The sequence below is a fragment of the Lolium perenne genome, chromosome 3 (genome assembly GCF_019359855.2).
Source record: "Lolium perenne isolate Kyuss_39 chromosome 3, Kyuss_2.0, whole genome shotgun sequence".
Classification (NCBI taxonomy): domain Eukaryota; kingdom Viridiplantae; phylum Streptophyta; class Magnoliopsida; order Poales; family Poaceae; genus Lolium; species Lolium perenne.
Window position 1 is genome coordinate 341,650,076 of NC_067246.2, and position 71,430 is coordinate 341,721,505.

The 71,430-nt window shown below is 46.2% G+C and overlaps 4 protein-coding genes and 1 long non-coding RNA gene across 5 annotated transcripts; 1 reads left to right on the plus strand and 4 right to left on the minus strand.

The window, feature by feature from the left end:
• Positions 1-20,466: 20,466 nt before the first annotated feature.
• Positions 20,467-26,667, minus strand: LOC139838306 (uncharacterized). The gene is made up of 4 exons (XM_071827714.1): positions 26,656-26,667; positions 21,022-21,106; positions 20,892-20,945; positions 20,467-20,804 (listed from the first exon to the last, which is right to left on the minus strand). The coding sequence occupies exons 1-4, from the start codon at positions 26,665-26,667 to the stop codon at positions 20,467-20,469; spliced, it is 489 nt and encodes a 162-aa protein (XP_071683815.1).
• Positions 26,668-28,614: 1,947 nt separating this feature from the next.
• Positions 28,615-35,266, minus strand: LOC127338965 (uncharacterized). Its single transcript, XM_051364891.2, has 7 exons — positions 35,131-35,266; positions 30,875-32,140; positions 30,689-30,762; positions 30,213-30,445; positions 30,012-30,098; positions 29,351-29,450; positions 28,615-29,256 (listed from the first exon to the last, which is right to left on the minus strand). The coding sequence occupies exons 1-7, from the start codon at positions 35,264-35,266 to the stop codon at positions 28,816-28,818; spliced, it is 2,337 nt and encodes a 778-aa protein (XP_051220851.2). The 3' UTR covers positions 28,615-28,815.
• Positions 35,267-37,289: 2,023 nt separating this feature from the next.
• LOC127346027 (uncharacterized) lies at positions 37,290-38,485 on the minus strand. Its single transcript, XM_051372561.2, has 2 exons — positions 38,075-38,485; positions 37,290-37,975 (listed from the first exon to the last, which is right to left on the minus strand). The coding sequence occupies exons 1-2, from the start codon at positions 38,483-38,485 to the stop codon at positions 37,475-37,477; spliced, it is 912 nt and encodes a 303-aa protein (XP_051228521.2). The 3' UTR covers positions 37,290-37,474.
• Positions 38,486-47,079: 8,594 nt separating this feature from the next.
• Positions 47,080-49,563, minus strand: LOC127321454 (uncharacterized). The gene is made up of 3 exons (XR_011756437.1): positions 48,038-49,563; positions 47,731-47,956; positions 47,080-47,638 (listed from the first exon to the last, which is right to left on the minus strand). It is a non-coding gene; the product is annotated as an uncharacterized lncRNA (long non-coding RNA).
• A 2,189-nt stretch (positions 49,564-51,752) lies between these two features.
• Positions 51,753-54,598, plus strand: LOC139838307 (L-type lectin-domain containing receptor kinase IX.1-like). The gene is made up of 2 exons (XM_071827715.1): positions 51,753-53,134; positions 54,040-54,598. Exons 1-2 carry the CDS (start codon positions 51,753-51,755, stop codon positions 54,596-54,598), a joined length of 1,941 nt encoding a protein of 646 aa, XP_071683816.1.
• The last annotated feature ends 16,832 nt before the right edge of the window (positions 54,599-71,430 follow it).

The following is a 71,430-nucleotide window of genomic DNA, read 5'->3' on the forward strand; positions in this document are numbered from 1 at the left end:
TCTTCGGCAGGCCCACCTACCACAAGTTCCACGCAAGAGCGTGCTACATCTACAACAAGCTCAAGATTCCGGGTCCTAAAGGTATGATTACCGTATCCGGAGACTACAAAAAGGCTCATGAGTGCGAGTTAGGCGAAGCCGCCTTCGCAGAGTCTGTGATATCCGGAGAAGAGCTGAAAGGCTACAGAGCCGCGGTGGATCCGACTGAGATGCAGACCACCAAGAAGCAAATCTCCGAGCAGAAAACCTCCTTCAAGCCCGCGATTGAAACCAATAAGCATGACCTCATTCCGGGTGACTCTTCCAAGCAGGTGTCAGTCGGAGCCAACATGGACCCCAAATAGGAAAGCGCGCTCGTCGAGTTCCTCCGCGCTAACATGGATATCTTCGCATGGCAACCTTCTGACATGTCCGGAGTACCTAGGGAACTCGCCGAGCACTACCTCAACATAAATCCAGGGGCCAAACCAGTGAAGCAGGCTATGCGACGCTTTGGAGACAAGAAGCGCCGCGCCATAGGAATGGAACTAGCAAAGTTACTAGAAGCAGGTTTTGTAATAGAAGTTATCCACACCGATTGGGTCGCGAATCCCGTCCTTGTACCCAAAAAGAACACTGAAATACTAAGAATGTGCATCGATTACTCTGGCTTGAACAAACATTGCCCGAAGGATCCGTTCCCCTTGCCGCGCATTGACCAAGTCATTGATTCGACGGCGGGGGCGGAACTTTTGTGTTTTCTTGATGCGTATTCCGGGTATCATCAGATCCGGATGAAGGAATCCGACCAAAAGGCGACTTCATTCATTACCCCGTTCGGTACTTACTGCTATGTTACTATGCCCTTTGGTCTGAAAAATGCAGGTGCTACCTACCAACGTACGATGCAGCGATGCCTGAAGGACCAAATCGGCCGGAACGTGCACGCTTACGTCGACGACATCGCGGTCATGACCCGGAAAGGATCCGACTTGATCAGCGACCTCACAGAAACCTTCGACAACCTCCGCAGGTACAAGATGATGTTGAATCCGCTGAAGTGCGTCTTTGGCGTGCCAGCCGGAAAACTCCTTGGCTTCATAGTCTCTCACAGAGGCATTGAGGTTAACCCGGAAAAGATCAAGGCAATCCTGTGCATCAAAAGGCCAACTTGTCTCAAAGATGTGCAACGACTAACTGGTTGCGTTGCAGCAATCAGTAGGTTTGTTAGCCGTCTTGGCGAGAAGGCACTACCTCTGTACAAGCTGCTGAAGAAAACAGACAAATTTGTCTGGGACGACGCAGCTGATGCAGCTCTTCGAGGGTTGAAGGAAATACTCACCTCCCCGCCTATCTTGGCAGCTCCAGTAGAGTCAGAGCCAATGCTCCTTTATCTGGCAGCTACCAACAAAGTCGTCAGCCTCGTCATCGTGGTGGAGCGAAAGGAAGAAGGTCATGAATATGACGTCCAGAGGCCTGTCTACTACATCAGCGAGGTGCTGACGGAATCAAAACAGAGATATCCTCACTTTCAGAAGCTAGCTTATGGCGTGTTCCTAGGCAGCCGGAAGCTGAGGCATTATTTCCAAGAGCATCCAAAGAATGATCGTGAGCAAGGCTCCGCTGTCAACAATTCTCAACAACGCTGACGCAACAGGACGTACGGCTAAATGGGGCATCGAATTATCCGCCTTCGACATCGCTTACAAGCCAAGGACTGCGGTAAAATCCCAGGTTCTGGCGGATTTCGTTGCAGATTGGACAGAAGCTCCGGATGCAAGTCTGGAGCCGGAACCAGAGACATGGGTCATGCACTTCGACGGATCCAAGCAGCACCAAGGCTCAGGAGCCGGAGTCACCCTGAAGTCCCCTACCGGAGAAGAACTGCAGTATGTTCTGCAGATCCACTTCGAAGCTACCAACAATATGGCGGAATATGAGGCTCTACTACACGGCCTGCGCATCGCTAAGGAAATAGGGATCAAGCACATCATATGCTGTGGAGATTCCGACCTGGTGGCACAGCAAGTAGCCGGAACCTGGAACGCCAGAAATTCCGTCATGGCGGCCTACAGAGACGAAGTTGACGAGATCGCCAAGAGCTTCCTCGGATACGAAGTCAAGTACGTCAGGAGAGACGACAACACAGCGGCAGATATGCTATCCAAGCTCGGATCCGGCAGGAAGCCAATTCCGCCTGGCATTTTCCTGGAGCATCTCCGGATACCCTCAGTTAAGGGCGCTAACCCGGAAAACCCAGAGGTGGCAGTGTCTCCGGCTAGGGAAGTGATGGCTATCATTCCGGCTTGGACCCAGCCTTTCCTGGACTACCTCATCGATCAGAAGTTGCCAGAGGACGAGGTCCTCGCACGGCAGATCGTCAGACGAGCAAGAACCTACACAATAGTTGATGGACAGCTCTACAAACGAAGTGCAGCAGGGGTATTTCTTAAATGCGTCTCCAATCAAGATGGCATTGAAATCCTCAGAGAGATCCACGCAGGGGACTGCGGGCATCACGCCGCTCCCAGATCACTCGTTGCAAAAGCTTTTCGGTTAGGTTTCTCTCGGCTTACAGCTAAAGAAGACGCTGATAAAATAGTCAAGACCTGCCGAGGTTGCCAGTACTACGCTACTCAACCAAACGCTCCAGCCCAAGAGCTGAAGACCATACCTATCACCTGGCCATTTGCGGTCTGGGGGCTCGATATGGTTGGTAAGTTAAAAAGATCATCTCCTGGCGGTTTTGAGTACCTCCTGGTCGCTGTTGACAAGTTCAGCAAATGGATCGAGGCTAAGCCAGTGAGAAAAGCCGACGGTGCTACGGCACTAAAATTCGTCTGCAGCCTCGTGATGAGATTCGGCATCCCACACAGCATAATCACAGATAATGGCACAAACTTCGCTCAAGGAGAGTTAAGGGATTATTGTGACACAATGGGGATCCGACTGGACCTTGCATCTGTGGCTCATCCACAATCTAACGGTCAGGTTGAAAGGGCTAACGGTCTAATATTATCAGGAATTAAGCCGCGCCTCGAAGAACCGCTGCGACGAGCAGCCGGAGCTTGGGCTGACGAGTTGGAAGCTGTTCTGTGGAGTTTACGAACCACCCCTAACAGATCAACAGGGTTTACCCCTTTTTTCCTGGTATACGGATCCGAAGCCGTGCTTCCCTCCGACATCATCCACGACTCACCGCGAGTTTCCGCCTACAATGAAGAAACAGCTGACGAGGCCAGACAGCTATCTGTGGACCTGATCGAGGAAGCTCGGAACTTAGCAGACCAGAGATCCGCCATCTATCAGCAAAAGCTCCGACGTTATCACAGTCGTCGAGTTCGGAAACGCTCCTTCATGGCAGGAGACCTGGTCCTCCGCCTTCGACAGGTGAAAGACCATAAGCTGCAATCTCCATGGGAAGGACCTTTCGTCGTTAGCAAAGTGCTCCATAACGGGTCGTATTACCTTGTTGATTTCCGTGAGCTAAGGGACAGACCTGCTAACTGGCACCGGAAACGCAAGCGTGAGGATCCGGATGACATCTACGATGAAACAGATCGCCCCTGGAATATTGCACAGCTACGTCCTTTCTACACTTAGCATATATTTTCCGAGTTCTAAACTCTGTAATAGTTATACATGATCAATGAAATAAAGCTTCTGGTTCACTCTTTGAGTCTTTTACCTCCTTTCTTGTTCATTTTAGATCGTGTATGTTTTTTCCGACTAAAACCGCAGAGTTGGATATTTCCGCCTAGGCGTGTATGAAAGTTGTGATTTCGAAAATCGTCCTTTAGGACGTAAGCTTAAGTTTTCTGATTAAGTTGTTATCTGTTGCGAACTCGTGGATTCCTAGTAGCGATTTCCGGCACCTACGCCTGGGGGCTTGTTTCCGCGGTTATGGACGGACTGCCACTGGGCTTCGTCGCCGCTGGCGAGCGTTTCCGGCTAAGGTTTTCCGGCTCGTGGAAGGTCAAGCGGGCAAGCCGGAAAATAACGAAATCAGCACTTGCTTTCCGACATAAAACGAAACATGCACATAATATTTAACGGATAGCAGGATAAGTTTTTCCGCCCCATGCATAATCGTTTCGTTCCTAGCTACTTAAGAATTTAAAGTCTTATTACAAACCCTCGCTGGGGCCAAAATGATGCATTGTTTTTCCCGCAGGAATAAAGTTTTCACTCTTGTTCCTTGGCACCTTCGGCCGGCTCTGGATCTTGTTCCTTGGCGCCTTCGGCCGGAGAAGATACGTCTTCTTCACTTTCCTTTTCTTCGGAAGCAGCAGTGCTGGTCTTGGGTTCTTCTTGGGGCGCATCCTTGGAGCTGGTCCAGGTAAACTCGGCTCCGGATTCCGCAGGTCGCGCCTGGGCGTCGAGATCCTTCAAAAGTTCCGCTTCTAAGGCCTCGTCGGCGAGGACGACCTTGTCGTAGAATTCCTCGTGCCGGATCCTGCGCGCGATGCGGGTGTCGTAGCCGCTCACTGCATCCAGCAGCTCGCCGACGTCCGCATCCGGAGGAACGCCCGTGGTCACTTCATCAAGATCAAGACCCGGAGTATGTGCTAGGCACATGGTCAAGGCCATTGCAGCTGCGCCTCGGGCTGAAGATGCTTGTAGATCAATCACCAGCTCCGGCAGAACGTCCATCTTACCAATAAGCTTGCGCACGTCACAAGTGCGGCTCCTTTTGATGTTCAAATTATGGCATATTTTGCGGGAGGCGGAGATGAGATCCTTGCAGTCATCACCCGCGAGTTGCAGAAGATCGTCTCGTGGGAACAAATTCCGGCGCTGTTCCGGGTACCCAAGCGGCTCTACATAAAAAGATAATCAGGATATAGGCATGCAATTTGAGCGCAAAGTAAAAAAGAATCGGAGCAAATATCTTGACAAGGTTCCGATATCATACCCAAGATGTTCTCATTGAGCAAGTCCCAGTGCTGCTCCGCTGTCTCCATGAATTTCCGGAGTCCGTTGAGCTCCTTTTGCTGCCTCCTGATTGTCTCGCTGTCAGCATTCTTTTTCAGCTCCAGCTCGCCCTTCTCCCTGATATGCTCGGAGTTTTTCTCCGCCAGCTGCTTTTCGGCCTGCTCCCTCTTAAGTTCCGCCTCCTTTAGCTTCGTCTCCAATTCTTGGTACGAGGAGCGCAGGTTCTCAAGTTCAGTCGAAGCTGTTGCAAGGGAGGAGGATGCGCCTATAATAATATACGTTAACAGCAAATTTGAAGTCGAAATTTGGTTAATAACGAAGAAGGCGGAAACCAACCTTGGGCGTCCGCCAGTTGTTTAGCCAGTTCCGCATTCTCATCCTTCAAGGTCCGGATATTTTCCGCCTGACTCAGAGTAACGCGGCGCTGCAAGGCAATGTTCTTGTGCAGCTCGTAGTGCAGCGCCTGCTGTTCCTGGAAAATTTAAACAGCGCAGGAGTTAAAATTCCGCCTGTCGCAGTGGTTTCCTTTAAAGCATCATTGCCGGAACTTTTCCGCCATAATGCTTGGGGGCTACTGGTCCATTCTAAAAAACTTTCCCGGAAGTAATCTCTTTCTAAGCATTTAAGCGCTAACTACTTTTGGAGTTTCCGCCTACATGCTTGGGGGCTACTGGGGAGTACCTTTTGCTTGCAGATAAGTTGATCGCAGAACTGGCCAATGTTTTTCTTGAAGTCCTGGATTTCCGATGTCCTGGAATCCGGCTTCCCCCAGGCGTTGTTCATCATGGCGTTGAGCAGGTCTTGTTCAAGCTCCCACTTCTCCGCCTCAGTCAGCTTGTTAAAAAACTTGGTGGCATACGCCTTGGGGGTGGAAGTGGTGTCCGCCGGATCTCCGAAGTTCTTCGGAAAAACGACTATGTCGCCAGCGCCTTCTCCAGCCTTCTCGGAAGTGACTTCCGCATCTCCTTGGCCTTGTGTTTCCGCCTCTTCTTGGGCAGGGCCTTTGGCCTTGGGATCTTCTTCCTCCGCATGCCCGCTGCTAACCGGAATTATTTCCGGTGGAGTGTTTTCGGCAGGCGGGGGAGATGGGTCAGCCTGAGGAGGCGATGGTTGAGGAGTTGGGTGGGAAGCGCTGGGTGGAACTGGAGTAGAGGGACCAACAGCCGGAGATTTCTTCATGTACTTCGTGATGGGCTCCTGGCTGGTGGTCCGCGTGGCAGCGGTTTTCGGATTCCTGCAAACGAGTGAAAGGGTTTAGACAAGAAATAGTTTCGCTAAGTTGAAATCGCATCATGCTCGGAAACTTACGGGGCGCCGGGAATGATGGGGCGTGTGCCCTGGCCAGCCGTCGAGAGCATCCGTAGACGCGCTCGCTCCGCTTTCCGTGAGTCAAGCGGAGGTGGTTTCGTCGTCTTTGGCTTCTTGGCGGAGGCCTCGCCGATAGCTCCGGCTTCAGAGCCGGAAGCCTTGGCGCGGGGACGCTTTGTAGGTCGAGGGGCCGCCTTGCGGGGTGCTTGGTCCTCTTCCTCCTCATCATCTTCCGGAGCCTCCTCCGCCGTGTCGCTGGTGACGGGGACGCGAATGATGGTGCGGAAGTTGTCCTCCGCCAATGTATTGAGCTGGAAGGAAAATGAACAAAAGTTAGAGTTAAACATCAAAAAACTTGTGAAGTTTGAAGTAGCGGAAAGAACGAAGCTTACCGGAGGACATTGATCGTTCGTGTAGATATCCTTGAAAAGTTCCGGGACCTGTTGGCCCCTCGGAATCTTCACCAGCGTCTTGATCCTTCTCTTCAGAGAATCAGCCGGAAGATCATGGCGGGTAACCCGGAGAAGATCGTCTGCCCCGGTATAAGCGCACATCAGGCGCGCGTTGTAGCGAAGAGGCTGGATTCTCCGGGAGAACCAGCTAAGCGTGAGCTGGGCTCCGGTCAGTCCGTCGTGGACTAGCCAGGAGATTCTCCGCGCGGCTTTCTCCAAAGTTGGGGTCAGGGCGAGTGGAGGCACGAAGCTCCAGCTTGCAAGTTCTTCTGGAGGTTCGTTCACAAATTGGGGGAGGCCTTCGTGGACACCCGGAACGGAAGCATTCTTCTCGTAGAACCATCCGGCATTCCAGTACCGGACGGACTCGTGTGAATCATGGGGAGGATACATGCGATTAGGGCGGAGCATGAACGTCATGCTTCCGCAGTTCACCATTGCTTTGTCCTTAGTTTCTTTCTTCACTCGGAAAAAGAATTGCCACAACTTGACATCTGGCCGGATCCCAAGATGTCCTTCGCAGAGTCACGAAGTTGGACAAGAGAAGGTATGAATTTGGGCAAATGTTGTGGGGCTGGAGCCCGTAAGTGTTGAGGATGGAGAGAAAAAATTCCGAACAAGGGAGTGAAAGTCCGCGTTCCACCCAAGCCTTGGTCATGACAACTTCTCCGGCTTCGGGCTTGGGGGCGTCGGAGTCACGAACGAAACTCCAGTGTGAGGAGATCATTCCCTCGTTCTGGAGCTCTCTAAGCTCCACGTCGGTGGTTGCGCAAGGCCACCATTGACCCCGTTCTCCTTCGCGGATCCGGGCCTTGGACGCTTTCTTGTTTTCCGCCTCCTGCACCTTCGCTGCCATCCGAGCTTGCCCCTCGAGTTCTTCTTGGAGCTCTTGGAGGGTAGGGATCCGGCTTGGAGCGGTGCTGGAAGATGCGGAAAAAGGTTGAGCTAGTCTGATGTCGGAAACATACGGTGGCAGGAATGATATGGGATCCGGGTTTATGGGCTCTATTTGGTTTGGATCCGGGCCACTCGAAGAGCTACCAGTACAAAGTGACGATTCGAGTGGCATGCTTCCGGCTGCACCCATACAAAGTGTTTGAGTACCCGGATCACTAAGCCTATCTTCTACACTAGGTTGTCTTCTACAAGTCCGGCGTACTTACCGCTAATGGCGCGGTGGCTCGACGGAGTTCCGGCGGAAGATGAGGTCGCCGAACTTGAAGGAAATTGATCCGCGTGACCACAAATTGGCGGCGGAGCGAGTTTCCCGATCAAACGTGAGAATCTTGGTGCGAGGGGAGCCTCGGTTCGGCGGCGCGCGAAGTTCGCCGGCGCGAAGCTCGCCGGAATCAAGATCTGGCGGGCGGCGCAGCGCGAGGAGGAAGACGATGTGGTGAGAGGGGGTGAAAGAATGAATTTTTACCGGGCCGCGGGGTATTTATAAGCCGCGCTCGGAGATTCGGGATCCGGATCCAACGGTGGAAACTGAACGGTCGCGCCGTTGGATGGATGACACGTGTTTAGGTCAAATGCGGTAAAACGACGTGGAGGTAACTTAACCATGCACTTCCGAAAATTCCGGCTGAAGATTTGCGTCTGCGAAAATTTAGCGCGGGAAATGAGGAAGTTGTGCGCGGGAAATACGGAATTTCCGTTGTTAAGCATAACCTAAAGGTGAAGGATTTCCGAAGCCGTTTGAGTCTTTTAAGACTCCGGGTAACTCTGTGAAGATAAGATTGGCTTTGATTCGAGCAGGGAGTAACCCGGAAATGTTCTTTGGAACGTCGATGGATGAAGTCCCGCGGGATGGGAGCATTTTCCGGCTATAAGTTGGAAAAGGAAGAAAATGCAAGGTTGGAGCTCTTCAAGTTTCTCCGCGTTACCAACGTTTGCCGGAGATCATGATGGACCAGCAAGGCGGAAATTGCAGGGGAAACTCGGAGAACTCTGGGGGCTACTGTTGTGGGTATACTTCATGGGTGTACCATCGACAGTGCCTAGATCCGGCAAGCCCGGGTGGCCCACAGACGGTGATGAGGCATGTGGCCCATCGGGCGGCCCAGTTGCTGTTGATCATGTAGGAAGAAGTCCAGCCCAGGATCAGCAGGCCGGATCCGCACCGACCTAGGAGTGACCCGGATCCAGGGAGGCCCATGAGGAACCCGGATCCAGTACGACGTGTATGGAAGGCGGATCCGTGACGTGCACGGCAAGATATTGTACCGTAGCTAGGCTGTCTGTAATCCGGCTAGGACTCTCCATGTAAACCCTAGATCCGTGCGCCTTTATAAGCCGGATCCCGGGAGCCCTAGAGGCACAACCACAACTCATTGTAACAACGCGAAAGCGCCCAGATAATTCCAGACAAGCAGCAGTAGGCCCTGTCATCGTGCAGGTGTTCCGAAGCTGGGTAACTCGCGTACCACCGTCCCGTGTGCACTCCGCCCAATGGCCCCTACTTCTTCTCCCCCTCGTGAGGATCCCTCCTCCGGGGTACCGTCGATTAGGCAACGACACCCGGCAACGGCGCCAGAAAATATGCTTGATGGCGTGTAATTCACACGTTCGTTGGGAACCCCAAGAGGAAGGTATGATGCGCACAGCAGCAAGTTTTCCCTCAGAAAGAAACCAATGTTTATCGAACCAGGAGGAGCCAAGAAGCACGTTGAAGGTTGATGGCGGCGGGATGTAGTGCGGCGCAACACCAGGGATTCCGGCGCCAACGTGGAACCTGCACAACACAACCAAAGTACTTTGCCCCAACGAAACAGTGAGGTTGTCAATCTCACCGGCTTGCTGTAACAAAGGATTAACCGTATTGTGTGGAAGATGATTGTTTGCAGAAAACAGTAGAACAAGTATTGCAGTAGATTGTATTTCAGTAAAGAGAATTGGACCGGGGTCCACAGTTCACTAGAGGTGTCTCTCCCATAAGACAAACAGCATGTTGGGTGAACAAATTACAGTTGGGCAATTGACAAATAAAGAGAGCATGACAATGCACATACATATCATGATGAGTATAGTGAGATTTAATTGGGCATTACGACAAAGTACATAGACCGCCATCCAACTGCATCTATGCCTAAAAAGTCCACCTTCAGGTTATCATCCGAACCCCCTCCAGTATTAAGTTGCAAAGCAACAGACAATTGCATTAAGTATGGTGCGTAATGTAATCAACAACTACATCCTTAGACATAGCATCAATGTTTTATCCCTAGTGGCAACAGCACAACACAACCTTAGAACTTTACATCCTTTGTCCCCAGTGTCAATGCGAGCATGAACCCACTATCGAGCATAAGTACTCCCTCTTGGAGTTACAAGCATCTACTTGGCCAGAGCATCTACTAGTAACAGAAAGCATGCAAGATCATAAACAACACATAAGTATAACTTTGATAATCAACATAACAAGTATTCTCTATTCATCGGATCCCAACAAACGCAACATAAAGAATTACAGATAGATGATCTTGATCATGTTAGGCAGCTCACAAGATCCGACAATGATAGCACAATGGGGAGAAGACAACCATCTAGCTACTGCTATGGACCCATAGTCCAGGGGTAGACTACTCACACATCACACCGGAGGCGACCATGGCGGCGTAGAGTCCTCCGGGAGATGATTCCCCTCTCCGGCAGGGTGCCGGAGGCGATCTCCTGGATCCCCCGAGATGGGATCGGCGTTGGCGGCGTCTCTGGAAGGTTTTCCGTATCGTGGCTCTCGGTACTGGGGGTTTCATCACGGAGGCTATTTGTAGGCGGAAGGGCAGGTCAAGAGGCGGCACGGGGTCCCCACACCACAGGGCCACGCGGCCAAGGGGGGGGGCCGCGCCGCCCTAGGGTGTGGCCCCCTCGTGGCCCCTCTTCGTCTCTCCTTCGGACTTCTGGAAGCTTCGTGGAAAAATAGGCCCCTGGGCTTTGATTTCGTCCAATTCCGAGAATATTTCCTTACTAGGATTTCTGAAACCAAAAACAGAAAACGACAGAATCGGCACTTCGGCATCTTGTTAATAGGTTAGTTCCAGAAAATGCACGAATATGACATAAAGTGTGCATAAAACATGTAGATAACATCAATAACGTGGCATGGAACATAAGAAATTATCGATACGTCGGAGACGTATCAGCGGGCAGCGAGGTTGGCGGATGCGATGGTGGCATCCGCCCAGCGGCTCTAGCGGCCGACACTGGCGGGCGTGCTTGAGGGTAGGGGCCATGTATGATCTTGGCGGGGCCAGGCAGGATCTTCCAGATCTGTGGTGGTATGTGGTTGCGGATTACACCCTCTGCCACCATTCCTTCGTCGTTGCTTGCGTTCGAGCTCAACCTGGGTCGAAGCTATGCTAGTTTTTCAGGGGGCTTCCGGCAGGCTGGCGTCGCTGTGGACAACGTCCTGGCCAGATTTCCGGGATAGGGTCCCTAGGCCGCGTGTCGCTGGGCTAGGAAGCATGCTCTGATCTAGGGACTCCATGGTCGTAGACTTGGTGAGGCCTGGCTGACAAACCAAATCTTCCCAAGCGCCCATGGTTTCTCTGCATGCGTGATAGTTGTGTTCCTAGTTGGGGCCGGGACACCATGTGTTTGTCTCGGACTAGGGCTTGGTAGCGATGGGACCCAGAAGTCAGTGTTCCCGGAGGGTCATAACACAGATTGAATTATTAGAACTTAAAAAACAAAACATAGATCTGAAAGTGATTTGTATACTCTATTGTGACCGTCCCTCATCGGTTGGCCGCGATAGATAAGTTGTGGAAACTGTTGGTGCATTTGATGGCGGTGCCTCGTCAGTGTGTTCGACGGCCATCCTATCGACTAGATTAGGACAAGGCGAACGGCACGACATCAAGGAGAAGGCAAGGTAGAGTCAGATCTTGTCCCACCGCTGGTCCATTGTTGGGGGGATAACCCCCGGTATGCCAAAGGCATGCCAAACCGGATGGTTTGAGCCATCAAGATACCGGTTTAATGTTCTTACCGGAAGCCTGGTAGGAATTTGGGAAAGCAAAGCTAGGCCGGTATCCCCAAAGGGGTATGCCGGAACCCGGTAAAGAAGATACCGGAAAGGAGAGCCTGTCGGCAGGACTGGTCAAAGATTCTCTTCGGAGCAAGAAGACAAGGATGAGCTAAGCAAAGTAACTTTATTCAGAGCCCTGGCGCCAAAGAGAGAGGTGACGGAGAAAGAAGCCGGAGGACGTCAGCTTCTATGATAAAAGAAGGCCCCGGTGTCATCTATGATTAAAGTAGCTTTGTACAGTAACTCTGTAAAGTAGTTTGTCCAGTCAAAGATGCCATTAGGGTTTCTTGCACTGTAAGCCACCCTCTCCCCTATATAAGGAGAGGGGGCAGCCCTCCTTGCGGGCACGATGGAATGTGTGTAGACAGAACTTGTAACCATGTTGTGATCAATGAAGCTAGCGATCTAGTAAAGAGTTCTTCCTCTTGTCTCTCTTCTTGTGTACCGGTCTCTGGCTGTGTTCTTGAGGAAAGCATCCGGAAGTTCTTCCCATCTAATCGCAAACCCTCCCCCGAATCCTCTTGCGTCCATTCGGCCCCAATCTAAGCCATCCTATGGCATCTGCTCGTTCACCACGACGACAGTTGGCGCCCACCGTGGGGCATGAAGTGGCGCATGATGGAATTCACATTCGGGCGGGCGTCCTCGAGATCTCCGGCGAGCGTACGGTGTCCGCGTTGGTGCAGCGCATCTACGCCATGGACTTCATCAACGACAACGCGGGCTGCTTCGCCAACGGCGGCGTCTTCCCCAAGAACGGCCGCATCATCGAGTTCGGCAGCCACCGCGTCTACTTCGGCACCATCCCCGTGCGCCAGCGCCTCTCACCGGTGCTGGTGGCACCGGACCCGCCAAGATGGCTCTGTGCTGGTCGCGCCGCCGGCAGCGTCGAGGTAATGATGACCGGTGTGGCTGGTGCAGGAAAGGAGGTTGCGGCTGAAGGTGCTGGTCGCGCGGTTTCGACCCGTGCGGCTAAGCCACCGCTGGAGCGCGGCGCAGGCGCAGCGGGAGCATCATCCGCGCCACCGGAGACACCGCTCCAAGCGGCGATGAACGTCCTCGCCACCCCCATCGCGCAGAACATCGACCCGGCAGCGGCTCAGGCGGAGCTGGAGGCGCAGCGCCAGAAGATGCTCGAGAGCAGCAAGGACATCGTCAGGGCGCAGCGCGAGCTGAACCTAACTGTACGTGAGTATAACGCTGCCCATGGCTTTGCTTCTGTTAGCGCGCATGCTGCCAGGATGCCGGAAAACCGGCTAAAAGCTCGCAACCTAGATCAAGATTTGCGCAAAGAGATTCTTACCGGCAAGAGTGCCTCTGCATCTGTTAGCATCGTAGAAAAGCCTAAGTATAGCAGCCCGGATAAAACTATAAAAGCTGCTAAAGCTGCTGTAGAGCTATGCGAGTCGCTTTCCGGAGAGGCTTTGGCAAAACAGCAAGAGCGTGTTAGAGAGCTGCTGGAAACTATTGAGCAGCAAAATGCTGAGCAGCTGGCTAAGCTGAACAAGGCAGCGGCCTCAAAATCCGCGTGTTCAACAAAGAATGCCGGTAGCAAGTCCCATGGGCAGGCTTCGTCCCCCCATCCGGACAGGAGAAGAGAAAAAGAAGTGAATGCGCAGCAGATGACTGTGTATGATCCGGTTCTTGCCGGAAAGCAACAAGCCGGGCAACATGATGTCGGTAGAAAAAGCCAAGGGGCAGAGCGAGGCTACGCCAGAGGCTATGCCGGAAACAATCATGCCGGTAGATATGAGACCGGGCAAAACTATCGAGCTGCAAGGGCAGCGTACGATGAGGAGGAAATGGATCCCCCAAGGTACCGGCAGGCAAGGGCCGCGGTGCCGGAATGTTATGATGAAGCTGATTCTACAAGACCGGCAGCATACCGGAACCCATTGGGAGAACGCCTGGGAGAGAGATACTTACCGGAACGGGATGCGAGGCACCGTCTGGATAGAGTGTACTTGTCAGAAATGATCGAGGAGGAAGGTCCTCCAGGTCCAAAGTGCTTTGGCCCAAGGATCATGAAAGAAAAACCACCAGTTCGCAACTTTATGTTGCCCCGTGACACAAAAACATACGATGGCACCACGAAGCCGGAAGATTGGCTCGCGGATTACGTGACCGCGGTATACGTTGCAGGCGGTGGAGGAACCGTAGCAGGAGGAGGAAACCGGCGTTGGGCCGTGAGGATCATACCATCGTTTTTGGTTGGACCGGCAAGAATCTGGCTAAACAACTTGCCGGCAGGAAGCATAAATGGCTGGCTGGATTTTGAGGAGGCTTTTGTGAGCAATTTCAGCAGCACCTATCAGAGGCCAAACAGGCCGCAGCAACTTGCTCTGTGCGTGCAGCGCCCGAACGAAACAGACCGGGATTATCTGGCCCGGTGGAACACTACAAGGAACTCCTGTGAAGGGGTAATCGAGGCACAAGCCATTGCTTGGTTTAGCAGTGGATGCAGAAGAGGTTCACCACTGTGGCAAAAGTTGCAGCGGAACATGCCGACAACGTTGGCAGAGATGATACGTGTGGCGGATAGCTATGCGTTGGGAGACCCAACGCAGCCGGCAGTGCAACCTGAGCCGGAACAGCTGCGCCACGAACAACACCGGGATAACCGGAACAACAAAAGAAGGGAAGATTTTCCGGATCGAAGGTATGGTCCACAGCAAGTTGCTGCTGTGCAGGAAAACTCTGAGGCCAGCGGCAGTCAGAGGCAAAAAACCGGATCGCAGCCATGGGCGGGTCCTAAGAAGCAATGGGTGGAAAAGAAACCCTGGGTCCAGAAAAGAAACTGGCAAGAACCCGCAAAATACACCATGGAAGCTGCCATGGATCAACCTTGACGGTGGCACACACCGAATCCGGCGCACCCGTCAAACCATCTGACGAAGGATTGTACCTGGACCAAGTACTTGATGCAAAAAGGAACAGTAAAAGATGCACAGCCACCACAAGACATGCCGCGGCAGCAGCAACAGCTACCGCCACCACCGCCACTTACCGGGGCAAACGCTCTACCGGTGCAGCCAAACCGGCAGCAGTACCAGCAAGTTAACCGGGTGGAACAAGATAATCAGCCACCTCCACCGGCACCTTTAGGCCGGAATGTTTACGAAGACCCACATTTGTGATGTGTTGTCTTTGTCACTGAGCCAACAGACAGGCAAAGTGTGCACCGCCGCTCCATGGAGGTCAATGCTGTGATGCCGGCAGTTCCCAAGTACATGACGTGGTCCAATCAGGAAATTACCTGGTCATCTAAGGATCACCCTAAGATCATGCCGAATCCGGGTGGATATGCTCTTGTTGTGGACCCAATCATGAAAGGGCCGCAAACTCGAGTGAAGTTCAGCAAGGTGCTGATAGACAATGGCAGCAGCATAAGCATCATGTACAAGCACACCATGCATACGCTGGGCATAACAGAAAACATGCTTCAGCCAACGCGCACAACGTTCCACGGAATCGTTCCGGGCTTGTCCTGCGCCCCGATAGGAAAAGTTCGGGTGGACGTGGCATTTGGAGGACGTGACAATTGCCGGGTGGAAAACCTTGAGTTTGAGGTGGTGGATCTAGATAGTCCCTACCATGCATTGCTGGGGAGACCGGCATTGGCAGCCTTCATGGCCACAACTCATACGGCTTACCTCAAGATGAAGATGCCGGCACCTCGTGGACCATTGACTGTGGTGGGAAACTATAAGGTCTCACTGGAAACTGCATCTGCCGGATCGAACCTAGCGGAATCGCTGGTGATCGCGGAGGAAAAGAAAAGAATGCAGGACAGAACATTGCTGGCAGCTCAGTCCTCACAATTGAGCTTAGCAGCAATGAGTGAAAACATGGGTTCACCGGCATTCAAGCCAACAAATGAAACAAAGGACATCGTGCTGGATCCGGCTTACCCAGAGCGCACCGTTCGTATCGGTGCCGGCCTTGATCAAGCATAGGAAAGCGCGCTCGTCAGCTTCCTCCGTGAGAATCGGAATATCTTTGCCTGGTCAACTGATGATTTGGTAGGTGTTCCGAGGGAGCTGGCTGAGCACTCTTTAAACGTCCGGAAAGATGCCAAGCCGGTGCGGCAACCACTACACCGGTTCGCTGAAGATAGAAGAAAGATCATAGGAGAAGAGGTGACAAAGCTGCTTGTTGCCGGATTCATTGTGGAGGTCACGCACACAGAGTGGCTGGCCAATCCGGTAATGGTTGAAAAGAAGAAAGATGAGAACCTGGAGGCAAAAGCTCCGAAGGTGTGGCGCATGTGCATCGACTACACCAACCTGAACAAGGCTTGCCCAAGAGATCCTTTTCCTTTGCCACGGATCGATCAAGTGATTGATTCAACTGCTGGGTGTGAGTTGTTGTCTTTTCTGGATGCCTATTCCGGTTTCCATCAAATTCCCTTGAAAAAGGAAGATCAAATAAAAACTGCGTTCATTACCCCGCACGGGGCTTATTGCTATGTCACTATGCCTTTTGGTTTTCGCAACGCTGGTGCAACGTACCAGCGCTGTATGCAAAAATGCTTGTTTGATCAAATTGGAAAAAATGTGCAAGTCTATGTGGATGACATCGTGATAAAAACCAAGGTAAAGAACACCTTAATCGATGACATCCGGCAAACATTCGATAACCTAAGACGGTTCCGGATGAAACTCAATCCGGCAAAATGCACCTTCGGTGTCCCTGCCGGCAAGCTGCTCGGTTTCCTGGTATCAAGCCGGGGCATAGAAGTTAATCCGGTAAAAATCCGGGCAATAGAAAGAATGGCTATCCCTCGAGAGTTAAAAGATGTGCAAAAGTTTACCGGAAGCTTGGCATCGCTAAGCCGGTTTGTAAGCAGATTGGGAGAAAAAGCTCTGCCACTTTATGCTCTCATGAAAAAATCTGACACGTTCGTCTGGACCCCTCAGGCAGACGCAGCGTTTAAAGAGCTAAAAACAATGCTAGCCACAGCACCCATAATGGCTTCACCTCTAGAAAGGGAGCCTATGCTGTTATACATAGCAGCAACAAACCGGGTTGTGAGTGTAGTGGTTGTAGTTGAAAGAGAAGAGGAAGGAAAAACCGTCCAGAGGCCGGTATACTACCTGAGCGAGGTGCTCTCCCTCTCAAAACAGAACTACCCTCACTTCCAGAAAATGACTTATGGCGTGTACATGGCCGCCACAAAACTCAAGCATTACTTTGAGGAGCACCCCATGAAGGTGGTAAGTGAAGCACCAATCTCCGACATCATGTGCAACAAAGACGCCAGCGGCCGGATTGCAAAATGGGCAATCCAGATATCACCATACGTGCCGGTGTATGAAAGAAGAGATGCCATAAAATCACAGGCTTTAGCTAATTTCCTTGTTGATTGGGCCGAGATGCAGTACAAACCGCCAGATCAGAGGATAGAATACTGGAAAATGCACTTTGATGGATCCAAGCTCAAGGAGGGTCTAGGTGCCGGTGTGGTGCTTACTTCACCAAAAGGAGACCACCTCCGGTATGTTTGCAGGTGCATTTCAGGGCATCGAACAATGTCGCTGAATATGAAGCTTTGATACATGGGCTTAAGGTCGCAAAAGAAATTGGTGCACACCGGATCATTTGCTATGGCGATTCAGATCTTGTGGTACAGCAGTGTTCCGGAGATTGGGATGCAAAAGATGCCAACATGGCCTCGTACCGGTTTCACGTGCAGAAGATTGCCGGATTCTTCGAAGGCTGTGAGTTTCACCATGTACCACGCGCGGAAAATGAAGCCGCGGATGCTTTGTCCAAGCTGGGCTCATCTAGGCAAGAAATTCCTCCCGGAATAGCTTTGGCTCACTTAAGAGTGCCATCGATCAAACCGAGCCCGGAATCGGAATCAATTTTTGTACCGGAGTCACACGTAGTACCCATGGATATCGATGAAGGGAACCCGGGGACTGCTCCGGCAAGCTCGGGGACTGCTCCGGCAAGATCGGGGACTGCTCCGGCAAGCTCGGGGACTGCTCCAGTAAGCTCGGGGACTGCTGTACCCATACCGGAAGAAATGATGCTGGTGGATAGCATGGAGATAGATGCACCAGTATTTCTGGTTCGAGAGATACCGTCATGGGTTAAACCTATTAAGGAATTCCTGATCAACGGCACCTTGCCGGCTGACGAAAACGAGTCAAGGAGGATACAAAGAAGGTCCAAAGCTTACACATTCATCAACGGTGAGGTGTACAAGAGAAGCGTTACCGGTGTCCTTCAAAGATGTGTGGAACCGGAAGAAGGGAAAGAAATGCTTGAGGAAATTCACCAAGGGGAATGTGGGCATCATGCTTCATCAAGGGCGCTAGTGGCAAAAGTATTCCGGCATGGGTTCTATTGGCCCACTGCTTTGGAAAACGCTGAGGATTTGGTAAGAAAATGCAACGGCTGCCAGAGGTACGCCAAGCAAAATCATACCCCAGCATCCGGTTTAAAGACAATACCATTAACATGGCCGTTCGCCGTTTGGTGCCTCGACATGGTTGGCCCATTCAAAACTGCAAGAAGCAGCATGACCCACATCTTGGTCATGGTGGATAAGTTCACCAAATGGCTAGAAGTAAAACCTATTGCAAAGTGCGATGGGCATACAGCTGTGAAATTCTTGAAAGATGTCATCTTGCGGTATGGATACCCGCACAGCATCATCACTGATAATGGAACCAACTTTGCTCAAGGTGAGTTCAAGAGGTTCTGTGAAGACAACAACATCCGGTTGGATTTGTGCTCAGTGGCACACCCACAAGGCAATGGCCAGGTGGAAAGGATGAATGCTTTGGTGCTTTCCGGTATCAAGCCTAGACTCATTGATGCAGTGGAGAAGTCACCGGGATGTTGGCTCGATGAGCTACCATCAGTTTTGTGGAGTATAAGAACAACTCCAAACCGGTCTACCGGATACACTCCTTTCTTCATGGTTTATGGAGCAGAAGCGGTCATACCAACCGACATCATTCATGATTCACCAAGGGTACAGCTCTATACTGAGCAAGAGGTCAAAGAGGCCAGAGAAAATGATGTGGATTTGCTAGAAGAAGCAAGAGAGCTGGCTCTGGCAAGAACATCCATTTACCAGCAAAACCTAAGACGCTATCATAACCGGAAGGTTAACCCAAGAGTTTTCCGGGAAGGAGATCTTGTGCTTCGCCTGGTGCAGCGCACTGAAGGCCGGCATAAGCTTTTGCCACCATGGGAAGGTCCCTTCATTGTAAGCAAGGTGCTTCACAATGATGCATACTACTTAATCGATGCACAGGAGTGGAAAAAAGGAAAGGCGGACAGGTCCGGAGAGGAGAGCAAACGTCCATGGAACGTAGCTCTGTTGCGTCCTTTCTACTCTTGAAGTGGTGGTGTAAGAAGTTCCTTTTTGTACCTTATATCCTATGAATAAAAGATGCCGGAACCTTAAATACATCTCGGGGACTACCCCAATAAGGTTGCATGTAACTTGTTTATTTTTTCAGTTTACCGGTTGCTTATTGAATGTTTTTTCTTTCCGGTTTAGTAGTGTGCTAAATCCTACCGGAGTCTTCGACTCTGCTGCTGTCCGCAAACCGGCTTCATGGCAAGCAAGATAAACCGGTAGGGGATAAGCACATGAACTGCGAAAAGGGAGAGCAGGAAAGAACAATCCGGAAAATTTAACTAACCCCGGTTAAACCGGTTTTTTGCAAAATTTCAAAGTTATTTCTAAGTTCAAGAAGATGCTTGTTTGGTGAAAGAACCTTGTGCTCATACGCCAAAGAACGCCCAGAGAAGGCAGGCAGAGCCAAGGCAAAAGAACCAAGTATGCATCAAATTGGATGCGGAAACGATTTGGAATCTTTGCAGTGCAGGACAAAGTCAAAACCAAGAGCAAACACGCTAAGGCAAACATAAGATAATTAGCTACCGGTATAACTTACCGGCATAAACTGTTGTGCCACAACCAAAAGCAAATTTAAGGTTTTACATCATAAGCCCCGGCATACCGGGGTCGAATTTAACGGAACATTGTTTTAAGGCACGCAGGGCCAAACAGCGAGACAAAGTAAATCTTAAAGCAGGTAATCAGGCAACAGGAGCTTCCGGAGGTGCGTCGCCAGCATCAACGTCGTCCAGGAGCTCTTCCTCGGCTTCATCCTCCTCCTCGTCGAGATAGTCCTTGACGTCAGGAGGGGGAGGGATGAAGGTGCGCATGTCGGCGTACTCCGCAATGTGGTACGCGCGATCCTGCCGCTTAGCGGTGAGGATCGGGTCCAGATCGGTTTCTGCGTCTTCACGCACGCCGGTAAGGGCGTCCAGATCGAGCTCCGGGTACCAGGAGCAGGTGACGCGGAGGGCGGAGTCCGCTCCAGCGCGGGCAGCAGAGCACTGCCACTCGCGGATCCTCCTGCCGGCGCCCTTGAGACGATCGCTGATAAGGGAGAAGGTGTCCGGCACCTCTTCGCCAGGCCATAAAGTCCTGAAGAGCTGGGTAGCTACATCAGGGATGTCCGATAAATTGCGGTCTATGGCGCGCATATGGGACACCCGCGCGTTAAGCGCGACCAGATGGTCCTTGGGCGTCCATGGCACGGTAAGATCCGCTCGGCCTTGGTCCTTGCGGCGCGCGTCCACCTTCTTGATGGCGTACCTCTGAGAGTCCGGAAAGAGGCCTGTGTAAAGAAAGAAAAAGGTTAAGGAAAAGAGACCGGAAAGAAAAGAGACCGGAAGGAAAGATAACGGAAAGAAAATGGGGTCGGAGGAAAAAAGGCTCATATGCAGTAGTCAAAGTGTAAAAGAAAAGAACTTACGGTGGGCGAGTGTGTCGGTTTGCAGGATCAACTGATCGCATTCCTTATGCTCCTCCTCCAGCCGCGCGGCCTTCTCCTCGGCACCCTTCCGGGCCTTGGCCATCTCCTCCAGCTCTGCCCGCAATACCACAGTGGCATTGCAGGCATCCTCCAGAGCCTCGTCCAACTTGGCCGCTGCGTTCACTTCAGCGGCTTTGAGGGCCTTGGCGTGGTCAAGCCCCAGCTGAATGAGCTGAGACTTGAGCTCCTGGTAGCTGGTCTTGTGGGCGTTCAGCTCCTCCTGGTGCTGCCGGCTGAGCTGGTCCTTCTCCCCTGTAACCGGGAAAAAGAGTGTTAACAAGGTTATACTAGTAAAAATGAAAAGAAACCAAGTTCAAAGGAAAAAGGAGAGAATCGTACGTTGGGCGGCGGCGAGCTGCTCCTTGAGAGCATCGATGGAAGCTTCCGGGATCACTGTTGAACAGAAATTGTAAATGTCACAAGGAAAAAGGTTTCCGGTAACAAAGATGCCGGTAGAACAAAAACTTACCTTGGCACTTATCATGTGCCTCAGCGAGCTCCCGATGCTCCCATAGAAGCTCCTCGAAGAGGGCCTTCCGAGCGTCAGCCGTGAGCTGTTCAAGAAAAAGAAGAAACGAGTTAAGTTTTGCGCTAAGAACAAAGTTCTTAACCCAAAACTCGGGGACTGGCAGTGCCGGTTTTGCGCGTTTTAAGATAAGTTTTGCGCTAAGAACAAAGTTCTTAACCCGAAACTCGGGGACTGGCAGTGCCGGTTTTGCGCGTTTCTAAGGTAAATTGTGTGTTAAAAAGAAGGTGTTTAACCCGAAACTCGGGGACTGGCAGTGCCGGTTTCACGCTAAGTTCTTAAGTTAAGTTTTGCGCTAAGAGCTGCGCTCTCACCACAAAACTCGGGGACTGGGAAGATAGACAAGAGAGAAACCGGCATGAAACTAAAGAAAAGATAGAACAGAGCCGGAAACGAAGAAACAGGTAAAGATTGAGAAAAGTTAGTAGAACGTACCGTCAGATTGTTCGTGGAATCGTACCACGCGCTGTCGAGCTCTTTCACGGCGCTGCGAAGCCGCATAAAGTGCTCCTCGGAAGACCGGTCCCCGACAGGGTCAGGTGCCGGCAGCCTGTCCTTGCCCATTCCGCGGGTCGCCGGAGTCATGTCCGCGGCGTTCCACTTTTGGGCATAGGGCAGAAGGTGCCCCAGGTCCCGGCCTTGGCGCTGAAATTCTGTGATGCGGCCAAGGAGGCCGGTGGCCTTCATGGCGGCACCTTTGGCGGCCTTGGAGACGTGCAGCACCAAGGGCTGCTGGCCGCCGGAAGGGGCGCTGGAGGCCGTCGCCTTCCCCTTGATAAGCTTGGAAGGCTTGGGCGGCGGCGCGGTAGAGGCGGCCCCGGAGGTCTTGGGCGGCGGCGCGTTAGGAGCGGCCCTGGAGGGCTGGGCGCGAGGAGCGTCTGGCGGAGGCATAAGGATGGTTCGTGGAGAAGGGGGAGCGCTAGGAGCGTCACCCGTTTTGGAACCTTCCGGCACGGAAGATTCCGGCGCGGAAGTTGTCTTTTCAGGGACGGGAGGAGCAGGAGGCTCCGCCCGCCCGGCAGCTTCTTCTTCTCCGGCGCCGATGTTGCTGGCGCCGGTGTCCTGGTGTTCTGGGAGGAAGGAAAGATCCTCCTCCGTGCGGTGATCTGACGATGAAGGGGCCGCACGCCCCGAATTTGTTGTGCCCCCCGAAAGGGAGGCAGAGTGAAGCGGCACCAGATGGTGCCGGGCTTGAGCGAGGAGGAGGGGTTGAGGTCCTTGCGGATCCCTCAGAGCCCGATGGCCTTGGGCCAAGCTTGAGAGCGGGGCTGAGAAAAAGAAAAGACAAATGGTTGAGGAAAAGCAACCGGAAAAAGAACTTGGCAAAAAAGAGGCAAGCCGGAAAATAAAAATTACCCGGAAGCGGTTGGCATCGCCTTGCGTCCGTAGCGGCGCACGCCCACTTCCTTCTCCCCCACGGGCTCCGTCCGGAAGCGCTTGGAGGGAGGAGCATGGCTGGAGCCGGCAGTAGATGCCGGCTGCTTATTCTTTTGGCCCTGGGCCATGAGTTTGTCCACAAACCCAGAGCCGGCCTCGGCGCGCAGGGGCGGCACGCGCTCGTGGATCTGTGAGTTGGATATGGCTAAGAAGCAATTCGCAAGAAAGCAATAGCGGCAAAATACAGGGAACCGGAAAAGAAAGTACCTCGAGCACGGTCAGGTCGTCGGAGGTTCCGGTTGGCTCCGGCGGGTCCCGGCCAAGGCGCGCAGCCGGAGTCTTGCCCATCTTCAGATCCTTCCAAAAGATGTAGGGATCCGGGTCGAAGGAGTCAAGGGCGCGCTTCCGGAGAGTTCCTCGCCGCTCTGCTTGGATGAGAGGGAAGCGGTCCCTGGCCTGAAACAAGATAAAAAGGAAAGTTAATAAAAGCAAAAAGTTACCGGCAAAAACAACCCCAAATTGCGCAATCTCTTACTTCTTGAGTCGGAGGGTTAGAAGAGCTGAGGGGAAGGAGGCCCCATTCCCAGGCAAATGGCATAGCAGTTTGGCAAATCTGCTTAGCCTTCCGAACAACGTCCTTCTTGCTGAGAGGACGGCCTGTGATCTTGGTAGGATCGCCAGGGCCATACATCTCGCTCATCCTATGTGCGCGGCGCTTCAGAGGAACCACCCGGCGCGATATGAAAGTCCGGATGATATCGTCAGAACAGATGTTGGTCTCCTTCTTCAAAGAGGCCAAGAAGCGTACTACCCGGTTGGTTTCGGCGTGGTCCGTCTTCGGGTTGTAGCTCCAGTTGGTTCTGTTAGGGGGCCCCTCTTGGTATGGAGGAAGATTGATAAGATTGGCGCGGTCGCTGTTCTTCACATAGAAGAAAGTCCCTTGCCAGGCGCGGCAGGACTCGAGGCCGGAAAACTTAAGAAAAGGGCTCCCTTGGCGGGAGCCAACTATGCAAGAGCCGCACTCCACGGGCGGCTTGGGCTTAGGAATTTCCTTGCCCTGGACGGAATTAATCCGCAAGTTGAAGAAGCGGGCAAACGTCTCACGAGTGGGACGAATGCCGATATAGGCCTCCATGAAGGTGGCGTAGCAAGAAAGATAGAAGATGGCGTTGCCAGGAAGGTGGTGAGGTTGGAGTTCGTAAAAATCTAGAAACTCCCGGAAAAAAGGGGAGGCAGGAAGGCCGAAGCCACGCTCAAAGTGAGCAAGAAAAACAACGTATTCATCGTCTTCGGGATCTGGTTCGATCTCGTCATCAGGAATCCGACAGGTAACTCCTTCCGGAATCCTCCGAGACCGGTACAACCAATCGATCTCAAACTCAGTAACGTTGGAGCCCATCCAGGCTCCGCGGGTGATTGGGGAAGGCTCCTCGCCGGAAGATTGGCTGGAGCTGCTAGAGGCTTGGCCAGAGCTACTTGCTTCTTGGCTACCGGAAGCTTGGCTAAAGCTACCGGATTCTAGGTGGCCACCGGACTCTTGGAGGCTACCGGATTCCTGCTGGTTGCCGGAATCGGTCTCCATCGGATCTGAAGCCGTGGATTCGCCGGAAGATGGTCTACGGCGCTTGAGAGAAAGGGAAGAAGAAGAGGCGGAGGAAGATTCCTCGTCAGACATTGCAAGGGTAGGCGAAAAAACAGAAATCCCAGACTTGAACCCCGCGTGAAGATCTACGAGTAAGAAGAAAACCAAAGAAAAAGAGGAAATAAGAACACCAAAGACCCAAGATCTGAAAAGCAAGCAGAGGGCGAGTGAAACGAAATTGGTACCAACCTTAAGCGGCGCAGTCGCTGAGGGAAGTGTTTGCTGGCGGCGGAGCGGACCTGCGGTCGCCGGCGAGCACCGTCGACGGCGAGGCGGAGAAGTTCGCGAAGAAGCGCAAATGCGGCGGGCGCGATGAAGTTGCTGCCGAAGATCTCCGTACAGCGAAGTCCGGCGGAAGCACGGCGTGAGTTCGCCGGGCGCCGGAGCTTGAACGAGCGACGGCGGACGGAGAGCGGCGGAGGCGCAAAGGCATGGAGCTCTGTGCGCGAAGGATGGGAATGCGAAGAAGAAGAAGAGGAACGGGCAGTTGTGCTTATAAAGGAGAGAGAAGGTGGGCAGGAAACCGCTGGGCCGCGGCGGTTCGCCTCGCGGCCCGCGACGGTTCGCGCCTTGGGCCGCCACGTGGCGAGGGAATACACGCGAGGAAGTGGGGAGCCACACGGAGGTGCACACGGGATCCCGAAGAGGTAGTGGGATCCGCAGCGGTGCATTAAATGGGCGCGCGGGAGTCGAAGCGATGTGACAACGGACACTGGCGCGTCAGATACAGTGCGCATGTCTCTGTCAGGCGCGGGGCCCAAAATATTCTCGACTTCGCCGAGGAAGGAGTAAAGACACATGATACCGGAAGAGAGAGATGCCGGAACGAGCCTTGCAAAGAGAAGAGAAAGAACAAGGGTAAAGGTTCCGGAACCAAGCTCAAGACATGAGTGATTAAACCGGTATCTTAAAGAGATGAGAACCTGGCATGGTCTGTAGGATAGAATCCTCCAGGCTATACCAGCTTCGGGGACTAATGTTGGGGGGATAACCCCCGGTATGCCAAAGGCATGCCAAACCGGATGGTTTGAGCCATCAAGATACCGGTTTAATGTTCTTACCGGAAGCCTGGTAGGAATTTGGGAAAGCAAAGCTAGGCCGGTATCCCCAAAGGGGTATGCCGGAACCCGGTAAAGAAGATACCGGAAAGGAGAGCCTGTCGGCAGGACTGGTCAAAGATTCTCTTCGGAGCAAGAAGACAAGGATGAGCTAAGCAAAGTAACTTTATTCGAGCCACGGCGCCAAAGAGAGAGGTGACGGAGAAAGAAGCCGGAGGACGTCAGCTTCTATGATAAAAGAAGGCCCCGGTGTCATCTATGATTAAAGTAGCTTTGTACAGTAACTCTGTAAAGTAGTTTGTCCAGTCAAAGATGCCATTAGGGTTTCTTGCACTGTAAGCCACCCTCTCCCCTATATAAGGAGAGGGGGCAGCCCTCCTTGCGGGCACGATGGAATGTGTGTAGACAGAACTTGTAACCATGTTGTGATCAATGAAGCTAGCGATCTAGTAAAGAGTTCTTCCTCTTGTCTCTCTTCTTGTGTACCGGTCTCTGGCTGTGTTCTTGAGGAAAGCATCCGGAAGTTCTTCCCATCTAATCGCAAACCCTCCCCCGAATCCTCTTGCGTCCATTCGGCCCCAATCTAAGCCATCCTATGGCATCTGCTCGTTCACCACGACGACATCCATCTCCATTCGTCCCGCCGTCCCCTCCCCTTGGGTGATTAGGGCGTCCCCATACTCCAAGGCCACAACCTTTCGCTCCCTCCCCCTATCCCATTACTGCCAATTGCGGGTACTGCGCGAGCTTTGCTTTCCTCCAGCACTAGCAGACCTTTAAGGGGCGGTCGTCGACCTAGGGCGGTGTTACATGGTGGTGTCGGTCCCAGTCGGCGCAGATCCGGCTGTGGTGGGCAGCGAAGTTAGTGGATGCGTTGATGGCATATGCGCATCGCCTCTAGCCGTCAACAGTGGCGGGCGTGCTTGACGGTGGTGGCCAAGTCTGGGCTTGGCGGGGCCTGGCAGGATCTTCGGAATCTGTGGGTGCTCTATGGTTGTGGATTATTGCGCTCATTGTAGGACACCTTCTGCCACCATGCCTCCGTAGTTGCTTGAGTTTGAGCTCAACCTGGATCCAAGCCAGGCTAGTTTTTCACGGGGCTTCCGATAGGCTGGTGTCGAAGTGGGCAACGTCCTGGCCGGCTTTCTGGGATAGGGTTCCTAGGCCGCGTGTCGCGGGGCTAAGCAACATGCTCTGGTCTAGGGACTCCATATGTCCACAGACTTGGCGAGGCTTGGCTTTGGGCTCACGAACCAAATCTTCCCAAGCGCCCACGGCTTCTTTGCATGTGTGATACTTGTGTTCTTGGTTGGGGTCGGGACACCGTGTGTTTGTCCCAGAGTAGGGCTCAGTAGCTAGTTGATACTCCCTCTAAGCCGCCTCACGGTTTTGGTAGACTCTAGGAAATGGATGGTGCCTTGGTGAAAGCCCTGGTTGACAGTGTTCACCAGAGGTGATGGCGACGTTTGCGGGTGCCGTTCTCCTTCTTGAAGGCATCACCTTGAAGCCCATCCTTCCCGGCTTGTTGGTCCGCCTCTTTGTGTCTTAGCGTGGCAGTTGCCTTTAAAGTGGTTGCGTAGTCTCTACGTCATCTCTTTTGTTTTCTCATTTCACCATTGATGTCGGCATGGCTACTTATATGGTAATATCCTTTTTTGGGCGGCCGGCGGAAAACCTAGGGGGTTGTCTTCGTTAGCCATGCCATGGGTGACACTGGTGGTTTCATCTCAAAAGTCGTTGGATGGTGTCTGTTGGATGGTAGGTGACATGTTCGAGGTCTAGGGATGGTGTTTTGGGGACTAGGTGAAAACCTTGCACGACTTTGGTTCGTGCTACGACGACAACGATGTTCTTCGGGACCATTCTCCCCCTTGGAAGCGTCTGTGAAGGCCCTTCCTTTTGACTTTTGCATCATGTGTGGTTCTTGTTCATGATTGGGGACCCTAATGGTCAGTTGTGATGCGACGGGTCTGGTGGTTTGGATAGTATCGATGCCTCCCCAAGCAACAAAAGACATGGATATCTTGATGGATGCAAGTGATATGCTTCGGATTGTGTCTTTGCTACTTTGTTGTCTTGTTTTGTTCGATGTGCTTGTATTAAGTAGTTGGCATCCTGAGAAGGTTCTTGTAGTGTACTTCTCCTAGCTGGTTGATAGCTTCGTTAATTCAAATTTGGGATAATTCAAGAGTTCCGTTTAAAAAAAGTGCGCCACACGGTTCGGAAACACTGGAATAATAAAGGTAATCTACATCTAAAGGCATCCATTTCCAGCGACCGTGCTCATGACCTAGATGGACCAAGCGGCGCGAACTTGTCTAGGTGACCCATTTCCAGCCCCAATTTGGGCTTGAAATGCGACCGTGCGGACAACGCCCACGTTTGCATAAATCCCCTCTTGACCTCCTTGGGCCTGCCCATCAGTGGCATAGAAGCCACTCCCTCCCCCACAACCACCTCATGAGATTCATCGATGCTGCTGCGGCAACCATAGCTTTCCTCCGCCACCGCCGCTGGCCCTGGCCACAAGGACAAGGCTAAGGCCCGAGTCAAGCTGAAGAAGGAGTTGATGCCGACGGAGCGTGCAAATGAGACCAAGAAGTGCTTTGGCCGACGTGACGTACGAAGAAAGGATTGTCGAAAGCAACAACTACAAGCACAACTAGAGAAAACATCGTGCTCATCATGGCCCTTCAGGCCAAGGCTAAAGTTGACGTTCTTGCCTCCCAAGCCGCCGCCAATGTCAAAAATCTTTTGTAACACTTAGCATTTTTCTTCGCCTTCTCGACAAGGTGGACCAAGAAAAATTAGGAGTGGGGGCAAATAAAATGACGGATGGCATTCCTTGTATAAATTTATAAAATCCTAATTTTTTTAAAAAATTAAACAAGTACAATAGGGATTCTAAAATTTGAGTGGGGGTGTAGGCCCCACTCAAGCTACACTTGGATCCATCCCATACCATCTAGCCCCGAATGAACGAGCTCTTTGTCCTAAATGGCCCTTTTCAAAACTTTAGATTATTTGTTGCCCCCTTTTGAAACGTTAATATGTCTATGGACCTTTTTAGTCCCGCCATGCAGGATGGCTAAATTAAAGTTGAGGTCACACCACTTTGGTTGGCAAGGTTGCTCAAAATATGTGCTAAAATGACTAAGTCATTTAAATCTAGCCATACCAAATGGTGTGACCTTTTTGTTACCTAGAGGGTCTACAAAAAAATCTCCGAGGGTCCAAGATTTTTGGAAATTTGCCAACCTAAATGGCCTGATCTAGCCGTTTTTGCCCAAAAACGGCTAAGTCATTCCAGTCTAGTCAACCAATGTGGCTTGACCTCCACTTCAGTTTAACCATTTTAAATAGCGTGACTAAAAAGAACCATAGAAGTTTAAAAGTTTGATTTAAAGTTTTAAAAAGTCATTTAGGACAAATAAGTCTCGACGAGCAGTGCACTGGCAGAACAACATAACGGAATCAAGTCACACCAAATTCTGCTGTCAACTCAGAAAAACACAAGTCGCACCAAATTCTTCAGAAATCCCGTTGTTCGCGCGCAGCATTAGCAGTTCAGCACGCACGATCATCATTCATTTGTTGATGCCGAGCAGGAGACTGCAGCTAGCCGCGGCCTAGCTAGGCATCTGGAACACGTTGATGTTTCTACAGCCGCCACCCGAGCTGCCCGCCGCCGCAAGACCGTCGGCCGCTCCTCCCGGGGCTAGCTCCCCCACCACCCCTGACGGCGGCGGCCAATGGGTCGGCGCTGAAGGGCTGCGGGGAGCACGCGATCCCGGCGACGAGGTCGGTGAAGCTGCACGCCGGCCAGCTCATCTCCAGGAACGCCAGCTCGTCCTCGCTCAACGGCGGCGCCGCCGGTGCAGCCTGGCTCTCCTCGCCGCGTGGCTGGCCTGGTGGGGCGGCGGCGAGGACGATGGTTTTCTGGAGCGGGGTGGTACCGTTGACGACCACCATGCTGAGCCGCTTGGCATGCTCCCTCAGACGCGGGTCCACGGGCGCGAAACCGAAGGACCGCTTCCACGTGTCCGCCACCTCCGGCACCGCCGGGATCACCAGCGTCTCCACCTGCAACAACGCCAGCACCTGACAGCAACACAGGAAATGTTCAGGCACCAGAACAGATCGAGCTTACGTACGGGCGATCTCTGAATCATAGTATGTTGAAATTAACGGCCACCTGCTCGACGGCGTTGACGAGGCGGTGCACCATTCCCTGCCTCTGGTAGTGCGGCAGCGTGCCCGCGAACGGCATCTCCGCCAGCTTGCTGCCATGGAACCTGCAAATTATATTCAGAGACGTACGTATATCAGCGTGTTCATCTGTCTATAATACTAGTATTTTTCAGCGGTAAAAGGGCAAATTAAGGGTAGCACGTCTAGCACAACTAGTCACTACAGATTAAATCATGTATAACTCTGAATATCATGTCCATGTAACCTGCTAGCTTTTAGACTCTATGATATTGCTCGACCGTGTCTGATGTAATGAGATGGCATGTTCTGCTGTTATATCCTGGAGCTCTGATACCGGAAGTTGTAGTTCTTTTCCTCGTCTGCAACTTATAGCTTTGGTGTTGTGTCTGAACTATTTTCAATTCATTGTCAGTGCCATAATGCTTAAGCAAGTTACTAGGCAGGCCCAGCGAGGGATAGAAACACATGTGCCCAGGAACCCTTCCTGCCTAGGCCCAGTGACTCAGTGAGGGATAGAAACTAACCCGCACAGCAAATGAGGCACATATACGAACCTTAAATCATCACCATTAACCACATGAAGAGTTATTTTTCGTCTTTCTTTTGACGAAACAAAGTAAGAGACTGAACCCATACATTCTTACCTTAGCAAGGCGACCGAGACGATCTCTGCGGCCTTCTCCAGGACCATGGTGTAGAACCCTTCAAGGCTCAGCCGCTTGAACTCCGATCTGCCCAACGATTCAGAACGCATCAGAAATTGGTTCAGGAACACTAAAGCAATTGAGGTCTTCAGATAGCAGTGTCACTATGAATCTTGTTTTGCAGAGAGCATTTAGCTTTACCCGAGGCTATAGACGGCCTGGCGGAGCATGTCGATGCCGGTCAGCCGGTCCTTCACAGGGTTGAAGCATTCGCCAAGCACGCCCAATGCCACCGCCAGCTTTGCATTGCACTCCATCACGGTGGCCGAGCAGTCTGCTGCAGAGCCCTTGTGGATCTTCAGCAGGGACCAGGAGAAGCCATCTCCGTCAGCGCCGTTCGTGGCTCCCACCATCTCCGACAGCCTCGCAGCCATCTGAAATCAACACAAACAATACATCGAGATGAAGGCTCACACTGTCTGTGTCAATGTGACACTACTATGGTCAGGTTTGTTAACAATAGTACTATCAAGTTATCTTCCCTAAAACAGAGCTACTGAAAAAAAAAAACATTATATGCAGTTGTTGATCATGAAGAAGTTTGAATTTTTCTCTTTTGTAACAACAATATGATATGTGTAGACTGTAGAGAAAATGTATGATGGAGTATGTTTCACCTTGTTGCAGGTTTCACTACAATAGGAGCCGATCATATCCCCGGCCAACAGCGACGGACGGCAGTGTTCGTGATCTGCATGTATGCATATTTCAGAGTCGTCGTTAGTGCAGCAATTTTCATCAGTCTCGTCTTACAAAAGAAAGAAAGATCATGGTCATGATCACGATCATGGTTGATTGCTTACCTTTGCGAGCGCACTGGTGGCACGTGGCCAGGCCGCCGTCGCTGGCGAGGCACAGGAAGCACCGGCAGTAGTGGCAGATCCAGGAGCCCTCGGGGACCTGCACGCCGAGGCACTCTGGGTGAAACGTCGACGGGCAGCTGTCGCAGCATAGCAGCTGCCCACCGTCCGCGCACACGGCGCACGCGTCGTCGCTCTGGTCCCCGTCGACCTCACCATTGATGCCCTCGGGAGCGGCCTGCTCCAGCGCCGCCTTCGCCTTCTCCTCCGCGCTGAACTTCCTCACGCGCTCCCGCTCCCACGCCTCCTGCACACACCGCAGCAGCGGCTTGCGAGACATGAGACGGACACGCTCCCACGCCGACTGCGAGGTCTTGGCGCCGGGGCTGGCGTGGGAGGTGAACGCCGGGAGGGGCATGGTGGTGTCACAGCAGCTGCAATGGATGCCGGCCCTGGTGACTGTGCCGGTGACGCCCTTTGCGGCGCCGCCGTTGCTGTTGTTGCCGGCCGCGGCGAGCTCCGACTCAGGCATGTAGAGGAGCTTCTCTTTCTCCTTGAGCACCCCGGCGTCGATCAGCCATGTCAGGACGGTGTGCTTCTTTGCTCGTGCTGCCGCCACCGTGTTGCTGTTGTTGTTGCGCCTGGTAGCGGCGCTGTTTGTTGTCGTCGATGCCGGCAAGGCCGCCAAGCGGGAGGCCGTCCTCTTCCTCTCCCGTACTATGCTCTGCGGCGTTGCGGGGAACACATGCTTCAGCTGGTTGTTTTCTTGGGCGCCAGGGTGTGTACCCGCAGGTTCGCCCGACACGTTGACAGAGGTGATCTGGAGTGACCTCGAGCTTGCCCTGCGGCGGTCAGCGGCGGTGCCTTTGTGATTACTGTTGCTTCGGTCGGCGTGGCTTTGTATTGTTACGAGGACGACACGGCCGTTGCTAGTGCCCCTGGGATTGTAGTGGCTGCCGCCGGCGTTGCTTTCTACGTTGTCGACAGTGGTGCCCGTGGGACTACGTTGGGTGCTGTTGACGTTGCTTTGTTCGTCCACGACAGCACGAGGCCCCGTCCCTGTGCTAGGTGCCGGTATCCATGAAGAAGAGAAAGGTGGCGCCATACCACGGCCTCCTTCGGACGAGGAGAACAGAGGCGACGACGGCGGCTGGCTTGCCTGCGCTAAGCTCTTCCAGGAAGAAGAAGAGCCGCCCCGCCCCGCCAAGATCATCAGGTGCTGCAGCAGGTGCGCCGGCGGCGTGTCTCGGCAGCCACCGATACAATGGCCTAAACAAACCCAGAAATTATCAGAACATATTCACTTTTTTAATAATAATGAATTAATGATGTGACGGTTAGTTCTAGTTTTAGGTTTATCTAGGCACTAATTACTGTATAGATACATCCGAATTCAGATAAATCTTCAACATCGTTTTATGGATAAAGGTAGTAATAGTGATATTACCAACTCTGTTTCTCTTAAGATGTGTTCGGTTTAAGAACCCGGGGATGGAATGGAATGGTTCCATTCCAACATCATGGAACGGTCCCGTTCCCCTGTTCGGTTCGGACAAAAACGAGTAACAGAATTGTACCGTTTTTTTGTTTGGTTGGAACTAAAAACGTGGAACGGAATGGCAGAACTATGGTTCAGCCCACCTCTTTCATAGTTATGGTGAACATACCTCCTGCATCTAACATCATACCAATAAAAAATTCAGCAACACTTTGTTTGTATTTTCAGCAATAAGCAGTAACAAGGATATTCTTACAAGCATAACACATATATGGCAGATCACATAACACACAATTAAATCCATATGACCATAATAGTCATCGAAGTAGTCCAAATTCAACTATATAGTAACAAATGCTCTCACATGTGTACCATCAATAGATTCAATACAATACTATACAGCGACATATATTAAATGATACGAAGTGTATCCTAAATAGCTAAGAAATATTTTCAGCTAAATATGGGTCAAACCGAAGGTTTTGTCCTATTTTTTTCTCGGGTCTACGATGATGGTGACTTGATATATTCATTACATAGCTCACCAATGGCATGAAGGACACGCTTAAAATATATGCAGATTGTGGGAAATGATCTACCAAAATTGGTTGCCACAACCCTATTGCAAACGTTACGTTCAACGGCGTGCAAAAACATCGCCACTTGTTGCTCCACAATTAAATGAACACTATCTTCTAGCAACTTGCGATTCCTCATTATGTTACAAAATTTAAAGAAAGGAGCTCTTTCGAATCTTAACATATTTCTACATGTGACATCGGGCTACCAAATTTTACAATTGAGATGCTCCATTCACTGCCAACCCCTTTCATGCATTGGCGCATAGCTTATACATGGTATTCTTTTCCTTTTTATAGCTCAAACAACTATAACCATTGCAGCAAAAACAACAAACACAACAGCTCCCCTAATCATTTTTTCCTTTTATACATCATCTTACCCATCTACAATGCATTTATTCTACCATAAATTAGTAAATTACCAAAATGCACAATCTATAATTGACAGCAGCATAACACATATAGTTGCTAAAACTATTTCCAAATCATAATGCACATGTTCAACAATCGAAATGGACATGGTACAGATGAGGAAATCAGATCTGAAAACTGAATTTAGCCAAATCGAAGGGGACATGGGACACATACCGTGGCTGGTCGTCCACCTGCAGTAGCCGCCGCCTAGCTCATCTTCACCACTGGCTCGCTCCGTTTGCCGTCGCCTAGCCCGCCAGCTCCCGCACACAACACCACTGCCCACTCCCGCCCGACCCCTCCTCCGCCCTCCCCGTTCGACCACTCCTCCGCCTCGATCGCCTTCTCCCTTCCCCCAGCTTTGAGGCCCTCTTCCTGCCGGAGCACGAGAGGGAGAGAGGCGGCGCAGGAGACGAGAGGGAGAGCGGCGGCGCAGGAGGGAAGAATAGAGATAGGGTTCTAGTTTGATTGGGGGGTGAAATTGTTTCTTGTCAAGACAAAACGCACTCTTACTTGCCCTCTCTTGCCAAAAGGAGCTCGGCCAGGCTTTAAAAAAATAAATTGACCAAGCATTTAAGGGTGTCGAATTAGTGTTCGAGGAGTCTCACGGGCGGAGGCGAGGCCACCTGTGGAACCCATATTTCAGTACGCCAGGACCCACCAACCAAGCGCAAGGGATGAGGTGTCGGCTCTGGGCGGCACCTGGATTGCCCCCTTTTGGAAGTTTCCTTGTTTCCATCCATAATATTTCCAACCCTAATAGTTTATGAAATATGAAAAAATAAAAGGGAGATCTAGGATTTTAGCAATTATTTGCAGTTTAGTTTAATAATAAAAAATAATACATTTAAATTCTAACAACAAACTTGAAAATGAATAGACACGATTACAACATATCAACCTCTCCACTCTGATTCCATACTTACAATAATTCATTAAAGCATTGAAGAACTTCATTTTGATACCAAATATATTCATGTGTAGTTTTTGTTTTTAAATGGATAAGGCCCGGTGCATTAAAATGTTGGTGAGCAAACTTTTATAGAAAGGACTCAAAGAAAAGAAAAACCACAACATAGTATTTTTGGCATTGAGCACCCTAAAAGATATCGCACACACACGACCAATAAAATTAGCATGTTATCTTTCTCGTTTAACCTACTTAGGCGGAAAGGTCGTATTCATAGGGGAAACCCTCACGATTCATGCTAATTTGGAGTTCCAAGTGTAGCGCAATTGATCAAGAACTATGCTAATTCTCGTTTGACCGAGAACTAGTCGATTGATGTTACATCTTATCTTAGGTATGAAAAAGTAATGTAAATACATAATAAGAATTCAATTACATGTAGAGTAGTGATTAAACTAGTACTTCCTCTATCTCGAAACATAAGGCGGCCTGAATTTTGGCTGTCCAACAAATTATATAACTTCCGCCATTATAATATATTTGTAGAAAACATAGATGGAAGTAATTTGCAAGACCGATGCAACGAAACCATTTATACATACCAAATCATGTATTAGTGATTAAAATTGTATATCAAATATCGTGAGAAAAATCGTGTCTTATATTTTGACTTTTTGAGACAAAAAGAGTAGGTAGATTGCTGACACACGAACCATTGAGAGTACGTGTGAGAGAGACTGAAGGTGGCCCTGGCTTACACCTGACGACCGCCCCCCACAGAAAGGCAGATACATAGGTGCATGCTAGGACGTTTTCTTTGTTGGGAGTTTGGAGCGGTCAAAGCGACAAATCATACCTAGACTAGAGAAGGAGTCAGGTGACATCCTACCCGCCTCAACTAATCCTAATGGAATCAATGTGACCATCACCGCCACGTTGCTCGCCGCAAAGCCATCTGCGCAGTCCACCTTGTGGGGACGCTGCCCCGACATCCCGAACTCGAGCCCATTACGTGACTAGATTTATTTATTCCCTCTGTTTTTTGTATATAAGACCATTATGTATTCCGTGCCAAAACCTTGACTAAAAATTTAATTGATAAAAAAGTTATATAACACCAAAAGCATATCACTCGAAACATCTTCTTTTAAATATAAATCCAATGATATGATTTTGGTGGCATATAACTCATATTATGTTGCGTAAATTATGAATCAAAGTTTTACCTCGAAAACACATGGTGGCTTTATATATAAAAACGAAGAGAGTACTTATTATCTCGGTATGATGGTGAATAGCGGAAAATCAAAACTGATCCCGGTATGTATAAAACATATTTCAAAAAAATTAGGATTTTTTTTTGCATGTAGAGGAACATGTTCAATGTGTGCAGTTATAGTTTCACATAAAACCGATACTGTATTTTTTATGCCCTTTCTAAAAAAGATAAAAAATGTCTCATGAAATGGACTAGTTTAGCACCAAATTTGTCTTTTTACACTTGACATAAAATATGTCGGTTTTGTGAAATAATTTTGTGAGCATGTAACATGTCATGGTATACAAGGCATATTTTTTTGGTGAATAGTCGATCTCAAATCAGTAGTACCGTGGAAAATTATTAGTGCAGTAGTAGTAACAGCGGTGCAGTTTTTCTTAATTAAGACCGTCACAAAACGGAGAAGAAAAAAGGTACTGTTGTTTCGTGCCCCATAAACCTGCCCATTGTGACCATAGCGTCCAAAATTTCCACTTATCTTTCTTCCCATAACTTTATTTGTATTTACTTTACTGTGTTATATCAAATTTTGGTTATACAATGAATTTTTGTCAACTAATTGTTGCTAAATATGTATGTGCAGGTCATTCAAATTTTGACCATTCCTTTTAGTCCTGTGTGATAGCAGTCCATATGTGTCAGTACTGTTCTTAAAACCATAGTCTCTTGGGATCAGATGTGACAACTGGCAAATGCTCACTAAAGGAGTTTCTTCAGATGTTATCAGAGTAAGCACTTCAAGTGCGCCTAGTACATCGAGTCACGGTTCTGCCCAGGATGATTCTGATTCTTCAGGCGACGTTTATGTGTGGGGTGAAGTTATCTGTGAAAACTCTGCAGGAGCTGGTTCAGATGCAGTCGTCAGGTCAACTGTGAGGCATGATGTCCTACTGCCGAAGCCCTTGGAGTCCAATTTAGTTCTTGATGTGTATCATGTGGATTGTGGGGTCAAACGTGCTGCTTTGGTCACTAAAAATGGGCAAGTCTTCACATAGGGTGAAGAATCTGGAGGGCGCCTTGGCCATGGGTCACGAGAAGATTGTATTCATCCCGGTCTAGTCAGTTCATTAGCAGTTTGCAATGTGGATTTCATTGCTTGTGGGGAGTTTCATCTTGTGTTGTGACGATAGCTGGGAACTGTATACCTGGGGAGATGGAACACACAATATTTGACTTTTAGGTCATGGTACTGACATAAGCTACTTTTAGGTTTGGTAAATGGAAGGCAGGGGAATGGGAGTTAGAGGCAGGGAGTTCGGATGGGTAATGGGCAGGGGAAGTTATCATTTACTCCCATTCCACTGTTTGTTATTTGATGGGAATTGTATGGGGATTTGCCCAATCGTTTTTCCCATCTGTTGTATCCATCAGATTGATTTCTTTCTCTTTTGCCCAACCGACACTGCAGCAGCCACAGAGCAAAGTGTAGTATCAGAAATTAAAAGTGCAGAATGTAGCAAACTCAATTTTTGCAAGCCTCTCGGTCAACCAAACAAGTGAAGAGACTGTATACCAACCCATTAAATCAAGACACATGAAACCTGTGACCACTCAGCAACATCTGGTGTTGCCAACAAGAAAAGTTGATCTCAAAGAAAAATAAGAAAAGTTCATACAGCAAAATAAACCGACATGTTGTCATACCACAATAAATTGACCACGGTACAATCCTGGGCAGATAGAAATGAGACAAAATAAGACATAACAGGAGAACAATACACTCCAGTTGATCAACATATGAAAATAACCTCCATTGATGAGTTCTAAAAAGCACAAAACTAGTACCATTGTAGAATTAAAATAAGCAAACAAACAATAGTGAATTATTCTAAATCTGATCATGAATAATTTACTTCTTTGCCGCCTCGAGCTCCTGACGAACAAACACCACTTGGTACTTCTCACGCATCTTTAAGAAAAGTTATGTTTGTCCAGCGTCACGACCAATGACACGAACAGCCATGACGACTTCGTCGTCTGTGAGATCCTCCAGATTCTGCAGAACATCAAGTAACTTGGTTCTGTTGGCTGACGTTTGCTCATGAACTTCGGCTTCATGAAACAATGCCTTCTGTAAACCACTCATGGTTTTTGCATTCTCCTGCTCCGCTTCTAAGAACTTTGCAAGTGTATTAGATACACTTACAAGTCCTAACTCAGCTGCTTCATCATCTGGGTACGTTCTCTTACGACCCTGCCTCGAATTGCCTGAAGGGTTGGTGTTATCCCGTGCTTGAGCAGCATTCTTCTCATTAGGTTCACTAGTGGGTTCTGCATTTACAGGAGATTCATCTTCTGCCACTTCATGTTCTCCAGGACCCTTCGCACTTCCTCCTTGAGCCAAATCACTGGTATACACCTCACAAAGTTTGTCAAAATTGACCATGGGCTTCATGTACAAAGGACCTGCTCCCTCACGGGACTACAAAAAGAAACCATGAATGTAAATTAGAAACTTAGACAAGGACAAACAATAGAACTTAACAACATGGTTTCTCTATTTAATAGAAAACAACTTCACCTTTGCCCAACCCATATAGGTGTCTCTATCTCCAACTACCATCTTCATCTCGTCGTCCCATCCAAACCCACTGCCATTTTGCATAATTTCTAGGACATATGAAAGTTGCTTCTTCAGAATCTTCACTTTTGACTTGATGTGTGGATCAGCTTTGAGATCAGCATGTGGTAGTACTTTAGCCATTTCCTTCTCAATGTAAGTGAGATACTCAGACTTGTGACCTGTGTCTACTTTCCAAGAAGAGTCGTTCATTTGATGGAGAATATCAATAAGTAACTTCTCCTCCTCGGCTGTCCATGTTCTCTTGTCTCTTTTTTTGGATGTTAATTTGCTCCTCTTTGACTTTGTATTCTGCCATTTTATAAATATGACAATAAAATATGTGTACAAACAGAAAATATGACCATACATTAACATAGGAGGAGACACATCGGACAAAACAAACGACAAGGGAGAAAGATGTCATAGATTAACATGTGAAAAAGATCTGGTAATTGTTGGGATTCGTAGCATAGAAAACAAAAAAAATTCCTATCGCAAGAACGAACAACATGCCAAGATCCAATCAAGAAGATGGTAGCAACGAGGTGAAGATCAACATACCCTTGAAGATCGCAAAGCGTTAACGAGATCAGATCTCGTGGTGGATGTAGACGATCACTTGCCGCTTGCAAAAGCGCGTAGAAGATCTTCGGTGCCACGAACGGGCAGCACCTCCGTACTCGGTCACACGTTCGGTGTTGATGACGACGTCAGCGGGTAGCGGAAGTAGTAGATCCTCCTCGGAATCCCGGCAGCACGACGGTGTGGTGGCGGTGGTGGTGGAGAACTCCGGCAGGGCTTCGCCTAAGCATTGCGGGAGAAGGAAGAGGAGGGGGGCGGCTAGGGTTTGGGAGAGGGGACACTTTGGGTGGCCGGCTAGGGTTGCCCTTGGTGGTGCGGCCAACAATGTGGCTGCCCCCCTCCCTCTCTCCCTCATTATATAGGTGGATCCCCAAGGTTTAGGTCAAAATCTTCGAATAAGACCCCAACTCCAAAACCTTCCATATGGCCAAACCTAGGGGGAGTGGGACTCCCCCCTTTCCTTTGGTGGGGTGGCCGGCCACCATGGGGAGGAGTCCACCTGGGACTCCTCCTCCCTTAGGCTGGCCGGCCAAGGTGGGCGGAGTCCCTCCACCTTCCATGGTGATTTCTTCCGGACTCTTCTAGAACCTTCTAGAACCTTCCAGAAAAATACCGAATCATTTTTAAACCTAGAAAATGACTTTCTATATATGAATCTTATTCTCCGGACCATTCCGGACCTCCTCGTGATGTCCTGGATCCCATCCGAGACTCCGAACAACATTCGAACTCCATTCCATATTCCATATCTACTTAAAACGACATCAAACCTTAAGTGTGTCACCCTACGGTTCGTGAACTATGCAGGCATGGTTGAGACTCCTCTCCGACCAATAACCAATAGCGGGATCTGGAGATCCATAATGGCTCCCACACATTCAATGATAACTAAGTGATCGATTGAACCAATTACATAAAATACCGATTCCCTTTGTCACGCGATACTTTACTTGCCCGAGGTTCGATCATCGGTATCTCCATACCTTGTTCAACCTCGTTACCGATAAGTACTCTTTACTCATACCGTGGTATGTCATCTCTTGTGATCTTAATCACATGCTTGCAAGCTAATCAGACGACATTCCACCGAGAGGTCCCAGAGTATATCTATCCGTCATCAGGATGGACAAATCCCACTATTGATCCATATGCTTCAACTCACACTTTCTGAATACTTAATCCCACCTTTATAACCACCCATTTACGCAGTGGCGTTTGATGTAATCAAAGTACCCTTTTGGTGTAAGTGATTTACATGATCTCATGGTCGAAGGATTAAGTAACTATGTATCGAAAGCTTATAGCAAGTTAAACTAAATGACATGATCATATGCTATGCTTATTTGGGTGTGTGTCCATTATATCATTCATCTAATGACATAACCTTGTTATTAATAACATCCAATGTTCATGATCACGAAACCATGATCATCTATTAATCAACAAGCTAGTCATACAAGAGGCTTACTAGGGACTCCTTGTTGTTTACATAACACACATGTATCAATATTTCGGTTAATACAATTATAGCATGGTATGCAAACATTTATCATAAACACAAAGATATATAATAACCACTTGTATTATTGCCTCTTGGGCATATCTCCAACAGTCTCCCACTTGCACTAGAGTCAATAATCTAGTTTACATATGTAAAGATATAACGCCTTGGCCTTCTGGTGCTTATCATGTCTTGCTCACGGGAGAGGTTCCAGTCAACGGTTCTGACACGCTCAGAAACGTATGTATTTTGTAATTCATTTGCGTCTCAACGCATCACTCATTTTCCAAATGAGTCGGCATTAATCATATATGTTCAGTCTTCTGGTGGAACCTTAATTCCGCGGTCTGAAATATGTCACTAATATTGTCACACACAATATAGCTTCAAAGTTCTGACACTATCGGAACTACACCAAGTTCTCAAAGAACTCCTCGACTTTTACATCCTCAGTCATTGTCAAAACAATGACATACTCTGCCTTCGTTTGTAGAATCCGTCACAATATTTAGAACTCATCTAAATCTAGCATTGTGATACCTTCTAATGAACACTTAGCCTAATTGAGATTTGAAATTCATTTTTATATGTGACCAAACTAATATCGGTGCAACACCTTACAATGATTTGTTTGTCATTTCCCCATACAAAACTAATATCCTTGGTTCTTCTAAAGTACTCAGGGATATTCTTACTGTTGTTCAGTGATCATCACATGAATCATTCTGGTATATGCTCCTAACTCTTTAGAGCACAGAACATCTGATTGTGTACATATTATTCGTGATCTAAAATCACTCATGTGTTTTTACTCATTGAGTGTCAGATACACTCAAGTCTTGTTAAACCTTCACATGAAAAGAACACCTTCTTAATATTTTTATATTGAACTACTTCAATCTTCATTCTATGTACTTTAATTTAAACTTATTATGTGTTTCAATCTATCTTCATAGATCTTGACACTAAATATGTTTCAGTCCATATCCTTTCATTGAAGTTAATTCTCAATGAAACCTTTTAATCAAGTATATAATTACATCATTTATAATCAATGATATGTCATCCACATATAATATATAACTATGTCTCAGCGCTCCCACTTAATTTCTTGCAAATGCAAGCTTCTCCATCGTTTCTGATGAAATCATAACTCTTTGATTATTTCATCCGGTGAAGATTTCAACTCCGTGATACTCACTTCATCCAGTGAAGTTTGTATACCTTTTTAGTATTCTACGGACTAACAAAACTCTCAGTTGTATCTTGTATACACCTTTAATACACACTTCTGTTAAGTAATGTATTTTGCTATCCTACTAGCATATCTCATAAAAGAAATATGTAGCGACTACTAAAACAATCCGCATAGACTATAAGCATCGCTGCTGAAGATCTAATCTTATCGCAGTCAACTCTTTGAACTTTGTCATAAAAGTCGAGCTCCTTCAAGGATATTCCATCCAAGTCCATCAAATTTATAGATACATTTACTTTCAAAAAGTATTCACCTATCTTGGATTTTATGGCTCTTAGCCATTTAACAGAGTCAGGGCCCATCATAGCTTCTTTGTATGTAGATGGTTTATCATTGTTCAAAATCAATTATTTGTCCACAAATCATTTATTTGATCACAAAGTAAACCATACCTACAAGGTTCAATAGGTACTTCGATCTCCATGACTATAACTCTTTGTAGACATGGGAGCTATGATCTTCGTGGCCGCTTCCGGAACCATTTCCGATGCTGTGCTACTCTGATCATCATGCTCAGGTTCATAAACCTTATCAAGTTCTATTGTCCTCTCACTCAAAATACTTCGCTAGAAACAATTTCTTGGAAATAAGTAAGAAACATCGACAAACACTTTTGTCTTTGTCTCCATAGTGGAAGGAATTCCCAATCAATTCTCTGGGATAACCAACAAAGACATTCATCCGATTTTGGTTGTAAACTTATTTACTTATGCTATGCATACCAAAATTTAAGAAAGGACTATTAGGGTTTATACCCATGCCATAACTCGTATGGTGTCATTTCAACGGATTTATGATGACGCTCTATTTAGTGTAAAAGCGGTAGTCTCTAAAGCATAATCCACAAAATATAATGGCATCAAATATATCATCATTAATCCAACAAAGTTTGGATACGTCTCTCGAACACTCCATCATAACTATGGTGTTCCGAGAAACGTGAGTTGTAGAACAATTTTATAACTCTCTTAGATGTTCGCTAAATATCGTAATTCAAATATTTCCACCATGATCCAATCATAGATATTTGACTTTTCTATTACGATGATTTCTACTTCATACTGAAATTTATTTGAATCCATTCAAAAAGTTTCAAACTTCTTCCTTATCGAATAAATATATCCACATATATATACTCACTTCATTGTTGGAAGTTTTCATGAAGTAGAAGAATCTCCCGCACACAACTATGCCCAGTGAACCACATATATCATCATGTATGTATCCACTAGGTTAGTTGCCCGTTCAACTCTTGGCCTATGAACGGTATTTCAGTCATTTTCTTTAGAAAAGATTTGCAATTGTCAAACGATTCAAAAATCAAATGACTCCAAAAATCCATTTTCATGAAGTTTCTTCATGCATTCCTTTCTAACATGACCTAAATGGCGGTTCCACAAATAAGTAAAATTCAAATCATTTGCCTTACGGCATATTAGCGTCAGTGTTATGTATGTGTGTTTTACCATTAAGATTTATAATAACTTATCCATCGTACATGGAGTAAGGTCATAATTTGAACAACTCATTGTTTTCATTTGACCAGAGCTAAATAACAATTATGAAGTTCTTTATTATAAATCTCAAGAACTAGATAGAATGCCAACGACGAACACAATAACACTTTATTTTGTTCCAGACGTGCATTTCTACCACATTCCTTATCAGTCACTTAGGCCATTGTATTCTTGTATTGCGTTGTGTTGTATGACATCTCATACCAACCAATCTGGTACAAATACCCAAGAACTTCATTGTGTGACCAATCAAGGAATACATTCATAACATGTATATCATCTATATACACCTGAGCTAGACTTTCTAGTCTTTTCTTTCTTTCTGCCAAAATCTTTTGTAGTTTCTCTTTTAGTTTTCCTCATTCTCAGAAAACACTTCACCTTCAATAACTTCTAGGTCCATTGGTCAAATACCAATGACCTTGAGGTTCTTACTTTGAAGTTGATCATCATATGACAAGTGTTTCAGATTTCACTATTAGTAACTTTGTAATGTGATGAACAATTTCACTCATAATTTTATCCATCAAATCATGACGACTTTCCGAGACCATGTCTGTACATGCTAGGCTCGTAAATTTTAACCTCAGTATTCGCATGTGCAAATCTGGCTTGCACCCGTTGTATGTACACATAGAATCTATAACACCCGATCATCACGTGATGCTTCGAAACGATGAGTCTTAGCAACGGTGCATACTAAGGACGATCACTTCATGGATATGTGAATATCGTTAGTGCCCAACTAGTTGGAGGATTGGGACGCCTGGCGTCTTCAACCTTCGTACATTCCCATAAAACTTATGAGTTTATGTAGTCCCACTAGATTATATTCTATCATCTTGCAATAAGGTCTTAGATATCACATATATCTCATACCTTGCTTATTTCAGAAAACAAAATTTCCAGCTCCTTACTTTTCAAACGGATTTGAACTTCAAGTTTCACGGAGACAAGATGACTTTAGGTACTAATTGAAATCATTGCTCTTTGAATCAACAATGTGAGGTTTACTAAAAGTTTGCAATAAGACTTAATCATTTCTTGATTCTTTAACAATATGGTACCAGTTCGTAAAGTTTCTTGTCATACTTAACAGTATTTCTATCTCAATTACAAGACTAGCGCATGGTAGATAACGGATGCCAATTCTACAAATTTAATTCAAAATACTATTCAGACTATGTTCATGATAATTAGTTCATGTTTTAATCTAATTACTAATGAACTCCCACTTAATACAACATCCCTCATAGTTGTTAAGTGGCACACGATCCATATCCACTACACCAAAACCGATCATCACGTGAGATGATGTAGCTTCAATGGTGAACATCAACATGTTGATCATATCATCCATATGACTCATGTTCAACCTTTCGGTTTCTTGTGTTCCGAGGCCATGTCTGTACATGCTAGGCTCGTCAAGCAAACCCAAGTATTTCCGCGTGTGCAACATGGCTTACACCCGTTGTATGTGAACGTAGAATCTATCACATCCGATCATCACGAGATGCTTCAAAACGACGAACTGTAGCAATGGTGCATACGAGGGAAGAACACTTTATTATCTTGATATTAATGCGAGGGATCATCTTATAATGCTACCGTCGCGATCTAAGCAAGATAAGATGCATAAAGGATTAACATCACATGCAATTCATATGTGATATGATATGGCCCTTTAGTCTTTGCGCCTTTGATCTTCATCTCCAAAGCACGGACATGATCTCCATCATCAACGGGCATGATCTCCATCATCGTCGGCGTAGCGTCAAGTTCCATGGCGCCGTCTTCATGGTTGTCCACCACGTGTAGCAACTATTACAACTACTTTGAAATAATACTACTACATGAAATATAAAGACAACCATAAGGCTCCTGCCGGTTGCCACAATACAATAATGATCATCTCATACATATTCATCATCACATCATGGCCATATCACATCACCAAACCCTGCAAAAACAAGTTAGACGCCTCTAATTTGGTTTGCATATTTTACGTGGTTTAGGGTTTTCGAGTAAGATCCAATCTACCTACGAACATGAACCACAACGGTGATACTAATGTTGTCAATAGAAAGAGTAGATTGAATCTTCACTATGGTGGGAGAGACAGACACCCGCAAAGCCACTTATGCGATCCAAGTTGCATGTCAAGCGTGGAGCAAATCTCATGAACGCGGTCATGTAAAGTTAGCCCGAGCTGCTTCATCTCACCATCCCGCAAGATGCAAAGTACACTAACTAAAGACAACAAAAGCATCAACGCCCACAAAACCATTGTGTTCTACTCGTGCAACCAATCTATGCATAGACACGGCTCTGATACCACTGTTGGGATTCGTAGCATAGAAAACAAAAAAATTTCCTATCGCAAGAACGAATAACAAGCCAAGATCCAATCAAGAAGATGGTAGCAACGAGGTGAAGATCAACATACCCTTGAAGATCGCAAAGCGTTAACGAGATCAGATCTTGCGGTGGATGTAGACGATCACTTGCCGCTTGCAAAAGCGCGTAGAAGATCTTCGGTGCCAAGAACGGGCAGCACCTCCGTACTCGGTCACACGTTCGGTGTTGATGACGATGTCCTCCTCCCCGTTCCAGCGGGCAGCGGAAGTAGTAGATCCTCCTCGGAATCCCGGCAGCACGGCGGCGTGGTGGCGGTGGTGGTGGAGAACTCCGGCAGGGCTTCGCCTAAGCATTGCGGGAGAAGGAAGAGGAGGGGGCGGCTAGGGTTTGGGAGAGGGGACACTTTGGGTGGCCGGCTAGGGTTGCCCTTGGTGGTGCGGCCAACAATGTGGCTGCCCCCCTCCCTCTCTCCCTCATTATATAGGTGGATCCCCAAGGTTTAGGTCAAAATCTTCGAATAAGACCCCAACTCCAAAACCTTCCATATGGCCAAACCTAGGGGGAGTGGGACTCCCCCCTTTCCTTTGGTGGGGTGGCCGGCCACCATGGGGAGGAGTCCACCTGGGACTCCTCCTCCCTTAGGCTGGCCGGCCAAGGTGGGTGGAGTCCCTCTGGGACTCCACCTTCCATGGTGATTTCTTCCGGACTCTTCTAGAACCTTCTAGAACCTTCCAGAAAAATACCGGATCATTTTTAAACCTAGAAAATGACTTCCTATATATGAATCTTATTCTCCGGACCATTTTGGACCTCCTCGTGATGTCCTGGATCCCATCCGAGACTCCGAACAACATTCGAACTCCATTCCATATTCCATATCTACTTAAAACGACATCAAACCTTAAGTGTGTCACCCTGCGGTTCGTGAACTATGCAGACATGGTTGAGACTCCTCTCCGACCAATAACCAATAGCGGGATCTGGAGATCCATAATGGCTCCCACACATTCAATGATAACTAAGTGATCGATTGAACCAATTACATAAAATACCGATTCCCTTTGTCACGCGATACTTTACTTGCCCGAGGTTCGATCATCGGTATCTCCATACCTTGTTCAACCTCGTTACCGACAAGTACTCTTTACTCGTACCGTGGTATGTCATCTCTTGTGATCTTAATCACATGCTTGCAAGCTAATCAGACGATATTCCACCGAGAGGGCCCAGAGTATATCTATCCGTCATCAGGATGGACAAATCCCACTATTGATCCATATGCTTCAACTCACACTTTCTGAATACTTAATCCCACCTTTATAACCACCCATTTACGCAGTGGCGTTTGATGTAATCAAAGTACCCTTCTGGTGTAAGTGATTTACATGATCTCATGGTCGAAGGATTAAGTAACTATGTATCGAAAGCTTATAGCAAGTTAAACTAAATGACATGATCATATGCTATGCTTATTTGGGTGTGTGTCCATTATATCATTCATCTAATGACATAACCTTGTTATTAATAACATCCAATGTTCATGATCACGAAACCATGATCATCTATTAATCAACAAGCTAGTTATACAAGAGGCTTACTAGGGACTCCTTGTTGTTTACATAACACACATGTATCAATGTTTCGGTTAATACAATTATAGCATGGTATGCAAACATTTATCATAAACACAAAGATATATAATAACCACTTTTATTATTGCCTCTTGGGCATATCTCCAACAGTAATGTGACATATAGGAGAAAACAAATAGCATGACAGGATGTTTTGACACACATAGCTAGGCACACAAACATTTAATGTAATACACCTAATATCTGCTACCATGCATCAATTGTCTCGTCTTTTCTCTTTCCAAGATTTCCACATGTCCTCGGCTAACTTGTCTCTTTTCTCAGCCCATTCTGGAGATGCTGCAGTGGACTGAATGACATCCTCATTTACATGTTGTTGCTGAAGACTTCGCATGTACTCATCTAGATATTCCTCACAAGGATCAATACGCATTTGCTATCGTATGAGATTGTGAATGGAGCAGCAGGCTAATATTATATCAACTTGTGTATCAAAAGGATAATAAGAGGGATTCCTAATGATACCCCAACGCATCTTCAACAAGCCAAATGTCCTCTCAATCGTATTTCTGGCTGCTGAATGCTTCATGTTAAACAGTTCCTCTTTTGTATTTGGGGGATTTGTCCAATCATTTAGATGGTATCGTTGGCTTCTGTATGGAGCAAGAAATCCCTCACAGTTCTTGTACCCAGCGTCGACTAGGTAATAACATCCTACGCAAATAGAATAAATGTATATGTTTAACAAGTGTGGACATAATATATAGACCTATTTAACATGGGTCGTTTTTAGAACTATCTCTTACCACGAGGAATCCTAAGGCCATTTGGTCTCGATAAAGCATCTCGGAGCACCCTCCCATCATGTGCAGATCCTTCCCAACCCGACAATACATAAATAAACTGCATGTCTGGCGCACAAACGCCAAGGACATTCGTTGCAACTTCCTTTTTCCTTGAGCGAAATCTTGGTTTGTCAACTTTGGGCACGTGAACTTCTATATATGTCCCATCTAAGGCACCTAAACAGTTCTGTCAAAGAACATGACGTGTTAGACCAAGAATAGAATTAGACCTAAAATGGTTGCTAATGTTGGCATATTGTTTTGATACCTTAAACCACGTCCACCTTCCATCTGTGCAATTGGCAGGAATTGGTCGAGGCTTCTTAAGTAGAACTCTCCAGAGTTTTAAAACCGCGTCTAGAATTTTATGAAAATTTCGACTAACTGATTCAGGTGACCGTTGGAAATCATGATGGATTGCTCGATTTTTCTCATCATGTGCAAGTATGTGAAGGAGCATAGCAACCATTTCATCGACGCTCATGTTTCTACTATCCTTTACCCCACCTATTTCTCTTACCAAAGAGCATAACACTTGGAAACAATGCCTATCCATCCTCAACTGGTAAATGCATTCAGTATCGCTTACTCGTATTTTGTTGTTCAGTGCCTGTGCTCGAGTGATTGGATCATACCAAGAAGGCTGCCTAACACGACGCATCCTATATCGTCTCCTCCTAATTAACATTAAGAAAACTTGCAACAATAGATATAATATTATGAGTATTTTCACTCTCCGTTGCCTCATTGTGTGCCATAAGATTATGGTTTCCCATTTTTTTGGTGGGCGTGCCATGTCTGCCAAAACAGTCAGATAGAGTGGCATACAATTAGGATTCTATGAAGATTAAACTTCTACATGTACAAGCATCATCTATAAAAGAAACAAGGTAGCATGCAATAAAAACCAAGTCACCAAACAAAGTACGCACACAAAACTAACCAGCAAGCAACCAGGGAATCACAGATCAACAACAAAAATAAATAATGCAAGTAGCCAAGTACAAAAGAACAATTTCAAGTAAAGTACCTCCTCTGCCATTTTCTCCTTGTTGCCTCGACCAGATCTTTGATTAACAAGATTGCTTTCATGCCCTTTATGCTTAACATATATCTCTGCAAGGTTGTTTTTCTTTGCGAAGTTCAACATTTTAAGAACAGAATTATCATCATGAAGTAGATCGATTCCTTCATCAAGGCTACACTCAGGGATTGTGTAATATAACTCATCACCATCCTTGAAACCTACATCTTTAGCCATGCGAACTAGACGAAAATATGATACGCGCTCACTATCACAGTCTCGAAAAATCGATACTTCGCCTCCATCATAAGTAAGTGGACCTTCCATTGAAAAAGAACCTCCATGATGCATTTTGATATTCATTAAGTCGCCCTCCATGCTGTATATATACTCACTTAGATACATGAATCAAATGCAATGTTTATTATAGAAATAATTATCCTTGTTTTGAGCAGACCTGCACTACCATGATTTATTGATATACAAAATACATGTCGAACAAAATGTACATGCCAGCAAGCTGCTTGTTTAAAGTGTGTCAACATATTCTCAAAGGAGGTCGTAATCTGATCAATCTATTTGTAAAAAACAATCTGATGCAATATGGAAGCAAGTACCAGACAGCTGGTTCTCTATATATGCAGTCACCAATGTGCAGTCAACAAGCAGTACTGGGCGCAGCAGCAAGCCAGAGCAATTCAACATTTGCAGCCTAATACTACAATTTCTCTAACTAATAAATTTATACAAGAGATCATCCACTACTTTTTCAGATCTATGTCTCACAACTATGTGCCAAAAGGGAAACAGATACCAAAGCGAGAGAGACACACAGTTTTTTAGAAAACAAAGGGAGGAAAAAAACAGTGCATCGCTACACACCTCTGGCCTTTCGTGCCTCTTGCTTGTGATCTATAAAGAAAAGACGGAAATTAGGGGCACCATCGATCTCTGAAGTGTGAGTTTGTGAAGGAAGCAAAGGGAAATTAAGAAAGGGGAACAGATCTAAATCGATATGTGAAGGCAATAGCTATAAAGCATCAGAGTATCTTGGCATCAGACATAGCTAGATCAGTGCAGAAGGAGTAAAATCGGCCACTAGATCGACTGATTTGCATGGAATTTTCCGAGAAATTGAGATTGCAAGAGGATGAACAACGTACCTTGGCGCTGTTCGGACCTTGCGTTAGGTCTGGCGAATTCACGAGAAAAATAGGACGCGGTTGGGGCTCTTATGTAGAGGATTTTCCCAACTCCCTATCTCGCCTCAATTACCACCTCCCCCCAGGGAAGAAATACGGGGGAGTTGGCCTCCTCAATTCCCATGACCCTTCCCTCGATAACTCCCATTCCCTCTAACCATACAAGGGCTTTTAACTCCCACACCCCTCCAATTCCCATTCCTTAACTTCAATTCCCCCCAACCAAACACGCTGTAAAAGGATTTCAGGAGCACTGAATGGTCTCCAAGTTGCTTATGTTTCTTGTGGAACCTGGCATATAGCTTATGTTTCTTGTGGAACCTGGAAATTAACAAATTTGAATTTTGACTTTTTTTCAAAAAAAGTTTAGAAAAAGGTAAAATGGCATTAACTTTTGCATACAGCGTCGGAAAAAATGTATAATATATAAAAATGATCGTGGGAGAAAGTTACATCCGAATTCACCCGGGTTTTCCTGGTTAGCCAATGTTTAGATTCTCAAAATTTCAAATGGAAATATGAAAGCATGAGGATTTTAGTTTTTTCCAGTTTTTTTTTATTTTTAAAAAAAATTAAATTAAGAATTTCTTCCTGCATAAAGATTACTATTACTTAACCATAAATGTTAGCCAATTTATAGATTTTCAAATTTTTAGGTTTTAGGTTTTGCAAAAAGAAATATTGTTGTTTATTTATTCAAGATTATTATTACATCATTACTTTTGTTTATTAAAAGAATTACTTGGAATTTAAACAATAAAGAAGTGTGATATCGTGACCAACATGTTAATAGAATTGATATGATACTAGTATCAATAACATGCATGCTAAGCATTTGGAAGCGGGATGAGAATGAACTTGTAAGTTAAGCGTGCTAGTACTGGAGTAGTGAGAGGATGTCTGACTGAGCAGGAAGTTTGATCACGAGTAAGTAATTTGACTAGAGATTAAGTGTAGTTAGAGACTAAACTTGGCAAATAACTAAAATACTAGAAATTTTGAAAAAAAAGAAAAAAAATTGGATAAAAAATGGCACCGGCAGTGGGCTTTGCCGCGACAGCGTTTTGAGGCATTTTTCCTGCCGCGGGGTCCTCCCGCCCGGGCGCTCAGCCGCCGCCATGTGGTACCCCTTTAGCACCGGTTCGCAGCACAACCTGTGCTAAAGGAGCGCCTTTAGTGTCGATTGCTTTGCACCTGTTGCACAACCGGTGCAAAAGCTAGTTACGAACCTTTGCTATAGGCCCGTTTTCTACTAGTAACTGATTTTTGGCTCCCGGATTGGCCGACCGACGGCTAGCACAAACCTATGTTTTATACTACTCCAGTTTTAGGCACCGGTATGATTTCGTATTTTCATACAAACCGTTAGATCCACAAAAATAAACAGCCCAAATCTATTTGAGGGTGCAGTAAAAAGGCCATATAATAAATGCCAAGATAGATTTTTTTTTTGTATTTTGTAATAGGAATGCGAGTTCAAATAGCAGAGAGCATGATTAGACTTGGTCTCGTACTGATACTTGGTCAGATAGCACAGATTTTATACCCATCTAGGAGATTCCGGAGAAGTGCATTGTCGTTTAGGTTATCCCTTATGTTTAACGTATATCACAAGAGATTAAAAGAGCTGTAGACAGCAAGTACATGCTCGTCGATGTTTGGCCTTGGCAGCGGGCTGATGGTTATGGCGCAGAGCTATTTCGTGTATATATTTCCAGCCCTTGCGTTTTGTTCAACGGTGCTCTGGGAGAGATAAGATGGCTGCTGCGTGCTCCCTCCGTCCGCTACATCTTTTCTTGCTCTACTTTTTCCTCTACTACTCGATATGGTCTCTCCACTTTCGTCTTGGTACCCCACTTTCCTTCAACTTCATCTTCTCCCAACCTGGTGGCCAGGCCACCGGAGACTTCATTTTCGAGGGCGACGCTCAATTTAACTCCGAGAGGAAGCTAATCGAGCTAACAAAGAGCAATCTGAGTGAAAACATCGGTGGCAGCATAGGCCGGGTTGTGTACGCGCAGCCAGTGCCGCTCTGGGACACCGTCACTGGTGAGCTCACCAGATTCACCGCCACCTTCTCCTTCCAAATCAAGGCCAACAGTGTTATCAGCGGCGATGGATTTGCTTTCTTCCTCGGGCACTACCCGACGACAAACATCGCCAACAACGGTGGTAAGAACATGGGCATCTTCCCCGAATACCCCGGCGCCGCAGGAACTGTGATGATCGGCGACGACCGGTCCGTGGCAATTGAGTTCGACACGTTCCTCAACGACGACATCAGAGACACCAGCAACAGCCACATGGGCATCAACGTCAACTCCATCATCTCGCAGGTGTACACGAACACGACCTTGCCTGGCAGGAACCTGACTTCCGGACTCCCAATGAGTTGTGTGATCAGCTACGATGACGCACAGGTCCTATCTGCTGTTCTGCAGATCGGCAACGCGACCTACCATGTCAACACAAGTGTCGATCTGAGGCAGCGATTACCTAATCTGGTGGCCGTTGGTTTCTCGGCTGCTACTGGCAGAGCGGTCGAGCTACACCAGATACTGTCGTGGTCATTTAACTCCACCGTCACCTTGGGAGAGAGTCACACACCTACAACAAAGAGTTACAAAAAGGTTATGCGGAAACTTCTAGTTGAGGTAACTGTAACTATCGGGGTTATTCTTATCGTATGCATCTTTGTTGGTGTTCGTCGATGGCAGTTTTGCACGAGAAAGAAGCGATACAGAACTCTTGCCAAGGGCCTTGAACATTTTGCATGTCATAAGCTGGCACGTGCAGCAAACAATTTCGCAGCTGCAAATAGGCTCGGCGAAGGCGGTTCGGCCTGTGTTTATCGGGGTGAACTGGCAAATCCACCACGGTTGGTAGCGATAAAGAAATTCAAACCTCAGCATCGTCAATCGTTCGAGGCTGAACTCAGTATCGTCAGTCGCCTCAGGCACCGGAACCTGGTCGACCTAATTGGCTGGTGCTACGACAGCCAGAGAAACCTGTTTGAATTCATATGCTGGTGGTGGGACGACAGGTGCACACGTCTCATTCTTGTCTACGAGCTTGTCCCTGAAGGTGGCCTTGATCAACACCTGCATGGGGGCAAGACCTGGTTACCATGGTTCAAGAGGTATTTCAAACAAATCTTCCTAGTTCTGAACTTCTTATGCAAGAGAACCTTTTTTGTGGACGGATGAATAGAATATATAGGTGATGCAAAGAAAGCACTAACCTCGTGTTACGTCTTGGGTAGCTCCACTCGGTTACATATGAATTGTGATAACGAGTACAATGGGTTAATATTGTTATTGTCCATCCTTGCCAAGGAAGATTGAGGATTGCTATATGCTAGGTTATTTTTTCATGGAATGATTTTTGTTGCTTCCTCTATCCCCTGTGAGATTGTTCAAAAATTTCCTTTACTACATGCAAATATTAAAAATGAAAGTACAGTTGTTTTGTTCACAAACTTTACATTTAGTTATACTATTGATAAGCTCTGCCATAATATGTTTATTGCTTTTTTTTCCTATAGTTTGTTGAATCATCATCATCATCATTATTATTATTATCATCATATAATGTAGAATAAATTATATTTTGGATCATGTTTTTGTTGCACTCTGACAACATGGACCCCCTACTTCTAATTTTGACAGTTTGAACCACATTCTGAGTTGAATATTTCACTTTGAACTATACTTTACATTTTGATTCAATATAACAACTCATGGCCACTTTGAAGAACATCTGTTGGTGCTTATGATTTGTTATCTATATATAGGTGACGATATGTTAGTATTCCTTTTAATGTTAACACAAAATCTCAAATGTGGTTCAAAGTGGAATATTCAGTTTAAAATGTGGTTCAAACTGTTAAAATATAAAATAGTCAGTCCAAAATGTCAGTGTAACAAATAAATTGTAAAAAATTGGACATGTATATTGTACAATATATTATATTGCTTAAATATTTTTTACTGACATTAGCATGAGCTATATATAACGCATTAACCTGCATGCTTGGACGAACAGGTACGAAATCATCATCGGCCTGGGGTCAGCAATACAATACCTCCATGTAGATTGTGAGCAGCATGCGCATTGTATCGTTCATGGGGATCTTAAATCCAGCAACATACTGCTCGACTCATCGTATAATGCCAAGTTAGCTGACTTTGGATGTGCAAGGCTTGTTCACCATGAAACTGGCTCCAAGACGACAGATGTCATACAGGGCACTTACGGGTATATAGACCCTGTGTTCATGAATACAAGCCAGCGGAACAGGGAATCGGACGTCTATAGTTTCGGCGTCGTTCTGCTGGAGATGGTCTCTGGCTGCGACCCAACTATCCAAAATAGGGCCCCGTTGCCTTCACGGGTAACGGAATTGTACCACGGCAATGCAATCATGGCAGCCGCAGATGAAAGGCTGATCGGCGGCGAGGGCGAGTGCAGCTCCGCCCATCGCCAGATGGAGCGGGTGCTACTAATCGGACTACTGTGCTTGCACCAAGATCCAAGCAGCCGGCCGTCCATCGCTCAAGCAGTGGCGGAGCCAGGAAAAAATCGGAGCCTGGGCGAACCATAAACTAAGCAAGAAAAACGAAAATGACAGTCGGATATTTGGATATATATATATAATCTAAAAATAAGCACCACTGTAAATTGAGAATTGTACATTTATAATAGTTCGGAAGCGCGAAAAATTAAATTGAATATGATAAGTAGTACTCCTAGCTCGCTGGACAATATGAATCACAAATAAAATTCTAGATGTCCAAATCCTCAATCAAAAACCAAAAGTGAAACTTGCAAGATTTTTGAAATTAAAGATTCAACAAAATCACGAGAAGACTGTGCAGACGAACAACTAAATCATGGAGCTATATAACTGCCCGGATTTGGGCCAGCTTCCAGTGGTCTCTCACGCTAGTTATTTTATTGGGCTGGACCAGAAAACAACGGAACATAACAGTGGAGTCTTTGCCCGGGCAAGCAGCATGCATCGCTTTATCCTCTCACTAATTAACGCATAATGACATGTGGTTTGCGCGCTTGCCGGACGAAGGGGAGCCCGGGCAGCTGCCCGGGCATGCCGGGCTGAAGCTCCGCCCATGCGCTCAAGCATTGGATGCCCTGCGATCGGAGGAAGCCAGGATTGACATCACTCCACTGACGCGGCGGGGATTATCTTCTGCTGCCACGTCTTTGTTGTTTTCAACACAGGTCTCTGATGATGTCCACTCTTCCGCTACCAGTTCTTCCGATGATCATTAGTTTTTTTCCATTTGCTACGAATGATATTATTGCTTTTTTGGTGACAGGGGACGGAGAAAACCCTCCACCTGATTTTTCATTTTTTTATAAAAGAGAAGGATTTGCATTTTTTTGCGAAACACAGTCTCACACATACGTGTAATTACACTCACCCCTATGAACGCACGCACGCACACCCTGCCCCTATGAGCACATGCGATAGACTGGGTCCAAGAAACTGATCCAACAGGTCTTGAGATTGACGATGTCACCACGGGCGTCTCGCTATCGACGAAAACATTGCATCTCACTGAAGAATATTCTACCTTTTAATAAGACACCAAAATGTTAATTATGCGATTTAAACTCTAGTGAGTTGGGGGTGCCATTGCCCTCCTAACCATCCAACCAGTTCTCAGAAAAGGATTTGCTAAAGCATGTACTCAATCATGTCAACTCTGTGGTCTATCCGATTTTGTGCTGCTTTGACATGTGTTCTGTCTGGTTGGACTTGTTTTCAGCCCGACTGAGATTGACATTGTTTTATTGGAGCGGCCCGGTTTCTCGTCGTTGACGTCTTCACTTATACCCGTTCTCCTTGTCTGGTCGTCGTTGTCGTTCTTACACTAGCTCAGCGAGAGAGCGTAGTGGAGCTTGGTTGTGTCTGCGACTCGGATGTGGGCGGTTGCGGTGGTGTGGCGGCGGCCGACGGCATGGCGGCACAACATTACTTTTCGAGGTACATAAGCTTGACATTTTCCAAAGAGGAAACGCAACTTAGGTATAGTAGCTTGAGATTTCGATTAGGTTTGGGGGGTCATCTCCGGTGCCACAGAGGTGGCGGCGGAGGTTGGCAACTTCAGAGGTGTCAGCGGGCCGACCTCGTGGTGGAAGCTGCATCTCATTCGAGCATCTTTCCTCTGATCCTCGTTTTGTGTTGTATCCCTCCGTTCACTTCTATAAGTCACAGATGGGATTTCCGGTAGACTTCAAAATAGCACCAAATGACCCTTTCACCCCCAATCTATCGATCAATTGGAATTTGAAAGTTATCGGGATCAAACCCAGCGGGTGGCTTCTTCCTCGTCTGCTTCTTCCCCGTGTCGCCGCACAAGGGCGAAGACCTTGACCAGCTCCCCTTGCTCCTCCCCTGCCCTACTTGACCAACTCCCCATCTCCCCTTGCTCCTCCCCTGCACATCTGCCCTTCCTCCTCGCTCGCCTAGAACCTAACCGCCCAATTTTCGAGCATGTTGACTCCGCCATGCGTAGGTAGTCATCGACTGCATCTTGGGGAGCTCCATATGTAAGACAACGCAATGCAGCAGTGCACTTCTCTATTGAGGAGAAGCTCCACAAACCGGTGCAATCTTGCTTGCACATGAAGTAGTCATCATACTCCTGACGTCGAAGACAATCTTCATGAATAGATCCCTGTTCATCCGAAACCGGCGCCGAAAATCCTTCGGTGTGTGAGTTGCGTCGTCAGTGAAGTAGTTGGAGTCAAGAAGCAAGGCGCCGGCTTGATGATGCTGCCAGGGCCGGTCCATACATATTAAGGGCCCTGGGGCGAGACAACAAAAAAGGGCCCTTGTCAACAAAAAAAACTTCATGATGCATTATGTTTCAAAGCAACACAGTACATAACATATATCGATGGTCTTCAAACAACAAATTTGCACCACAGATTATATAATTGTAACATTCCAGAGAACTACATAATGACATCACGAATACAATATAGCTCTACACGATCGATCTTCTAAGTGCCACAAAGAGACCATCATTTTATCAAATAACCTGCAAAAAAAATGATCTTGCCATAACTGATTGCTAGTTGCAACTTCAATATTTTGCGCTGCCATGTGAAAGATGCTAATGAATGAGAAATTACATCAATTTCTATCCTCTTCAATCTGCTATGTTCTTCACCAGAATAAAAATCCTCCAAAGGTTCATGCATAAGACATAGTAAAGCAACTTTAGCACTTGTTTATTATGGAGTAGCGTATACTATGATGATCAGATTTTGGAGAACTTGCATAAGTCCATATTCTCCTCAATCTGCAATGTTCTTCATTCCATGTCTCCACCATGTCTCTAAACTAATTTGCAAAAAAAGTCAATAAAGAGAACAAAAGCACCTGGATGTGGGCATATGGATGAGGTCGAATTATCGATGGAGATTCCTGCAGCCTGCAAAACTCAGCACGAAGACAATGGGGAAGATCGCTGGCTCATTTCCCGTCCCCTCTTCTTGTCCAAATTTTGGCACTACCCTGTCTGCTCACGCTCAGATCCAATGGGACCTTGAATAATAAGAACGGGTCTAAGAAGAGAAGAATTGGTGAATGAGAAACCAGAGCCCAGGAAGTCGTGCTATTTAATAGTTTGAGCCACGCGAGAGAGATGGAGACGTACTCAGCCTTGATGTGGTCCTGTTCTTGAGAATGGAAATAGAGGCAGCGATTGGGGAACCAAATACAAATAGCACCATTTTTTTCATTGATGGATAGTTGGATCAATTCGGCAACCTCGGAATTGGAAAGTGGGGGCGGGATTTGAGACGGCGGCACTGTTCTTGTTGGAGAATTCGGAGGGAGCTGGGAGGAGGCGAGTCAACCCACGCGACTACAGAGGAGAAAACTGGAAAAGATGGGCGATTTTTTTTTAGGGGAATAACGATGGTTGCCTGGTGTGCTAGACTACTACTACTACCTGGGCCGGGGCCCCTTCATCCCAAGGGCCCAGGGCGGTCGCCCCGTTGCCCCGCCTTATGGGCCGGCCCTGGATGCTGCTCCTTGTTCCTCGTCTTGCCAACCCTTGACCCGCCGCACCGAGGCACGACCAAGGCCACAATGGGTTGGCGGAGGCGGAGGAGGCTCTCCAACATCAGCTGCTGCTGGTGCCGCCGAACGACGGCAGTGTCATCCTCCTCCATGAACAGATGCGCCAACATCTCGTCGTCGTTGTCCATCGCGATAATCCGCCGAACACCTTCCTGGCGGGACGGACGAACGACCGTGGCGGCAGCCTCCCACTGCCGGTGAGTCGGCCAGACACTGAGATCAGGCGTCTGCGGTTTCGATGGCCGGTGGCTTTTGGACAGGCGGGGTGGAAGGTGGGCACGGGGGAGGCGACGACGACGCGGTGATGGCGATCCAGAAGGGTGGGAGGTGGATCAGGCAGGGGTAGGAGGTGGGGGAAACACGCGCGTGTGGCTGGCAGAAGGGCCCTGCAGGTGTTTTCCTACGTGGACGAGGCTGCCGGCGCCGCTGATTCGCAACCCACGCGAAGGGGCCGGCACGGGGTTGCCGACGATCGTTGAAAGCTAACGTGCTGCCACGGCACGTGACGGCAAGGCTTGCCGCCACATGTTAGGGCGTCATGTTGCCACGTGTCGGCTGGAGGCGCTGCCACCGCACTAGAGGTGGTCTTTTCTGACAATTATATTTGTATGTGGTCTTTTTTGTCAATTCACTAGGTAGGGTGGTCCTTTTTGCCAAAAATTCGCTGGCACACATGAACCATTGAGATTACCTGTGAGAGAGACTGAAGGTGGCCCCGGCCATGGCGACCGCCCCCGCGACAGAAAGGCAGATACATAGATGTACATCAGGACGTTTTCTTTGTTGGGAGTTTGGAGCTGTCAAAGCGACAAATCATAGCTAGACCAGAGAAGAGAAGGAGTCACGTGACATATCCTACCCGCCTCAACTAATCCTAACGGGATCAATGTTAATTATTCTAGTAAATGTGATGTGACGGAAGCTGCCCATATGGGATCGATGTAAAATTCTAAGCCGAGAATTCGTCGATTATTTCGCAAGATTTTGCTCGTGTCAAATTTCTTGACACTCGGTCACATGAATATCACAAGGTTTTAAGCTTGAAAATTTATATCGCGGAAACGTGATTTTTCCGTTGGCAGGGTGCAACGGCCTGGAATTCACGGTGGGACGACAACTTTAAGTCTTTTGGCAGCCACACGTCAAAATTCGGTAGTTTGTAACCAACAAAAAATAACACGTTAAATGAAATTGCATGGTCTTTCTAAAATATGCTATGCACGTTATAACATGCTAATATAACGCTATTTAAGAAAATAGTGTTTTTGTAGTGTTTTACAAAAAAATATAAAAAATAACAAATATAGTATGTATACTAAGAATTTCAGCAGCTAAAAAATTATCCATATCACAATGATCAACAAATGAAATTGACAAAGTCCAGCCCACAATAAAAGATAAAGATTTGTCACAGTCTAACAAGTAACATCAACAATTCAACAACCATAGTCCACAACTAGATGAAGAATTAAGATTTGAAAAAAACAAGTAGATAACTAACCAGCCAACAAGCATAGTCCAGATAAACAACTAACAAGCCAAGAGAATAGCAGAAGTGGTAATTAATCAAAATTAGTTAAACTCGATGGAGAATGCATGGGTTATCATCTGATTCAGAAAAGAACCTGTAGATTGCAGCTCATCATCACGAAAAACTAGAAGCAACTTCTTCTTTATAGGCCGACTAACTGTCTCTCTTTTTATTGCTACATCAACTCTTGCTTGTTGTGATGTTGATTCTTCTTCTTCAACATGTACACATCGTGTGAGGAGGAGTGAGAAATGTCGATGTGGTTTAGGAATGGGGATTTCGGCGACGCGTGGGCTAAAAGGCCCAAAATAGCTAGTCGGTTGTTGTATTTTCCTGCAAAGAATAGTGCCATTACAACGCTACGGAAAATAGCGCGCATAGCACCGCTAATAGAAGAATCAGGGTTGTAGCGAGCCAAATGTGCATACCATAGCGTTCACTTTTCAAATACGCTATAGCGCCGAAATAATTCGCTGTTTTTTTCGTTGGCTATAACTCACCGCACGCGATTGGTCGATTGAGGATCTTAAGCTTAATATATCATACTTATTTGGAGGGTGAAAGGATCGTATGCCGCACCTAGAGGGGGGGGGGTGATTAGGTGCTACCCAATTTTTAGTTCTTTTTCAATTTAGGCTTGACACAAAGGTAAATTCTCTAGATATGCAACTATGTGAATTTCCCTAGATGACAAGGTATATAACTAAACAAGATATAGCTAGACAAGATATAATAGTGCAATCAAAGATAGAGGTAATCGAGAGTGGAGCACGTGGAGACATATGGATGATTCCCGTAGTTCCTTCCTTTTGTGGGAAAGTACGTCTACGTTTGGAGGGGTGTGGTCGCCACAAAGGCCTAACCAACGCCACGAAGGCCTCACCCAGTTCTCCGGTGAGCAATGCCACAAAGACCTAGTTCACTTGTCCACTAAGGGATTTCCTCAAGGCGCAAACCGGGCCTTTACAAGGTTCTTGGGGCACACATCCACAACCGAATTGGAGGCTCCCAATATCTGTAACGACACACCAACAACAAGAACAAATCAACCACAAACAACTAGGGTTTCCAAATGGAACACTACCAAAGGGCCCTCAAGCAAATGAGGGGGAAATGCAAATCGCTTTGGTGAAGATGTAGATCGGGGTCTTCTCCTTCGATTCTCCAAAGCTCAAGAGATTTGGGTGGTTGAGGGAGGAGATCTGAAGATTTTCGTGCTTCTTGTGGCTCAACAATGGTGGATGAACTCTTGGGGGTATGAGCAACTTTCCAAGGTAGGTGAAGGGTTCCTTAAATACCCCTCAACCATTTCTGCCCGTTGGGGATGATTCAGCGGCATTGCCGGCCTCTAGACACCAGCAGTGCCGCCCTGTAGAAAACCTAGGTCAGCTGGTCGAAAGAGTCCAGCCGGCAGTGCCGGGGTGCATCCACCGGCAGTGCCGGCCTCCTGTTACCGGCAGTGCCGGCCTGGTGTAAATTCAACTCAACTCTTTTCTTCCTTTTTCGGGGATCGATTTTATCAGCGGTGACCATTTACTTTATCTGTCACACAGTTATCAACATGTTAGATCATCACCGGTGTTGTTATCAAACACACAAAACCCTAGAGATCATGAAATATTGTTTCAATCTCCCCCTTTTTGGTGTTTGATAACAATACCGGGATTTAGCAATAGAGATCATATAGCATATTGTTTCAATGAAATAGAGACGCTCCCCCTAAATGTGTGCATATAGGTAATTTGTGTTTGAACACAAATGCATACATTAGGTACAAGGCACTCTCAACATAAAGATATGGGAAACAATTTACAAATATATCACATATGACAAATATGAGACAAACAGATATACAAGTTGAGATATAGTGACCATACCCTTCCATAATGATAAACTCAACCATGTATAATTCCGAAAGCCATATGTCTCATGATCATACCATGCATCAATGTGAGATATAGCAATTGTCAAGTTGAGATATATAAAGATCATACCATCCATAATGACAATTTCAACCATATAGAATTCCGAAATCCATAATAATATGTCTCACAATAATACGTCTCGCCACCACACATAGAACAAAGTTTTAAACATCAAGGAAAAACAACAAATTGTTCAAACATAAGCACAAATGATAATAAAGAGGACACAAGCGATTAAAGAATGGTAAACGCATATGCTTGTGCCCCAACCCTTGCAAATCCCGTGCAAGTCCTAATAGACCTTCTTCTCCCCCTTTGCCATTGAAACACCAAAAAGGAGAAAAGAAGCGATGCTACAATGTCCCATGGAGGCTTAAGGATCACCGGATTCCTCACCACCGGAGGACTCTTCTGTCTCATCGTCGTCTCCGGACTCGGCGGGATCAGGCTCACTTTCCTCATCATCACTATCAACATGCTGTCGGCGAGAAGGGCCGGGTAGCCCAAGCCACTGAAATTTGGTCACATTACCATGCTTGGACAGCCATTGTTCCTCAGGAGTAATGACCTCTTCTGACCCGCTCTCAACATGAATATCCAATTTGCGCATAATGAGCTTGGTGTTCCTTCTATCCATCTTTCTTGCCCTGTGAGCTTGGTATTGACGCTTGTTCATGTCAGCCTTGAGACAGAACATCTTGGCAAGCTTGGCCTCAATGCGAGCAAACCAACCACTGTCAGATCCAGGAGGGATATTGTAATATCCCAGGATTTGGGGTTACAAAAAGAGAGGAAACAGATGTGTGCATTGCATTCATGCATAGAAAATCCGGGGAATTTTCACGCTTTCAAGTAAAACATGTCACAGTAACTGAAGTTTCACTTGAGTTGATGGAAGTGAAGTAGATCATCAAGCCGAGTGCTATAAACCTCAATGTGACCTTTGCTAAAACCTTGTTTTGGGTAGAGATGATTTGAGATAAGGGGTTAGATCAAATGGAACTAAAACCAACCCAATAACACATTAATCAAGGATCAATGGCTTGATCTTATAAAAGATCATAATATGGTATTCCTTGCCATAACATATGAACATCTATTCAACTACAAATCAAGTAACAATAAAATGGAGAAACTATTCTTAACTTATCTTTTCCATGTCTTAAACTAATCTATGCTCCTACCATGAAACCCATGGTAATCATTCCACTTCAATCTTGGAATCATGACAAGGAGCTCAACTCTAGAAATATTCCCTAGTTTCCATTTGCTATATTCTTCTCTATTCAAATTATTATACATCAAAACCTAGAGAAGAGAGAGTTCTATATTTATTAGAGAAGCAATGTCAACCCTTGAGCTAAACATTGGATATACATTCATATGCTCAAATCATCATCTATAAGAAGAACCCTAAGATATTCTTCAAGACATTTCCTAGAGAAAGAACCCATTTATGCTAACCATAGATATTGATGATCACATCAGTATCTTTGGAGCATAACCTTGAGATCTTATTTAAGTCATTTCCAAGTAAGAGAAACCATAGATACCAACATTAGTTATACCTATTAAAGAGTCAAGGATAATTCTTGAACTAAAGCATTAGGGTATACTCTATCTCATCTTGGAGTGGTGAGATAATCCAATATTAAATTGAACAAGACTATATCCATGAATTGATAAAGTAAAGTAGAGACTAATTCAACTCAGTTATCCAGGTGGAGACCTAACCTTTTCCTACCAATAAGATCTTGTGAGTACACCATAAACCCTAGAATAATCCATTCATTTATAAAAGAGCTCAAGCTATGGTGTTACACTCAAGTTAGTTGAGCCAACACTTGATTTTGAGGGAGAGAACTATCCATATACCCAGATGATTATATCATCATTCCTTGAGAAGAACTCTAAGTTATTATCTCTGGCATTCTAATGGATATAACCTATTGAGGCAACCATAGCCATGTCCATCCAAGAAAGTATAAAAGAAGTACTATACCCTAGTTGATCAAGACAATACTTGATATTGGAGATGAGGACCCTATTCCACTAGTGATAACCGAGTAAGCCAAATCCTTGAACATCACAACTTGGTAATGATCATAAACCCTGAGGTCTAGAATGTGTGTGATGAGAGGAAGACAATGAGGAGAGGTTAGTGAAGACTAAGTTGATCATGTCTAATGCATGATCATGCTTTGGAGATATATAATTACCAGTTAAACCTTAGTAGGTTAAACAGATATTATCCACCACATGAAATCATAGGGAGACTACTAAGTGAGCAATCCTAGATCATTCTCCACATTTTTAATAGTGAAACACATGAAGGATATCAAGACCTTGCCTAGTCAAGCCTCTATATAAACCTAAGTGATTCTTTGAGGTAACCATCCTATTAATGGGAGGAATATTAAACCCTAGCCAACTTGACATTTCCTTACACACCTAAAACTCTATATCATATTCCAACCTAAAATTGTGTATCACTTAGAGATCACATCTCTATTTCACTTATACTTCAACTAGTGAACATAAGTAAATCCTAAGACCGTGACCTAAACTCAAATACCAGTAAGGTTATTAGATGATCAATCCTTGTTTGTGTATCACTTGGGTGATCACAATTAAAACTTAGGCCACATTTGAGTTTCAAACCATGTGCCATTAGGTAAATATAATTAGAACCCTAGAATTGCTCACTAGCTAAATCTTATGATTCAATTATTGAACATAAGAAACACCTAGTGCTAAATCCTATAATTAAACCCATGTGTGGCGATTAACCACTCATACTTATAACCAAGACCAAACCATGATTAGAATAGTATCTATTCTAGATATTTAAAGATCCTATTAAAAGATAAAAATAGTAATAACTTTGGGAAGTGTTGACATAATTCCCAAGTTCTTATCAAATAAATGAGCACATAAAATAATAGGCAAGAGATCACATTCCTAAATCAGAATTTGAAATATAAACTTTACTTTATAAATCAACTCTTCCAAAGAAGTCTCACTTAAAGTCCTACCTATCAATAGGTAATCAGAAAGGCCTCTTGAAATATAATTTAAACCTTTCAAATTGGGTATTCCAAAATCCTACCTATTGGGATATTTAATTCAAATCCCAATAGTAATTAATAAATCAATATTTTATTATCCATATTAACTTTTCTAATACACAACAGTAATCTTTAAAGTATCTTGGGTGAATTCCATTAGAATTCAAACAATAAAGTTCTACAAAACATGATTGAATTCGAAACAAAATTTAAATCAACAAAATAGAAAATAGGAAAAAGAAATAAAGGAAAGGAGCTTACCTGGCCACGTAGACCAGCAACAGCCCGTGGAGCAGCCCAGCACCTCAGCCCACGACTTGGCCCAACCCAGATAATGCTTCGCGTTATTTTCACGCGAAGGGGAGGGTCATCGTCTTCGTCCATCCCGGCAAGTAGCTTGGTGGCATCTCCTCCGCCACCGGCCACGCCAAGATGCGCGCCGCCGCTCTAATCGTCTATAAAGGTCGCCGCGCCGCCGCCAGGAACCCTAATGAGTCCATTCCCCTTTCTCTCTGCTTCATCTCCGAAATTCCGAAACCCTAGCTGAGCCGGCCATCTCCTATCGTCGTTGATTGGAGCACCCCCAAGCCTCGCCGTGGCCACCATCAGCATCACCGTCCTCGACTTGCTCTTCCTGCAAGAGGAATCGAGCCGCCGCGCTCGGAATCGTCTCTGTCGAGCTTGTCTTCCCCGACACCGGGAGCAACCAATTCCGGCGATGTAGACCACCATCGACCTCGCCGTCAAGCCCTGCGTGCTCCTGGTGAGCCCCTGAATCTCATAGCATGCCTAGCTTGCTCGATTGCATCCCGTAGCCTCGCCACACCGATCACCTGCGAGCTCCGCCGCTCGGCCTCGTCGCCGGCCAAGCTCCGGCGACAATTAGGAAGCAGCGCCAACACCACTAGATTCGCCTCGCTGTCCCGGTTCCAACGAGCACCCACACAACCCCGCAGGAACCCCGTAGCGCCGTCGTCGTCGACGACTGGCCGCCGACAGTGAGCTCCTCAGCCACGTCGTCGATTTGGACTTAATCCACGCCCGCGTGGCAGCTGACGTGGCTAGGTCCCACTAGTCAGTGAGTGGGGGTAGGTTTAACCCAGGTACAACTAGTAATTCTATTTATTTTTAAATTCCAGAAAACATCTGAAACTTTGCATGAATATATAAAATTCATTTCAAATCAAAAAAATACAAATGACATATCAAAATTCTTATAAAAATAAAATCAATCCAATAAAAATGTAATATGAAAATTTTATTTTAAATAACAATTTAATTGTTTAACCTTTATTATTTAAGCCTTTTCTTTTATCCTAAATTCAATTAAAATTCAATAATTAGGAAAACTTTCTAAAATCAATAAAAACCATTAAGTAAATAAGGAAAACATTAAAACTAATTTTCCTTTATCATTAACTTATTAAACTCTTATTAGAGGGATTTAAATATAAATAAAATTTATTTTAATTATTAATCTTCTAAAAAAAATAATAAAATACTAAGTCCATTATTATTTTTATTTCAAAAATTATTGATAACATCAACTTTATCATCCATTTATTATTTACCATTATACCACAAATAGGAAATCCTAGTTCCATATTAAATAAAATTATAACTTCATCATTTCATGTGAAACCCTAAAACCCTAACCCTATTATTTTATGTGAACCCTAAATTGCTTCTAAACCTAAACCCTAGGTTATAACATGTGATCATGTTACTTTCTTTTCATTCATAGATCCATAATAGCAACTAAATACATGTTCATGTCCTCATAAAATAATAGAGGCCCTATCACTAATAAATTGGTATTTCATGTTCTCATCCAAATAAAACCAGATGATCTAGTAAGGTCAACTAAGAGTACACCCTAGTTCCTATTACCAAGGTCATCATCCTTAACTATCCATATTTAGCATCACACCATTGTGATGAACTCTAAAAACAACCATGTCCAATATTTTGCATTACATACCCATACTCCACTAAACCCTACAAGCTTTAGATATTGATGAATCCAACTTTGTTGGGATCCATCTAATCCTTACTCCAGAAACTAATTGGAACCATAGTAAACCATAGAACCCCACAAACCTCATTATCATACTTGTTCTTTATTAAAGAACATGTTCTTCAAAAGTTATTCTTTTGAAGTATATGATAAGTAATCATTAACCATATCCTATAGAACCAAAAACAACAATTGTTCTTTACATGTTAACATTATGCCAACAACTTTTCCTTGTGTGCTAAATTGATTACTATGCTTTATTATACCACTTGTTTATGATACTAAGATAACCAAACCCTAATAAGAACCTTATTGGTGGAACCACTCTAAAAGTGAAACACACCCTAAAGAAATCATTCCAACCCACTAATCCTAAATCATCGGGGTTAGGTCATGGTTAGGACGATTGCATCTCATACTTATGCATGATAGCATATTTGCCAATCTTTTAAACATTGTCCTTACCGGACGATGATGCTATTTCATAATTTGGAGTTATCCGGTATCGAAGTCCTTGACTGCATAATCTTGCAGTCAATTAAGGCAAGTTCATCGCTTGCTCATGTCACTTTGAGTATTTTTACCAAATTATTTGCAAAGTACTATACTTATCACTCTTGCATGAAAAGCAAAAATGCTATTTTCATAACTATGAATATGACTATGTGGTGGGCAATGGAACCATGGTATGAGTATGGTGGAGGTTCCATTGCAATGGGTTTATATCCATCTAGGACTAACAACAAATGTTGTCCAGTGATTCTTGTGCCGTAAGACCCGTGTTAACCATAAGATCTGGAGTGGGACGGAGTAGTCAGTTGTATTTCTTCCTCTCGTACATCAACGGATGCACTTACCGTAGTCAGTTGTATCCCGAGGGACAACCGGAGCGGGTGGGAAACCCCCAAGTCCCCACGGTAATGCGGTCTATGATGGGTTGCAGAAGGCTGGCGAAGGTATCGAGGTCGGATGATACCCAATGGGGTATGCTGACCGGTGGGGATATTAGTCGAGGTCGGATGATATCCAATGGATATGCTGACCGGCGAGGACCCAAGGTCAGAACTGCAACAAAGGGTGGGTGTGTGGGGTCACGGAGAAATGCAATGGTTGGCTAGGACCTTATACCGGGCCTCACACCACGGAAGTGTGGACGGGAAAGATCGCCCGGTTGGCACCAAGGTTAAGATCTCTTATGGGTAAAGCAACACACCTCTGCATAGTGTATCAAATCGTGACCTGTCACTCCCTGTTCCGGGTTTTGGAACTGCGAACGCGGCCGAAAAGGAACTCCATGAAGTTCTAGACACCCGGTGAAGGCTGATGGACATAACTCTTCAGAATAAAAGCAACCTTTTGAAGAAATGTTTACAAAAACTTGCATTGCCTATGACTTTCTGGTCTATGGCTGTAGCTAGTGCATTAAACACCTCTTTCCTATAATGAACTTGTTGAGTACGCTCGTACTCATCCCTCTTTAAATCCCATGCTTAGATATGGAGGCATCGAAGGAGGATCTACAGTGCAACTCGAAGGCCGAGGAGTCAACAACTACTTCAAGGGACAGGACCCTGTCAGAAGAGTCAAACACCACATCCACCATGGAGAAAACCTAGATTAGCAGTAGAAGGGAACTAACTCCCTAAACCTAGCTCCTATTTAGCTAGAATCCAGTCATAGCCTCTATAGCTAGTCAAATTCTCCATGGATAGAGTCTGTGATAAGATTAGACTACGAGTTGTTCTTCTGGAGTTTATTTGCAGTCTTACCTCATTGTAAAGTAGGAGGCTGTGCTGATCTTCTGTAAAGAGTTTGTGTGTAACTCTATAGACATGCCTTGGACCCGCATATGTTTCTGTTGTACCACTCTGAGGGATGTAATACTAGTGGAATGGTGTTTCATTGGTGTTATGTCAATGACTTGCATACTACACCATGCAGTGGTATGCTGGGTCACCACAGTTGGTATCAGAGCAAATTCTTTGACCCTAGGATTAGAACCCTTTAAAGGAGACCTATAGGTTTGGTAGTGTCTATAGGAAGTTGTCCTAGCTAAACCAGATACTTCTTATGACTTGAGATGGATATTCACTTGAGAATAGTCCTGACACACTTGAGTCAACCTTTCTTATCTACCTTTCTAATGTAGAGTAAGTTAGTTATCCTATATTACTTTCAAGTATGTAGCACGCCTTTAAATCCTTAAAACAATAGATGGTTGTAGATCACAGTTGGTATACAATACATGGTAGTCCAAAGAGAGGATACAACCATAAGGAAGATATCCTATTGGAAGATGTATACCAAGCCAAGTAATGGGTAAGTCAAATTTATCCAAACTTGTGAAACAACTGATAGTAAGTGATAAATATAAGTTATATGAGGTAGTATAGACCATGGTGAGTCAATCATGGGAGGTAAGGAAGAGCGATAGGAATAAAACATGTCTACTTACATGGTAAAGATGGTAATCATATATGATTCATCTGAGAGTCATTATGTGATGGAGTAGAACATCATAAATAGTTAGGAGGAATGTGATGAGAAGCTATATGTTAGTACATGAATTTATATTCAAGAACTATGGCAATTGTGCCAAGTTTACCAGGACCAAAGCCACATTATAGAAACACTTGGAAGTATAGGAGCTATATTCCAATAGTTATGTGTTTAGAGTAGCTATGTTAGAACCTAGATATATCACGTGAGGTAGTCCTCAACAAAATGAAAGTTAAGCTTATACTTCTAAAAGAAATTAGGTAAACCACAACTATTCTGGACCAATTTGTTCAACTTTATTCAATTGCAAATGAGCAGTTAGGGTAAATGTTGGGACAAATAGTAGCATGCCATATATATGTGCTAAGTATCACGATATAAACCTATATTATGTGGTGTTATATACTACACATCTCAGCCTAATGTTTAGAGATGTCTTACTCAACTATTATATTCAGGCTTATGTCGGTGTGTATTATAAGCACAAAGCTGAATCTTCTTGGATTTTATTGGATTTTAATTGTTTGACTAGGTCCATACATGAAGTTTGACTTTGATATGCAAGTGCATGTTGCAATATCAAGTTCTTACTTGATGTTATAGATCTAGAGGGGTAATGATATTCGTGTGAGGACGTGACGAATTCTGAAGATTTTAAAGACAAGATGAAGGCTCGTCAGAAAAAGGAAGTAAAGTTGTGGGAAGCAACCACAATACTCTGAAGGAAGTACCAATCAAAACTCATGGTTAGCCTTAACAAAGGTGTACTTTAGTACGGAAGAAGCATGAAGGTGAGAAATCTGGTGATTATGGAGAAGTAGAAGTAGATCCACAGTCATTATGGAAGAGGGAATGCATGGGAAATCACTCATGATACTACAATTATAGTGTCAGCTAGTGGTTTTCTTGCAAAATAAACCCTGAAAGAAGGAAGATGATAGGTGAAACCATAGCGGATATAAGAAGACCGCAGTTGGTATAGGATCAATACTGAGAGATAAAGTAGAAAATGTCTCGTCCAGTTGATTAGAACTATTATAGAGTCCACTTTTGGTTATCAAATAGCCACAATTAGTATCAAATAGTCCACAGTTGGAATACTTGTAATACGAAGTGGTTAACAAATAAAATCTTGTCAGGCATATAACTATGACATATAAACATTCAGTCGAAGGGTTCATGTCGGAGGTCCACAATTGTGTGGATACACCACAAAGATTCTTCGCGAGACCTTAGAAGAGTACAAACCATAAGCTAGACATTGACCAATATTCTAACCATAAGTCCAATGGTTGGAAGAAAAGGAGTTGAAGACAATAAGAAAACTCCAAGGGGGAGAGCAAAGATTGAGTTGGATGTACCAAGACTTAATATTTTGAGTAAGATAGAAGAAGAAGGTCTGAACTGAGAGGAAGTTCGATCTTATTTTCATAAGATTGTTGGACACTATTTTTAGAAGGATGTCAGACCAGAAGCCGAGGTTCATACCTCGAGGAAATAATAATTGGACTATAACTTGAGAAAGTGAGCAATATTTACTCAGAAGTACGAAAGCTCAAGTAAGCCAAGGATAATGAAGTTGGATGAAGGAAATATAGGAGACCAAATAAAGCTCAAGAAGGCCAAAGACCGAAGAAGTTTGACCATACCAAAACTAAAGACTAATTGAAAGATTCCTTTCATGGAACCTAAAGGAACCAAAATAGTTATAGGTATCAACCATAATCCATGACTGGATAGACTAAATGAGTCTAATCCATTCTTAGTGAAACAAACCATCAAGACCATTTCCATGGTAAGTACCTTACTAAGTACCATTACTGTAGTATTGGTAGTAAGGGAAAATAAAGCCCTATTTTACCAAATAGTAAAAGGTTAGCACAACAACTAATAGGACTATCAACACCAGAAAAAGTCCCAATTGTTGAATCTTCAAGGAGAAAGGAAACAAGCTTATAGTGTTGGAAGAAATCAAAGAATTAAAGTAAGAAGCCACTGTTCAGAGGCAAACACTATTGGATTCCAGGAAGAATCTGGACAAGGGATATATTCAATTATATCCAGTAAGATCACCACGGAGTTCGAGAAAGGTCGTAGTCTGCACAAGTCAGTTTCACACTCCGAAACGTGAGAGAGTTCAAACTTCGAGGACGAAGTTTAGTTCAAGGGGGAGAGACTGTAATATCCCAGGATTTGGGGTTACAAAAAGAGAGGAAACAGATGTGTGCATTGCATTCATGCATAGAAAATCCGGGGAATTTTCACGCTTTCAAGTA

Bases quoted from the DNA above. Each gene is read 5' to 3' on its own strand.
- LOC139838306 (XM_071827714.1), bottom strand. The intron at 20,946-21,021 runs GTAAGTTTTTGT...TCTGTTCAACAG, and splicing joins GGCACATGATAAGTGCCAAG to TGATCCCGGAAGCTTCCATC. The intron at 20,805-20,891 runs GTACGATTCTCT...TCCCGGTTACAG, and splicing joins GCAGCTCGCCGCCGCCCAAC to GGGAGAAGGACCAGCTCAGC.
- LOC127338965 (XM_051364891.2), bottom strand. From the start codon at position 35,266: ATGTCGGGGCAGCGTCCCCACAAGGTGGACTGCGCAGATGGCTTTGCG. The intron at 30,763-30,874 runs GTAAGCAATCAA...GCATACATGCAG, and splicing joins CCACCAGTGCGCTCGCAAAG to ATCACGAACACTGCCGTCCG. The intron at 30,099-30,212 runs GTAAAGCTAAAT...ATCGTTGGGCAG, and splicing joins CAGGCCGTCTATAGCCTCGG to ATCGGAGTTCAAGCGGCTGA.
- LOC127346027 (XM_051372561.2), bottom strand. From the start codon at position 38,485: ATGTATGGTCATATTTTCTGTTTGTACACATATTTTATTGTCATATTT. The intron at 37,976-38,074 runs GTGAAGTTGTTT...TTCTTTTTGTAG, and splicing joins CCTATATGGGTTGGGCAAAG to TCCCGTGAGGGAGCAGGTCC.
- LOC139838307 (XM_071827715.1), top strand. From the start codon at position 51,753: ATGGCTGCTGCGTGCTCCCTCCGTCCGCTACATCTTTTCTTGCTCTAC. The intron at 53,135-54,039 runs GTATTTCAAACA...TTGGACGAACAG, and splicing joins TGGTTACCATGGTTCAAGAG to GTACGAAATCATCATCGGCC.